We start from the raw sequence: 72,089 nt of genomic DNA on the forward strand, positions 1-72,089 counted from the left end.
ATATCTGTGTGTGTATCTGTGTCTGTGTCTTGGGGGGGGGGGTGTCTGTCTGTGTGTATCTGTGTCTGTGTGGTGTGTGCCTGTGTGTATATCTATCTGACTGTGTGTGTCTATATATCTGTGTGTGTATTTGTGTCTGTGTCTGTGTGGTGTGTATGTGTGTCTGTGTGAGTATATGCCACATGTTTGTCAGTACCATCAGAAGCCAGAAGTGGGCATCAGATCCACTGAAGCTAAAGTTACAGGCAGTTTCCAGCTGTCAGACGTGGGTGCTGAGATCCAAATTTGGGTCCTCTGGAGCCATCCCTCCAGACCCTCTTTCTTCCATTCAACTTGATTTTCCACAGGTGTGTCATGGTGGTGGCAAGCTAGCACAACTGAGGAACTGTTTGGCTGGTAAGAACAAGGTCCCAGCCAAAGACTTTCAACAGGACAAGTTGTAAAGTGTTTTATTTGTATCTCTTCTCCACCACTACATTCATTCACAGGTGACCAAAGCAAGGCATTCTAAAGTTAATATGATAGTCCACCAGTGTCTGTAGAGAACAACGTCCTGTCCTGCTATCAGGGTGTTTCCTCGCCCTCATGACTTTCCTGGTAGCTTCTGGAACCCCAACTAACACAGACTCATTCTGCATCAAGAAAACATATTAAGAAAGGAAAGCTTGCCAGGTGAGTCAACCTCTTCAAATTAACTTCCCTGGAATCCCCACTCATGTGTCTCACTGGATACCCCACCTATAAGGGAATCAGGAGAGCTTTTTACCTGGGGCCCCTGCCAGTTCTACTCATGTAGTAGTTCTGTTAGTGAAATAAAAAGATAGATGGGAAGACATATTCTTGGTCTCTTCCCAAGATGACCAATGGTGCTAATGAGGTGGTTTCTTAACCACCATTACTCTATTCCTATGAATGGAAGGTCCAGCCTGTGTTGTGTTAATTCCATGGTTGACCAGAAGGCGTGATACTCTTCTCTCCTAAACATAAAAGACAACCAACCTGGACTTTAAAAAATACTAACTTTAGACAAGAATCCCCAGGCAATTTATACCTTAAAAGTTAACTGAAGATAACAAGCAACCATTCAAGATCCATCTTTGGAACCTACCCTCATGGTGGCGTATGGTCTTTGACCATGGGGAATCTCACAAGTGTTACCGTCCTAGCCCTCACTCATTGCACCTACATCTACATTTTGGGCCCACAAAAGATCATCTTAGCAAAGGTTCTACAGCTAAAAACAAACAAAATCAATGGTGGAGCTGGGGGTGGTGGCACATTTCTTTAATCCCAGCACTTGGGAGGCAGAGACAGGTGGATTTCTGTGAGTTTGAGGCCATCCTGATCTACATATGGAATTTGAGGATAGCCAGGGATACATAGATCTTATCTCAATTAAAAAAAATTTTTTATAATGGTGGCTAATGTGTAGCCAGTGTGTGATGTCATAAGTAGCTCTCTAAAGCCTACGACTGTGCTGCTGTGACCTCAGCCACCCAGTTGAAGAGTCATGTCACTCCCACTTCTAGCACATCCTCCTGTCAATATTCTAGAATCTAGACATTGTGGGGAGCTGAGGGAAGCTGATGAGTTTACCTTTGCCCCGAGACTGTGCAAACCCTGACCAATTGCCAAGTCTGGAGTGAGCTGTCAAAGAGAGCCTCAGAGAAGACAGGGGAACTTGAACTAAGCATTGGTTTTATTTTAAACAAAGGGACTAGGGAAACTGTGAGATTGTCAAGGGCTGCATTAAGGAGAAGCCCATGGAACTGAGTTTAAGAAGAGGGTAAAGAGAGGCAGGGAGGGCCAGGCTCCTGCTGCTTGAGTGTTGGGTGAGAGAAATGGCAGATGTCTGTTCTCTCCTAATACTAAAAATAGTAACACCCACTTGCTGAACATTTTTAGTCTATCAGTCCTTGACTGTGTCATAGGCTCTAACCACATCATTCCACTCACAAAAACCGCAGCATATTTACATGAGAAGAGAAAGTTGTATTCAGAGATGTAACCTAAGTGGCTCAAAGTTTCACCAATCAAGGACTGAAGCCTGGATTTCTGCCTTGTTAGCCTTTCCCTGGGAAAGCCTTTTGGCCCTGTGTTTTCTAAAGGCCAACACAAACCCTTGGCCACTCCTCTCTCAGATGGAAATCAGTCTAGCTTCCCAATCTAATGAGCCTTCAAGAATGGAAACGAGTTTGAGCATTACCTTAGCAAAGATAACTAGGAAAAGGCCATCTTGACTCAAAAGTTAAGGTTTCTAAGAAAATCATCAAATGACTTACTCCCAAACCAGGCTCTGAGTGAGACAGATCTGTAGCATGAGACTTCTAAAAGAAGTCTTCTCCACCCTGTGCAGCCTCCAGAAACAGCTCACCTGGGGACAGTTGACCCAGGCAGGAGGGTAGGCAGGTCATCTTGGGAATGGGGTTATGTTGGGTCAACTCTGCACTGGAAGGACTGGTGCAGAGGTACCAACCTCAACTGCTGTTGTAGACAAAGACCATCCCTGGCAACAGATCATTCATCAAAGATAGAGACATTACAGACATTCTAGAAGACGTAGAGACATGTTATTTTCTTCATAGACTCGTATACTCTTCACTGCTTTTCAAAAGCACTGGGGATGTACTAGTCTGACATTTGCTGAACAAATGTCTTCAACAACATTAGGCTGGAGGGTTTCTCTTATCTCAGGTTTCCCATGATCCAGTCCACGGCCCTCAGCCTGGTGTGTAGGAATGAAACACATGCGGCAGAAGCCTCTCACCTCATGGTGACCAAGAAGCAGAGGGTGAGAGTGGGACTAGGAACCAAAGATCAAGTGTAACAGGAAGCAGAGGGTGAGGGTGGGACTAGGAACCAAGGATCAAGTGTAACAGTCAAAGCCACACTCTCAGGGAACAACTTGCCCCGACTTTGCCAAACCTCCTAAAATTGAATCAGCAGCCAGAGACCAATAACTCCATAGAAAACTATAGAGACGAAGCATATTCCAGTAACAGAAGACGACGTCTGACAAGGTGAGAAAAGTTCAGGGGCTTAGCTGGCCAGGTAAAGTCCAGAGCCCTCAAGGTGGGATCGTCAAGCTGTTCTGCGCTTTGGGAAGTCTGGCCTCTTGGTTACATGACTTTAGCTCACTCTGGCAGCTTTATAGGCCTTCTTTTTGCTCTGATTTAAGCTATATTTCCAATCTATTTCACAACAGAGAAAGCCAACACATGTTGCAGCATATGACCCCTCTGCATTCTCCCCTATCTTGAAGAGAATAGGGCTATACCTGAGTCTTCAGAAACCCGGAATGCTCAAACCTGTGGCCTACTTCTTTAGTGGATACAGACCAAACTGAATCTCAAAAGGGAAAGCAGGGGGAGGGGGAAAGAAGGGAGGAGGTTCCTTGGGAGTGGGAAAGAAGGGGGAGGTTTGTCTCCAGTGCCTCGGGGCTAGCACATAGGAAGGATTGGAGGATTAAAGCCTGTGTCGTGTACATCCTGGCTGATAAAAGAGTCACAGTCCTAAGAAACCCAAATGAGAGTCATTTCAAATCCATTTCAAGTCTTACAATGTTCTAGACACGAGGGTCAAAGCTTCCAGAGAACAATTTCTAGAGAGAACAACTGAGCCTGAGATTGAAAGCAGATTTCACACTCTCTTCCCAACCCCAGATGTCCATCCACAGTGTGGATCTAAGCTAACCTCCCCGTCCTTGGTAGGGTTACTAGTGCTGTGATGAAACACCATAACCAAAGGCAACTTAGAGAGGAAAATATTTGACTCATATGTCCTGAATCACAGGAAAAGCTAAGACAGGAACTCAAACAGGACAGGAACCTGAAGGCAGGAGCTAATGCAGATGCCGTGAAGGAGTACTGTTTAGTGCTTGCTTAGGCCAGCTCTACTCCATCCCTGTGTCCTTGGTGTCAGTCATCCCTTGGTACTGGCATCTCCAAATTGCTGGGGTCTTCTGTTGCAACTGGGCTGCACTTCACATGGCTAACTCAGGCTCCTTTGTAAAGAACCCCGGTCCACCAGCCCAAGGGTGTCCCCACCCACAATGAGCTGGGCCCTTCCACATCAATCACTAATTAAGAAAATGTTCTACCGGTTGGCTGATCTTATGGTGGTGACTTCTTAATTGAGATTCCCTCCTTTCAGATGATAATAGCTTGTGTCAAGTTGATAAGAAACTTGCCAGCACAGTTGACCCCTTGTCAACTAGACACACAAACACATCGCTGTTAAGCTATAAACTCTCCTTTCTTGTTCATTCCCAAAGATCACACCTTAATATCAACATCGCAGCATAAAACATTCCAACTTTTAAAAGTCCCATGCGCTTTAAAAATTCAAACTCTTATTAAAAGTTCAAAATCTTTTAAAAATATTCAGTATCTCTCCAAAACCAAAAATCTCTTTAAAAGCTCAAAATCTCTAAACTGTGGGCTGGTGTAAAATCAAAATAAGTTAAACAGTTTTCCAAGAGGGAAGAACCAGGGGACATCATGGTCACAATCAGATCAAAGTAAACAAAATGGCAACAGTGTTTGACTCATATCTATGGTTCCCTCCGAAGGCCCTAGGTCAACACTTCAGCCCACACAGACTGGCTCTTACACTTAGGCCAGCTCTACTCCATCTCTGTGTCCTTGGAGTCGGTCAGCCCTTTGTACTGGCATCTCCATAATGCTGGGATCTTCTGTTGCAACTGGGCTGCACTTCACCAATGGCTCTCCTGGACCCTCCTCAGGGACTTCAGCCCTGCCACACAGCGCCAAACCCCAGTTGTTCTCCATGGCCTTCATGCCTTTAAAACCAGTACCACCAGGGTGACTCTTACAATACTAAGTTCAGCTTCCAACACAATGTACGACCTTGGCCTCTGGCATACAGCTTCAGTAAAACGCTTTCCAAACTTCACCTCAACCATGAGAGTCTTTTATTTATTCATTCATTTTTACTTTGTATGCATTGGTGTTTTGCCTGCATGAACATCTGTGTGAGGATTACAGATCTTGGAATTACAGACAGTTGTGAACTGCTATGTGGGTGCTGAGAATTGAACCCAGGTCCTCTAGGAACAAGAGTCAGTGCCCTTAATCACTCAGCCATCTCTCCAGCCTGATGCTGGTCTCTTAAATGCTGATAATTTTGCAGGCCCAGCTAAGCAGCATCCACTGTCCCAGAAAAGCACCACTTCTGTTTCAGTGGTTCTGATCTCTTGTTCATTGCAGGCAATTCTTCAGCCCCAGCTGACCAGAACTACAGATTCTTGTTTGGTTGGTTGGTTGGTTTGTTTTTTCGAGACAGGGTTTCTCTGTATAGTCCTGGCTGTCCTGGAACTCACTCTGTAGACCAGGCTGGCCTCGAACTCAGAAATCTGCCCACCTCTGCCTCCCGAGTGCTGGAATTAAAGGCGTGGTAGCGATACCACACCCGGCAGAACTACAGATTCTTTTTTTTTTTTTTTTTTTTTTTTTTTTGGTTTTTCGAGACAGGGTTTCTCTGTATAGCCCTGGCTGTCGTGGAACTCACTCTGTAGACCAGGCTGGCCTCGAACTCAGAAATCCGCCTGCCTCTGCCTCCCAAGTGCTGGGATTAAAGGCGTGCGCCACCACGCCCAGCTCTACAGATTCTTAATTCAAAAATCAAATGGCCCCAATAGAGCCTTTGCTTCCTTCTGAATCTTCACAAACCAGGCCTCTAGACTCTAGACTGCTCTTAACATTATCCTATAGGACCTATCCGTTAGAACCTGGAGAGATGGCTCAGTGGTTAAGAGCACTGACTGCTTTTCTGGAGGTCCTGATTTCAAATCCCAGCAACCACATGGTGGCTCACAACCATCTGTAATGAGATCAGATGCCCTCTTCTGGTGTGTCTGAAGACAGCTACAGTGTACTTATATATAATAAACAAATAAATAAATCTTTTCAAAACAAACTGTAATCTTAAAAAAAATTTAAAAAACATTATCCTTTAATCTCCCAAGTTCTCATAACAGTTCACCAAGTTTTGAACACTCAGTAGCTTTTCCAGCCCAAAGTTCCAAAGCTCTTTCACAGTCCTCCCCAAAATACATGGTCAGGTCTCCCCATGATCCTGGTACCAACTCCAGTCTTTGGGTTTTTATTGCTATGATGACACACGTGACCAAGAGCAACTTGGGGAGAAAAGGGTTTATTTGGTTTACATGTCCTGAATCACAGTCCACTGAAGAAAGCCAAGGCAGAAACTCAAACTGGGCAGGAACCTGAGGTAGGAGCCGACTCAGAGATCACGGAGGATACTGCTTACTGATCTGTTCAGCCTACTTTTTTATAGACCCCACCAGCCCAAGGTGACCCCACCCACATTGGCATGGGCCTTCACCCATCAATCAATAATTAAGAAAATGCTCTACAGGCTTGCCCAGGGCCTAATCTTACAAAGGCATTTTCTCAGTTGAGGCTCTCTTCTCTCTGATAACTATAGCTTGCATGAAATTGACATCAAATTAGCCAGCGCACTTCCCAAACAAGCAGAGAGTCCACAAGAGGGACCAGAGAAATCAAAGAGGATGGCCTCCCAGAGTCGCCTTCCAGTGTTCTTATACATGGGAATAAAACACAAAAGAGTGGGTGCCCTCTAGCCAGGTGACTAACAAAAAACAATAAGCAAAGTCTTCGCATAGATCTCAGCAGGCTGTTGAGAAGAAAATTCCATTGTCTTGACTTCATCCAGAGATGAGAAAGATCAGCAAAGCTATTTAAGAAACCTACCTGAGTGGCAGAGTGTCAGGCTCTCCGGTTAGCAACTGTCAGCCTGCTGGGGAACACCAGAAAGGAGGACCAGGAATCCAGCCAGCAGCTTTGTGGTGTTCCATCCTCTCCTGACCTAGGTGGGATTGCCACTGATGCTCCCTCCAATGTGATAGGTCAAACAGAGCTTCTCAACTTTTATAGCATGATGTCCCATGAAGAGCTCTACCTTACCATCTCCAGGATCCTGTGTTTCTGATTAAATCTAGAAAGCCTCTAGGTCTGCTTCAGGTCAGGGAGGGGGTCCCCGACCTCCACCTTACTCACCATCAGGTTGGGGATTCTTCCCAATCTACATCACTCCCCACTGCACTCATACCTGCACATCCCCAAGTACAAAGTGCAACCAGTGGGCCCCTTGATGTGCTGGTTTAAATGAGAATGAATGGCTCCCATAGATTCACCTGTCTGAATGCTTTGTCCCCAGCTGGTGGAACTGTTTGGAAAGGATTAGGAGGTGTGGCCTTCTTGTCACTCTGGGTGGGCTTTGGGGTTTCAAAAGCCTTTGACATTCCCAATTTGTGTTCTCTCTCTCTCTCTCTCTCTCTCTCTCTCCCCCCCCCTCGGGCTCTGGCTCTGCCTAATGCTTTTGGATCGTATGTAAGTTATTAGCTACTGCTCCAATGCCATGCCTGCCTGATGCTGTGTTTCCTGCCACCATGATGGTCATGGACACTCTAACCCTCTGGAAGCACAAGTTCCAAATTTAATGCTTTCTTCTATAGGTTGCCATGATCATGGTGTTTTGCCACAGCATTAGAAAAGTAACTAAGATATCTAATTTTAAAAAAATAAAAAATAAATAAAAAGGAAAGAAAGAAAAGTAACTAAGGCGCTTACTCAACCAAGTAAGTGTGCTTCTGGATAGGACCCGTGGCCCATGCCCTTGACTAGGACTCGTGGCCCATGCCCTTGACTAGGACCCATGGCCCATGCCCTTGACTAGGACTCGTGGCCCTCGAACCAGCTCATTCTTCAGCCACATTCAGCATTTTCCCACTGTGTCCCTTACATCCTTGGGTCTATCTGCTATCCCCAAGAGAAGGTTTATGGCTAAGTGAGTCTGGAAAGTGCAACCTAGTCTATTTCCTACAGAGATTCACAATGCCTTAAAGTTCACATTGGCGGCTCTGAAAAGACATGCAGTAAATACCCGATTCAGAAATACACTGTTTCTGAGATATGAGTACATAAAAAGTTATTTCCCCAGACTCATATGTGAGAGTTCTTTTTCTCACTTACGAGTGTGCGCATTTAATTAAAATATACCTTCTTGGACTAAATTTGAAGTTTTGAATAGTCTAACTGAAAATCTGAATTCATTTATTTATCCTGTAACAGGCAAGTATGAATACATAATGTAGCCCAGAGACACTCTAATGACATGTGTGCTCCATACACTAGGTAACTTCAATTGTACCCCAGAGGACTTTTGTGGATGAGTGTTCTCTGTATTCATATTTATATTAGACATGAAAACTCTGGAAATGGCAGCACAGCTTACTGGAAGACTTGTTGCTTACCACATACAAGGCACTGGGTTTGATTCTCAACAAAGCAAGCGATAGAGAAAAGAAGAAAGGTTAAAACCCTAAACTTAAAATTTCATTTACTAAACTAAACCCAGTATAAGTCACCTCTGTCATAAAGTGTCACTGTAAATTACCCATTTATGAAAAATAACTGTATTTTACAATTCAGTAAGACAATTGTATTTGTTTTATTTTGGGGCATCTCATCCATGTTCAGCTAGATTCTCTCTTTTGCCTCTGCTATCTGTTGCAGGTCATGAGGTCCTATGTGCTCATGACAGAGTAAAGTAGGAAAGCAAAAATGATAAGAGGGTATTAGTTTTGACTTTGTGAGCTCCCAGAAAGCATCTCTGCGCCCCGAGATCCATACCACCCTTCAAGAACCACTACTTTGGATAACTGGGACACTTCCTTCCTTCATCGCACATACCTGAGAGAATTAGAGGCAATGTTTTGTCTTCTGCTCCCGACTGACTCCCCAAGATGGAGCCGCACTTCCTGAGAGCTCAGCCTGCCCATCAATGGCTTCCTCGCCCATCCCTGCCAAGATCCACTGTGGTTCCTGGGATCCAGCAGAGCAGAGGTCAGCTTATACAATCTTGCCTCAGAGGATCTTAAAGATTTTTGATCTATAGAATTTCATTAAAGCCATAGGGGCCCCAAGATAGTCATTGTCCAACCACAGATATTGCTTTCATTTGTAAGCCACCTAATTCCTGCAAAAAAAAAAAAAATGGATTTAAACTTTATCTATAATCCATGCTCTGTTCTCCTGCAGGGTTCCCAGGGCTCCATGATATGAGGCAGCCAAGAAGATTCATCTTTTGTTCCTCTTCGAGTATAGGAGAAGATGAAACAGTCTTTCATCTTTGCCCCATGGAGGTTTGAAGCCTAGACACAAAAGGGAACCTGAACCCACAGAAAGAAGAACAGACCTGAGTATAAAGGCCACAAGCTGCTGGTGCCTCCTGCAGAGCCCCTTCCCCTGGGTCAGCTTCCTAAGACCCGCTGAAGCAAAGGTCTAGAGAAGCAAAGAATAGCTGGAGAGACCAAAGGTGAAGTGTCAGACACAGCAAGCAGGTTTTCTCCCTTGGGTAAAAATGAGAGAAAAGGAGTCCCCAAGGATCCTGCTTCAAACCATAGCTACATATCTGGCCCCTCTGCAAACCTTGTGTTTGTGAGACTGAGGTTTGTAGAGCTGCTTTTAGTATAACAGAGTACTAAGGTAAAAAGATGTCCTGAGGAAGGCTGGAGAGATAAGCACCCATAGTATCACTCTCCTGGAACAGAGAGAAACACCTTGCACTTGGAGAAGGCAAGGCTTGATTCTTGTTACTAAGCGGGTAGAACAGAGATCCTGACTCTGGTCAGTGTCCATCAGGGTGGTCTGGGGCACAGGATATGGCCCAATCAGAGTCCCAGTGTCATCCCCTGTACAGTGAGGGATTAGAGAATTTGCCAAGCTAGTCAGGCATTGCCATTTAGGTCATATGTTAACCTCAAGTTAAAAATTTGTATTCTGCAGAAGATAATAGCAAGAACAGAAGATTGGCCTCAGACTGGGGAAAATATCTGCAAACCACACAACTGATTAAGAAGAGTTATCAAGGGCTGGTGAGATGGCTCAGTGGGTAAGAGTACCTGACTGCTCTTCCAAAGGTCCGGAGTTCAAATCCCAGCAACCACATGGTGGCTCACAACCATCTGTAACGAGATCTGACGCACTCTTCTGGTGTGTCTGAAGACAGCTACAGTGTACTTATATATAATAAGTAAATAAATCTTTAAAAAAAATTTTTTAAAAAAGGAGAGTTATCAAAAAGAATTCTTGAAACTCAACAATAATTTAAAGGATTTAAAAGTGGTCAAGATCGGGCCAAAGAGATGGCTCAGTGGTAAAAAGCACTGACTGCTCTTCCAAAGGTCCTGAGTTCAATCCCCAGCAACCACATGGTGGCTCATAACCATCTGTAGTGGGATCTGATGCCCTCTTCTGGTGTGTCTCTAAAAACAGCTACAGTGTACTCATATAAATATAATAAATAAAATCTTTTTTTTAAAAAAGTAGTCAAGATCTTCATATACCTCAATGGAAAAAATATAGCTATGATAGGCAAGCATATGAAAAGAAGACATCAATCATATGCCATCTGGGAATTTCACATTAAAACAACAGTGAGATGCCATTACACACTTGCTAGAGTGACCCAAACCACACTGACAACAGCAAATGCTGATGGGAATTTGGAGGAATGGGAACACCTGCCGTTTCACTGCCGGTGGCAATGCAGAATGCCACAGTGTTCTTAAAGTTGGTTTAGGCACTGCTGAGTCCCATCCCTGGCCCCACATGGTAGAAGGAGAGAATTGAATTCCACACATTGTCTGTTTACCTCCATTCATGTTCTGTGGCATGGCTCTCCCTCCTCTTCCCTCCCCTCCCCAGCAAACATAGAAAAATACAGAAATAAATGTAACCATAAATTAAAGTTAGGTTGGTAGTTTCTTGTGAAACAAAAAAAAAAAAAAAAAATAGTAAATGAGAAGATAAGTAGAGTCCTCCAGGAATCATCTTCCATCCAAAGACCCAGGAAACACAGCTGTTCACACATCAAAATACCCCCCATAAGACCTAAGGAAATCAGGCAAGAGACCTGCTTTTAGTATAACAAAGTGAAGGAGGCTGGGGAGAGAAATGTCTTCAACCTCCTAGACCAGAAAGAAACACATATTACTTAGAGAGTGCAAAGAGAAGAAAAATTCAGCCCTGAGATTTGAAACACAGTACCAGACCCATCACAAGGAAACCCAGTGCTTGGCAAAGCTCCACAGCCCCTCTCCTCAGGCCAATATCTATGTATAAGCCAATACAACTGAGCTAAGCCAGAAAGCTGACAGTGTCCTCTATTCCCCCCCCCACACACACCCCCCACCCCCCCACACACACACACAACCCTGGACAACAGAGCAAAGAACAGATCTCTACCTCCTACAGAGAAGAACACGAAAGCTAGCACCTGGAGCCCAATCACAGGCCCACTGTGACATGAGCCAGTCACAGCAGAAACTGAAGCTCCTTGACACATCCCTCTAGGCTGGCCCTGGCATTAGGCAGAGGCCCGTGTACTAGGGAGGTAGGTCTGAGTTTCATCTGTGTCAATTCTAACCAGACCCCTGGAACTGCTCCACTGCTAAGTGGATGTATACAACTCCAGTCTGTTTGACTTCTACTCCAGCTAGTGAAGAGATAGACCATGAGCCCACCTCAACAGCATGCATCCTTAGTATGCCCCACACCTCACACCCACACCCACACCCCATGGCCTCCCTTGTGTCAGTCCTGGTATAGGTTATGTAGACACAGGTTGGTAGTACTGCTGGACATAGCATAAGTGTGACATAGAAGCTCGTGGTTCATCCATCCATCCCAGAGATTAGCATAGAAGCTCGTGGTTCATCCATCCATCCCAGAGATTAGCAGAATCCTATGGTGTTGAACATAAGTCCGGTAATTATGAATGAGGCATCTTGGCCCATCCTGGCCCCAGAAAGAGATTTTTTTTTGAGCAAACTACTTTCCCTAGCTGCTCTCCTAGGTCTGCCTCTCCCACCATGGGTAGAGGGTTTGAGTAGAGTCTTGCTATGTAGCTCAAGGTGGCCTCAAAAACCATGTTCCTCCTATACAGCATCCTAAGTGATGGGATTGCAGGCTGGTACACCATGCCTAAACACTTCTTTAGTAGTCATTTATGTATTTTCAGCAAATGTGGCTCGAACTGCCCTCTAGTTCTGAAGGTAGCAGGCCAGGAGTAGACTCCTAGCAATCCAGGATCTGCAAGCACTGAATAATGAAACAGTAGACAGTGAATATTGGTTCAGAGAAACTACATAGCAGAAATTCTGGAAATATAGACATAAATATAGCCAGTATAGGGAGATCAGAAAGAATCCTTCTCATTGAATGCTGTGTGACAGTCCTCAGAAAGCCTTAAAGAACATCAGGAACTTTCAGTAAACTAGGATTTCACCCTAACACTCAAAATCAGAAGCCAGAAACTGACCAGGCTGCTCATTCTGGAGGAACTGACATAAAATTTGAAGTGGCTATTTTAAGTTATCTCAGTGAGCTTCAGCAAACACAGGGAAATGTTTCAACATTGTAATCAAACATGCTAACAAAGCTATGGCAGCAATTAAAGGAACAGAAGTTCACAAGCTGCAAAATTGAGTCAATGAAAGTTTAGGTGTAGTCAAAGGCGTTGGACAGAACAAGCTATGAGCTCAAAGATGTGCTGTTTGAAAATACAGTAGACAGGAGAAACAGGAAGGATAAATGAATTTAAAAGGACGAAGAACGGGGCTGGTGAGATGGCTCAGTGGGTAAGAGCACCCGACTGCTCTTCCGAAGGTCCAGAGTTCAAATCCCAGCAACCACATGGTGGCTCACAACCATCCCTAACAAGATCTGACTCCCTCTTCTGGTGTGTCTGAAGACAGCTATAGTGTACTTACATATAATAATAAATAAATCTTTAAAAAAAAAAGAAAAAGAAATGAAAAGGACGAAGAACGATTATGAGAAAGTTGAAATGACCTTGAGAGAGTGACTGGCTGGGTTACCAGAGCTCAGGAAAGACTTCAGAGAACCAGACCACTATACAGCTCATTTAAAGAAAGAACAGAACACACTTCCCAACCAATAGGACACACACCCACATACAGAAGGTCAAAGTTCACCTTACATTTCAGACAATTCTACTGGAAGATATCTTACAATCCAATTCTTTTAAGGATGAAAGATAAGGAAAGCTGTCCCAAGGCTTCAAGAGACAAAAACAAACATACAGGCCTGTCCCAACTGCCCAGCTGTGGATATCTCGGGAGAAACTTTAGACATAACTCTGCCACAGACCCTCTGGGCCCCTTTGTCTGCGTGGAACGTGTCTCTCGTTGCGGGTGGGCAAAGCGTCGGATGAGTGACAAACAGACGCACACAGGAGAGGTCGTGTGGAATCTGAATGTAATGTCAAGTTGAGCATCAGACTTTTTATGTAGAAGACAATAAGGAAGTTGGGTGACACACCAGCAAGGTACAAAGAGGTGAGAGTCTCACGTGAGAAACAAAGAATGAAGGAGAAAGCCAGACGTGGTGGTTCCTACCTGTGATCCCAGTACTCAGGGGGCTGAGCCAGAGGAATGGAATAAACTTTGAGGTTAGCCTGGGCTACACAGTAAGACTCTATCAATTAGAGGGGGAAGAGGACGAGAAGAGGAGGAGGAAGAGGAGGAGGAGAAGCAGGAGGAGGAAGAGCAGAAAATAAATTTCCAGACATCATGTCTAAGAGGTGAAAGGGATAAGACTCTACATTAATAATACAAGTTGATTAAATGATCTCACCTCTAAAGATGAAATAATAAATCACACGCACATGGGGCCCAAAGGAAAATAGGAGCAGCCAAACTTGCATCAGAGGAAACACACTTCAAATAAAAAGCAATAAAAAGAAACAAGGAAGGCCACTGCAGAGACACAAAAGAGTAATTCCCAAGTGGGATAACAATCCACCCAGTCTCAAAGCCTCCACATATAGACAGAAAGCATTAACAAGAAGAATTGGGAGACATAGATGCCAACATGTTAGGGGCTTAAACAGGGCACTTTCAGTAAAGATCACCCAGACCAAAAACAAAGAAACAGCAGGCTTAAGTTGCTCCTACACTGAAAGCTAAAGCATACTCCATCTAACAGCTGCCAAGTGCATTTTCCCCTCATCAGAACATGGAACATTCTCCAAGCCACAAAGCAAGACTCAACCTATTTTTTTTTTTAAATGGAGTCATGTCAGATACCTTCGTGACCATAGTGTGCATTAAAGCAGAAAAGGAGGTAGAAAGACTTTGGAAATCAGATGAATAGGTGGAAATGAAGCAACTTTCTCTTGAATAACCAGTAAGTAATCTCAGAAAAAAATGAAAAATAGAATACATTTTTCTTGAGAGATGGAAGGATGGTATGGTGGTTAAGAGAATTTAATTCTAGAAGATCCAGGTTCAATTCCTAGTACCCATATGGGGCCTCACAACAGTCTATAATTCAAGTTGCAGTGAATCAAATGCCCTCTTCTGACCTCCATATACATGCAGGCAAAACACCCATACATATAAAATAATTTATCTTAATTTCTTAAGTGAAAGAAGCACAACGTACTGAAACCTACGGAGAACAGCAAAGTCTAAGAAGGAAGCGTATAGTGATCAGAGCTCACAGTCAGAAGGTAATAATAACACTGCTAAATAAACAACCACTGCAGCTTAAGAAGGCAGAAAAGCAGAGGCAAGCCAAGCGCCAAATTAACAGTAGGAAAAGTAAACAAAGATCACAGCAGAAATAAGTTAAATGGGGACTTAAAAATAATAATACAACATGCTGGCCATGGTAGTACATGCCTGTAATTCTAGAACATAGAGGATGAGGCATGAGGCATGAGGCATGGTTCAAGGCCAGCCTCACTAAGTAGCATAATGAAACTTTATTTTTCCTCTCTCCTCTCTCTCTCTATCCCTGTCTCTGTATCTGTCTGTCTCTGTATCTCTGTCTCTCTCTCCCTCTCCCTCTCACACGCATACACACACACACACACACACACACACACACACACACACAATGGTGGCCCATGCCTAGGCAGACAGCTCTCTATAAGTTCAGAGTCAACCTGATCTACATCATGAGTTCCAGGCTGACCAGAGCTACATAGTGAGATCCTGTTGCAGGGAAAAAAGAAAAGGAAAAAACCAAACAAACAAACATAAACATCAGCTAGGCAGCGACTCAGGCCTGCAATCCCAGCATTGGGAGGCTGAGGCAGGAGAATTGTTATGAGTTTCTGGCCAGTCTGAGCTATATACTTCAAGACTGTCTCAAAATCTGGAAAGGCAGTGACTAAAATGAATAGTTGGTTCTTCAAAAATATAAACAAAGAAAAAAAAATCTCATCTAAACTAGGAAAAAGAGACAGGAGCCAAGAGGGAGGCATTATGGCAACAAGGACTCCTGGAGCTTTTCAGAAATAGCTAACAACTACAGGAGAGAAAGGCTAAAGTAGACGCACACACGCACGCACTTTTCCGAAACAGAATTACAAAGAAATAGAAAACCTGGGCCAGCTGTGCTCACTCAGACCTGAAATCCTTGCCCTTGGGAGGCGGAGGGAGAAGATTGTTGAATCAAAAGCTGTGCCCTTCTCCCAGCCTTGAGCAGGCTAAACCTACCTTGAGTGCTTGCCACAATGGTTTTACAACCTAGCTGGAGTCCCTGGCCTCACTGAATTTGCAGTTCCCTACGGGAGCTTTGAGGAGTAGACTGCCCAGCGAGCTTGCTTTGCAACATTATTCAGCTAAAACATAGGATGGGGTCTGTGGACTTTCCCGATATAAACGCAATGCTAAATATTGAACTTTGAGACTTGATCAGGAACTTTATCTTGGCTTCATTCTTCTCTTGCACCCATCCTTTTTCATTTTCAGCCCCCCTTTCAGGTAACCTAGTTTATCCATGGTCTCTGGATGGCTACATAAAGCCAGCTTATACTATGTAGTGAGTTCAAGGTCAACCTCAGTTATATGATGTAAGACTGCCTCAAAAAAAGAAAGAAAGAAAGAGAAAAGACAAAAGAAAATAAAAAACAGAGTGAGAACTGAAACTTACAAATGTAATGAATTTAACAAGAATAAAGAATTATCTCAAACCCATTCTATGATACTAACCTGACCCTGGTGTCAAAAACAATATAAAGAAACACACGCATAAGAAAAATACAGGCCAATGACCTTGATGAATATAGCTATAGGAGCCCTCCATAAAACATTAACAAATAGAAACCATTGGCACACTGAAAAGATATTTGCCATGACCCAGTGAGATTCATCCTTGGGATAAAGGAAGCTTCAACATATGCAAATCGACAAGCACAATGCACATGAACAGAACAAAAGACAGACGCCTCGGCTTCATCCTCAAGTGTTACCGAGAAGATACTGGGTGAAATTTGTGGAGAGCCGGTACGTGCAGCGATCGCGTGCCTGCCGCCAGTAATCTCTGAGGAGAGCCATGTGTGCCGCGAGCAATCGCCATTATAAGATGGCGCGGGCCTCTGCTGTGCCTAACTAGTAAACAAGCCTTGTACGCAGGTGCGAGAGTGAATTCACTCCTAGTCACTCCCATTCTCGGGGTGTAATAGTGGGGTGATGGGCAAGCAACGAATTAGGAGCTGTCACGCCATATCAGGAGCTGAAACGTCATGCTGCGGGTTATAAAAGCAGTGCCATTTTCCCGGTTTGGGATCTTCCTGAGAAGCAAGCAATAAAGCTCTTGCCGTAGAAGATTCTGGTTTGTTGCGTCTTTCTTGCTGGTCGAGCAGGACGCAATAGAAATTCTACACCTCTTTGTGATGAAAAACACTGGACAGGGGATGTATAGAAGAATGCACTCTACCATATAAAGCCCATTCACAATAGGCCAACAGCTAACATTCTGCTGAAGGGAGAAACCTGAGCGATTAGCTCTAGAAGACAAGGAGGACCACTTTCTCTATCATTCAACATGGTCCCTGAAATAATCCTCACCAAGGCAACTAGGCAAGAGGAAGAGGTCAGGGACATCCAAACTGAAAAGGAAGTAATCTGTCATTGATGGCATGGGCTAATATGTAGAAAACCCATAAAATTTTATCAAAGAATATAGAACTGATATATATCAATCAACAATATGGCTGTGTTAATAAATTATCTGAAGCACTAACCAAGAAAGCAAGCTCATTTACAACTGATGCAAAAAAATGTGGAATAAAATGAACAGAAATGGAAAAATATCTCTATTAAGAAATTATAAAACTTTGGTGAAAGAAATTGAACGGTACACAAAACAACAGAAAGATGCCCTATGTTCAACAGATGGGATAACCAACATTGTCCAGAGGGCCACACTATCCAAAGACATATACATAGTCAATGCAAACAAACAAACAAACAAACAAAACAATAGAAATCTTCACTGAACTAGAAAAAAACCAACTCTAAAATGTATGTGGATCTACACATACACAAATTAATAAACAATAAATATTGAATAAAAACAAAGACCAAGGCTAGAAACATTATGTTAACTGACTTCAAAACATACTATAAACTAAGACAGCCTAGGCCTAACATAAAAACAGACACTGGAACAATGAAACAGAACAAAAGCCTACAAGTAAATCCACACATCCATGGCCAACAAGGGTCCTAAGACCATTCATGGACAGAATAATCTTCCCACCAAGAAATCCTGCTGGGAAATCTAGATATCCATATACAGGAGAATAAAACTGGACTCTCAACTGTGACAAAAATCCAACTCAAAAGTTCAACTTACAGGCTTTCACTTAAGAACTGTTAAATTAATGGGACAAAAACCATGAGGACTGACTGCATCAGGAAACTGGGATGGGCAAGACCCTCGAGGCACAGGAAGCGAAAGCATAAATAGAAACTATGAACGTGTCTCAATGAAGTGCTTCTGCTCAGCAAGAGATACGCAATCGGCAGCCTGAGGAGACAGCCAGCCTACAGCTGGGAGAAGATATGTGTGATGTATATTTCTGGAATACGTAAGAAACTCCAAAATCTCATAGCATGAAAATCAATAACCCAGCCTTCTGAATGGCCAGTAAATCTAAAAGAGACGTTCTGTAAGAGAAGATAAGCAAGCACCACATCTACCACTTTTATTGAAATCACTGGGGAAATACTGATCAAAACCACAATGAGTTATCACCTTGCCATAGTGAGGATGTCTGTGGAGAAAACAAAGGGGATCAGCCCTAGATGATGAACACGGCAGAGGTGAGGAGAAAGGGACGCTTGCCCACTGTTGATGGGGATATGAATGGATGCGTTCATTGCAGAGAAGTACGAAGGCTCCTCGAGGAACTAAAAATGGAACTGACATACGGTTCAGCAGTCCTACTCCTGTGTCTGAAGGGATGAAATCAATATTGTATAGACTCCTGCGTGCCCGTGTTCGTCGTGGCGCTGCTAGTCATGATAGCCAAGAGGGAGAAACAAGAAGTGTGCACCAGCTGATGAATGGATAAAGAATATGTGGTGTTACACAATGGCATGGTATCCAGCCATTAAAAGAACAAAGCCCCATCACTCACAACAACATAGAGGGAATTCCAGATTATTATGTTAAGGGAAATAAACTAGGCCCAGAAAGACAGAAACCATATGGAAGCAATAATAATAATAATAATAATAATAATAGTAATGTGTCTCATATCATAAAAGTTAAAAGTCCCATGGTGGTTACTAAGGGCTGGGGTACAGTGAGTGGGGGACTGGGGAGAGATTCATCAGTGGGTACTAAGTTACAGGAAGGCGAGAACAGGAGGTTCGGTGTGCTACCGAAAGTTGGCGACTATGGACAACGTACTGTGCTTTAAAACACACCAGAGAGGCGGTTGCTTAAGGAGTCACAGTCATGTGGCTGGAGTAACACAGAAAAGGGAAATCTGGTCTTTTGCTTCTTGTCTGTTTCTTTTGGAAAACAAGACAAAAAACAAACAAACAAACAAAAAAATCAAACCCTTGCTTTCTCTGGACATTCTGGGCTTTCTCTCTCTTTTTTCATAAAGTTATTTCCTGATTTTTCTGCCACATGGCTTCTCCTCCTCTACCTCCCCTTTCCCCCTTCCCCCTTCTGAGTCGCTGCCTGGATTTACAGTTGCACACTTGTGGTTACTCTTTTGAACTCTAATAAAATTAGAGCAAACAAACAACTGTAAGGATCTTGAAAACTCTCACCATAAAGAATGATAAATGCGTGAGAAAGGGATGTTTAACCTAACTTAAACATTTAAGTAAATATACCAAAACAGTACATAGTATTCCATTAACATATATATTATTTTTATGCTTTATGCATCAATTTTTTTTTCCGAGACAGGGTTTCTCTGTGTAGCCCTGGCTGTCCTGGAACTCACTCTGTAGACCAGGCTGGCTTCAAACCCAGAAATCCGCCTGCCTCTGCCTCCCAAGTGCTGGGATTAAAGGCGTGTGCCACCACCGCCCAGCTATGCATCAATTTAAAATACAATTTTAAAGTGATATTAAAGGCAATGAATGAGATATATTTTTGGAAGAGTTTTCAAACACTAATGCTTCCAATAATCAATTAATTAATTAAACAGCAATAGTTTTCTCAACACATGACCTCATTTACAAATTGATAATTTGTATAGAAATTAATGCCTGGATAAGTAAATTTTTTCTTAGATTACACTATTTGACATTTATACAGGGAATAAGACTTCATTCAGAAGGGGCTTATTAAATAAATACATTTTAAATAAAACTAAGATAACACCAGAGATTTAGCAATCTGAATAAAAGGGCAATCACAAATGTAGTTTTTAGAAAACTCACGTTTAATCCAAGACTTAAAGGAGTCTCAAAGATAGACTAATTCCAAGATCAAGTTACATAAGACACAGGGAAATAAGCCACCAAGAGTGGAGCCAGCAAAACTAGGCCGGAGAAAACCAACACTCAGAACCGTGTCCAATCAGAACCATGACAATCAGGTGAAATTCCAAAGAAATATTTAACATGTCACAGTGTATATCCCTTTGAAAATGCCCAGTCACGCTTATAAAAGATCCTAGCAGATTTCATAGATATAAGAATTAATAGCATTCCTTGTGGTATCTAAGTCAATAGAAATAAAAGCTAGTGAAGTGGGTAGTGTTTCTGAAGAAATTATCCAGGGTGCCCAGAGAAAGCACAAAGATGAAAAAGATACAGATGAGGTTTTTAAGTGCGTGGCAAAAGACCCCAGCCTAAGACAAGTGCAAGGGTAGACTTTTAGGTATCTCTCCTCTCATAAAATGTGGACGGCCAAATCACAACGTCAGCTTGTGAGAGGCAGTCCCCTCACCAGCTCCTTCCCAAACTGTGTTTGCACTAGGGTAATGGTTTCTCCAGAATAAGGTGCCGGCCTACCCGATAAAGACAAAAAATGCGAAGAAAATCGAGAGGTGAAGACTTGGAACCTGCACACTTGGAATCTGATCCTTTACGAGGCAAAAATTTCTTGCATCCTGTTCCGGATACGGCAGGATTCCACTCCTCTGCTGAGCAGCCTCATGCCTGCTTTTCTCCTGCCACAGCCCTGTGGCAGTCCTCAGTCTCTATCTATCCCAGGGGTCTGAATACGGCGACAAATCCCTGGCCCTGAGCGGAGCTAGCTGGAGTTCTTCCGGACTTGGGTTCTGATGACATGGGCTCTTGTGTGGGTTTAAGCAAGCGTAGAAGGCGGGACAGGAGGCTACAAGTGCGCATGTATATGTGTGTGCGATGCCATGGCTTCGGCACTGAATCCAGAACTGTAAAGTCTAGCGTGAGATGCTCTTCACTGTCGATGGGCCACCAGAACCCTGAGGAATGGCTGAGGAACACTTGCCACTGCCGGACGGTGAGGTAGGGCGGAGTCGCGCCGTCAGGCCCTACAGTCACAGATGTACATCTTCAAAGAACCAAAGACACAGAAAAAAATCAAGCAGTTCTGTTAGCTTGGTCCATGTTTCTCACTTCTTTCTTCTTGGGGTTCTTCTATAAATGCCATAGCCATAGCGTCAGTGGGCACGGAGCTCCCTCCTGGTTTCCAATAGCTACACGCCATTGACTCCTGTCGCTACTAATACAAGAGCCTGCTGCACGGAACAGCTAATGAATGAGTTGACTCTACAGGATGAAAGGTAAGGGGGTAGTGAGAGGGCTCAGAAAAAGGCACCAGTCACAATGCCTGACCACCTGAGTGGTTCCAGAAGGAATTGACTGCTGCAAATTGTCCTCTGACCTCTGTACACCTGCACACAAAATAAAATAATAAGAAAAATTACAGGGAGAAAGAAAACCATGGGTGTTGACTTACAATTCCGCTAGGCTCCACCCAACAACTACCTAGCAACAGCTTGTGACTCCGCCTGCCTGGTACCAGCCAGGCCTATAAGAAGGCCTCTCATTACCACACTATTTCCTATTCTCTCTTTCTCCCCTTTACTCTGTCCCTCTGTCCCCACATGTTCCCGGGCCAGCCTCTTCCTTTTTTTTTTTTTTCTTTCTCCCTTTTGGTCCTTCTCTGTCCCCCATCCCTTCTCTGTCTCTACCCCTTTTGTTAAATCGTCTTCAGACTAGGTCTGTCGCATGGCTTGATTATGTAGAGGGACAGCTTGGCATGGGTCCTCCGAGATCCTCCCTCCTCCTGCTTTGTACAGAAGACACAAAGCACAACAGTGGGTGCTTTGAACCTATTTTAAGAGCACTGCCTTCCCTATAAGCGCTATGAGCTAAACCTGTGCTCAGCTCTCCTCTCCCATCTTCCTCTGCTCCTGTCTCTGCCTGCTGCAGGGATTCTCAAGAGCCAGATCAGGCCCGTGGTAGTAGACTCCCTGACCCAGCCCCAGAAGCCACAGTCCCAGGAATTGAATTCTAAAGTGCCCCTAGCCCAGGCCTTGCAGGTGCCTCTGCAAAAGGACTCTGGCTTCTGCAACCCGCTTGTTACCCTTTCCCTGGCTGCTCACTCTCTCCCTCTGAACTGGCCTGTGGTCCTTCTGGAGATGAGCTATAGGATGTGTCCGAGCCCAGGGAGGAATCAATCAGCAGAAGAGCAGACAAATGTGCTATCACATCAGCCCATTACCATCCTGCCAGGCTGCCAGCAACCTGAAAGGCAGAAACGTAATTGTTTTCCTCTTTCCAGTTCTTCAGGCCAGTTGTCTCCATGGTCACCGCTTGTCTATCTCTGCCGGTGGCTCTCCACCTGGGAGCTGTTTTGCTTCCCTGGAGGACATCTGACAAAGCCAGAGAGAGTTTTAGGGTGACACCTGGGGTGGTGGGGTCCTGGCATCTAGAAAGAAGATCCCAGGGATATGGTTGACCATCCTACATGCCAGGAAAAAAAATTATCAGGCCCCAAAAAGCATTGGTGACCTGGCCACAGTGACCATCTTTTCCTCTAATGCTTGTGTGGGCTTGAAGCTCCTGTCAAGGAAGTTCCTGCATGTGCCCAGCGCATCGGAATCTAGGGTAGTCATAATCTGCTAGGTGAATTGAGGTGGAAATCTATCTCTTATAGCCTCAGAACCCAGCAGTGCCACCAGGCCACAGTCCTGTTAAGGGCCTAAGAGAGGCCCCTTTCTTGTCTCCAACAAATTTAGTGGCTCTAGGTTTTCTTTGGCTTACGGCACTGAAAATCAATACCTGCTTCTCTCCTTTCCACAGCGTGGGGGATGGTCCCCAGGACCTCCTGCCACAGGCTAGGAAAGTGCCCCTCCCCCCCCCTGCTGATTTTACCTTTTGTTCCTATGGAAACCCATTGCCAGATCTGGAATATCTACAAGTATGACATGATTTCATTTCAGGATCTCTCACTAATTATAAAAATCCTAATACCTTACACAAATACAACAAAATAGTTACAAAGAAAAGAAAACCTTATACCAAAACCAAACAAACCAAAAATCCCTCTGAAGTTATGTGTGAATTTTCAGCCCACCACACCCTAGGAAGGAATGGCCTCTGGGCTAGGAGTGGTGACAATGGATGTTTTGAAATACAAAACCTACTGTCTATTCTGTCCATTCCTGACCCCTAAGTCCCCAAAGCATCTCTTCAGGGAAGCAAGAGCAACAGAGGTGAGCCCTACCCTTCCAGCTCTCTGTTGGTGAGTTTAGATTCCAGACGGTTTGACCTTCTCTCCCAAGTTTCTCCTATACAGTCCCTTTCCCCTCAGAAAGTACTCGAATGAAACTAGAATATCAGGGTCTGCCAGAGTCCATGGTGCCTGAGGCAGGATTTTTAGAGGCAGTATTCTGTTGTTTTCTTGGTGGTGATGTTTTCTTTTCTTGGTGGCCATTATTCTGAGGTGTGCTCTTGTTATATAGCCAAGCCTGGCCTCAAACTTGCCACCCTCCTGCCTCCTCTGTGTTAAGATTACAGCTATGAGGCCCCCATGATGACCTCGGTGGTAGCTGTAATTCAGATCAAGGCCACCAACTCACGTAGACCTCCCACTGAAAGGTAAACACCGTATTTCCATCCCTTGAACCTGGGTGAGCTTGTAGGACCTCTGTCAAAAGGAGAAGTCACATGGTCACAAATGGCTTTCTGCTCAGTTCACAGGGGCATGGTGGCAGGAGCTCACACAGTCTGAGGTCATCATGTCAGAGAGACCAAGGGAAGGACCATTGAGAGCACGGGAAGGGAGAAATGACCACAAGCCTCTTACCCTTCGTTCAAGCAATCGCAACCCAAAGCTCAAAATGTGTGCATGGAGAAACCTTCAGTTAACTTCACCTTTAGCCTCCAAGCCTTCTAGTTTGTGGCTCGGACATCACGGAGCAGGGACCAGGCATACCTAACATGACCTACTTAATCCTTGGCTGGTAGGGATCAGAAGAGGTTTTGCAGCACAGCTTGTGCGGTGGCTTGTCAGACAATAAAGAATTGAACCTGGGAAGGAGAAAGGATGTCTCACCGTATAATTCCTTGTTCCTTTTCCCCCTGTCTCTCTTTGGATCTCCATGTTAGAAAAACAGCCCCATAGGAGGGAAAGAAACTAGATGCTAGCAGCTTTAATTAATCCTCTGCCTTGCCGCAGTTTCTTGCATCATTTATATGCCTTTGCCCAAGGAAGTGGCTGATGTTCTCCCTAATTTAGGGATAAGGAAACCTTGACTTATAAGATTTGACAACGCCAGCCAGGAAGCCACCTGGGTATGAAGCTCTGCCTTACCCCTCGCCTCTATGTTGTTCCTGAGCACAGTGTATTCAGAGTTAGCACCTAGATTATCTTTGTCTAAATTAAATTTTCTGCAAGACTGTGTTCTTAGGGAAACCAAATTAAAGTACCGTTGAAAGAGCCACGGCAACTCAGGAGGATTAAGCATGTCAAAACATCCCTAGGCATGTTTCCCCCAAGATGGCACAGGCTGTTCATTTGCTTCTCTTGCGAGATTGTCTTGCTTTGAAGCTCACGGCAAATATCTTCCCCGACAGTGAAAGAGTGTGCAAGGGACTGGAGCCTGTTCCCAAGTCTATCCCCCGTGGAAAACAGAATGGCAGCAAGTTTCCTGGGGGTGGGGGTGGGGGTGGGGGTGGGGGTGGGAAAGAGCCTAGTGGCTTCAGGCTCTACAAAGTCTTCCTACCCTTTCAAGAGGTTTTCTCTTCAGAACCCCTGGTGGCAGCTGTCCAGAGGAAGAATCCAAGTCGCTTGGGTTGTTTGTTTGTTTGGTTGGTTGGTTTTGGTTTTGGTTTTGGTTTTTCGAGACAAGGTTGCCCTGGCTGACCTGGAACTCACTCTGTAGACCAGGCTGGCCTCGCACTCAGAAATCCACCTGCCTCTGCCTCCCGAGTGCTGGGATTAGAGGCGTGTGCCACCACCGCCCCGCCCACTTGTTTGTCACGTGGCCCGTGAAACAGAGACCTAAAGAAACAGCAAGACCATATCCATCACGAACAGCCCTTTGGACCTCTGATGACCCCAACAGTCAACTCCAGCTCTGCCAAGGGAGAAAGGCGATATCTAACAGGGTGATCTTTCCCTAGGTTCTGACCCACCAAAGTGTGTGGGGAGGCAGGTTACTGAGAAGCGCTTGGGAAGGTCAAGCCCAGAGGCATTGGCTCAGAAAGAGGTTAAGAGTAACCATATCTCCTATCTCCCCGCCCCCTGCCCATCTATCTCATTAGACAGTTCATGTCTTTTCTACCTAGTGCTTTGTGTCTAGCTTTCTAACCAAACATTACAAGGCAGACTAAGAGCAAAAAGCCCAGCTAAAGAAGACCAAGGAAGCAGCTGAGCCTAGCTCATTGAGTCAGACCAGGAATCTAAAGGGACTCTGACTGACATAGTAAAGCTCCTGACGAGGAAGCTAGCTGGCACATAGTAGGTGGACAAAGTGGGCAGACAGATGACAGTTCTAAAGAATAAAATAGACCCGAGATTTAGAAATCAGACTGTAATGGAAATGAAAATGCTTTGGATAAACATAGCTGAAGGAAAAAAAAATCAAGTAAATTTGATGAAATGCCTATAAGAACTGGAAAATGTGTGATAATCCCGAGCAGAATCTACAAGATTATGGGTCAAATAAGAAAGGAGCAACAGCACAACAATAATGAGACAAAGAAAGGGGGAGGGAGGGGGAGGGGAGGAGGAAGAGGTTGTAGGAGGAGGAGATGGAGGAGGTGAAGGAGGAGGAGGAGATGGAGGAGGTGGAGAAAGAGGTGGAGGAGATGGAGGAGAAACAACAGTAGCAACAGTAATAGGACTTCTTAAAATTAATGGGAATGAACCATGGGTCCAGGAAGGTTAGAGAATACTAAGCAAAATAATTCCAAAAATCACACTCAAGAACATCATGTTCAAACTGTTGAAAAATCAAAGATAAGGAAACAACCCATTACAACTATAATGTATCCCCACCCCAAAAAAATGCTATTGTGGATACATATAAGAGCAAGAACAAAAATAAGGCTGAGAAAACCCTACACGTTCACAACTGCTGGCAGCATTGTGGTGGATAACTTTCCAGAACTGTCCCTGCTAAAGTGGAAGGATGATTGCTGTTAAATACCACTTGATACCCATCAGAATAGAAAACACCTCCCCCACCCCAAAAAAAAGAGTCCAACAAACCAAGACCACTTGCTGCTGCTGCTGTTATAAAACAGGAAACTTCCTGAATGTTGAAATGTAAAATGCTGCTGGCCACCTGTAAGACTGCATGGACTGCGTGACACTTTCTTACAAAGCTAGAATATTCTTCCCCTACAAACTAGTCACGCAACCAGACATTTACCCAAATGAGCTGAAAATCTGTGGGGACTTTTAGAGCAGAGGTGTTCGGCTCACTGCTGTAAATCTGGCTATGTGACAGTGCACAGTGGTCAGAGCTCATAGCATAAGGTGAAGAAGGACCCCTGGTAAACCGTGGACTTTAGCTGATAGAGCTGGATTGCTGTTGATGGTTCATCAGTGGTTGGAAACGTGCCATAGTGATGCAGGATGTAAAAGCAGGGGCAGCGGGGGAGAAGAGCACACAAAAGCTTTGTATGTCTAACCAGTGCTCTATAAATCTAAAGCTGCTCCCAAAACATGAAGCTTATTAATTTACTCTTTGAAAACTCTGCGTTTCTCATTCATTAAATTAACAGTACATTTGCCGACATCAAACGCCTTCTGAAACGTCTTTAATATTCCATTAAATTAGTGTATCTTAATTTTTCTCAGCCCATCTTTTACAGTTGACTTTTTAAAATGACTCAAGGGATGGGGATCTATCTCAGCGGTAGAGCAATTGCAAAAACATGTGTGAGACTCTTAAGTGTAATTCCGAGCACCGAAGAAAGATTTAAGATAGAACTGGTATAGTGGTACTTTTACTCCCAGTTCTTGGAAGGCTGAAGCAGGAGGACTTCTGTGAGTGTGAGGCTTGCTTGGATTGGATAGTGACTTCAAGACTAGCCTGGTATAAATAACAAGACCCCCATCTCAAAAAAAAAAAACAACACATATACATACATATACACACAAACACCACATACACCATACCCCACACACCAGACAACATCAGCCCTATATCTGCCCTTTTTTTGAAGGGGAACTGCTTTCTGAGACATCTAAACTTTCACTGTTTCCTGGGGTCACCTAGCCAGAGACATCCTTCTTGTCTCTGGTGGAATAGAACTTTGGCACTGCATTAAAGTACTAATTGTTTTAACTTTATACCGCCGAGGTTCCTAAATATACATTGTTCAAGCAATGTCAGAGTCTGGAGTCTGCCCGAATCTGTGCTTCCCAGACTAATGATTGGTGATGTTTGTGTTGGAGCTGTCACTTGTGATGCCCAGTATCTTGGAGGGTGTGGTTATCTCCATTTGACCAGTGTCAACCATGATCATTAAGTTCCCATGACCACAAGCTATTAATAATACCGAGGGACCTAAGACTCACATCCAGGTTTCCGGCTTCAAAACCACTGCTCTTCCGTATGCTATGCCTCTCCTACTAAGCCACCTATGATGCTCGGTTTCTCACTGCACGTTGCCATGGAGATAGACACCAACACTGAGTGAATGCCAATCATGCCAAGCAGATGGAGAATTTTAATTTAATCTGTCCTTCTAATAACCACATGAAATGATTTTAAGTTTTATTTTCAGTTGATACATATGGTTGTACATATTTATGGGAGATGATTTGACATTTTTCATACATGTATATATGGTATGATGATCAACTCAGAATTGATTTCCTCGATTAGATGTTTTATGTAGAAATAACTGGAGACCTAAGTGCAGCTATGAGAAATACAGACATCTCATATATCCTTTACCCAGTTTTCCCAATGACAACGTGCAATGAAACTACACTATAGTCTCATCAACATGGCATTGACACAATTTGTATCCTGACATGGGGGTGTCCTCAACCTGCTCTTTGAAGCTATATCCTCTCTGTCCCAACCTCATCCCCATTTAATTATGGGCATCCATTAATATGTCATCTATTTCTATAATTGTATCATTTCATATAAATGGAGCCCCTGAATATATAACTTTGGGGGATTGCTTTTCCCATCTCAAGGTAATCTAGGTTGCCTTTATTTTTATTATTATTATTATTTTTTTTTTTTTTGGTTTTTCGAGACAGGGTTTCTCTGCGTAGCCCTGGCTGTCCTGGAACTCACTCTGTAGACCAGGCTGGCCTCGAACTCAGAAATCCTCCTGCCTCTGCCTCCCGAGTGCTGGGATTAAAGACATGTGCCACCACGCCCGGTAAGCAGGTACTCTTAACCACTGAGCCATCTCACATGCCCTTGTAAATTTTACTTCTAAAATGCCAATTTTGCTGCTCTTTTGAAAATCCAGCTATATAAGTGATTTTTCCAGATTGTGTGTGTGTGTGTTTTAATTTCATGAATTTCAAGTGTTACTTGAGTATTTCCTTTTTTTCTGTTTTCTCTGTGTCTTTGTTGATTGGTTTGTTTTCCTCATCTATACTCCTAAGGTGTCTCCACCACAGCTATGACCATTAACTGAAGACTTCCACATTTATTTTTAAAAATATATTATGATAGAGGGACACGTTCTATGGTACACATGTGGAGACCAGACGACAACTTTGTAGAGTCTGTGCTTGCCTTCCACTCAGGTCACTAGGCTTGCACATTAAGTGACTTTACACAATGAGCCATCTTTGCCTGCACACTTCTCTTTGTTTCTAATCTGTGCAATTCATGTTCTAAACCTCCTGTCAGATCTGCGTTACCTATTTGTGGTGGCTTAAATTAGACTGACCCCATACTTAGTCCCCAGTTGGTGGAACTGTTTGGGAAGGACTAGGAGGTGGGACTTTGTTGAAGGAGATGTGTCACTGGAAGTGAGCTTTTGAAACCTCAAAGCATTCCCAGTTAGATCTCTCTCTCTCTCTCTCTCTCTCTCTCTCCCTCCCCCCTCTCGCTCTCTCTCTCTCTCCCTCCCTCTCTCTCTCTCTCTCTCTCTCTCTCTCTCTCTCACACACACACACACACGCTTGTGTCTTAAGATGGAAAGCCTCAGCTACTGCCCCAGCACCATGCCTGCCTGTCCACCATTCTCCTTGGCACGATGGTCATGGACTTTAACCTGAAAGAGTAAGTCCCCACCCCCAAACTCTTTATTCTATAAGTTACTTTGGTCATGGTGCCTTATCACAGCACTAGAGAAGTAACTAAGACATTATTTCTCTTCATTTGAGATATTTTTCTTTCCCTCAAGCCCTTTCCTTGGACCCACAGGTTAGTTTCAGACGTGTTGCTTAGGTCCCGAGTGTTGAGATTTCTCAACTGTCTTTCTGTTGTTGATTTCTAATAATGTTGGTTACCGCCTGCTGGTTAATATTGCTCTTATATCCTGCACTTTCTCTCTAGCTAGTGAAATAAGTTATTGAGAGAGGAGTATCGATGTCTCCACCTGTAACTGTGGACTTCTTTGTGTCTAGTCTGTCAGTGCTTGTTTTATGTATGTGTGTCTGTTGTCTGGCTCATGCACGGTTAGAATGACCATGTTACACTGGGAAACTGGCTGTGTTAAAGTGTCCCTATGTCCTCTGGCACTTTCTCTCCTCTGACATCTGCACTGTTTCCTATTAATAAACCCACTTGAGTTTTCCTTTGCTCCGTATTCATATAATACACACTTTCTATCTGCTTCCTTGTTCACTGCTTTGATCACATCACTGCATAGCCATCACCACCAAGAGAATTTTTACGTTTTCTCAAATTGAAACTCTGAAGCCGTTAAACAGCAACCCACTCTGCTTCTCTCCCCAGCTTCTGGCAACCATATTTCTAGTTTCCATTTCTAGGAATTTGACTCTAGTAGGTACATCACATGTACATGAAAGCATAGACTACTCGCTCTTTTGTAGCTGGCTTGTTTCACTTAGCACCTTGCCCCCAAGTTCCACCCATGTTGTAGCAGGTCATAATTTCTTCCTACAGCTAATTACTATCTCTGTGTGTCTGTGTGTGCGTGTGTGTGGTGTGTGGTATGTAGTGTGTGTGGTGTGGTGTGGTATGGTGTGGGGTGTGTGTGTCTGTATGTGTAGTGTGTAATATGTGTAGTGTGTGGTGTGTGTGTGTGTGGTGTGTGTGTGTGAGTGTGTGTGGTGTGTGTGTGTGGTATGGTATGTGGTGTGTATGTGTGAGTGTGTCTGTGTGTGTGTGGTATGGTGTGGTGTCTGTGTGTTGTAGTAATTTCTAACCCAATAAGCCCTTATCAAAAGCACACAATCTAGTTATTATATTATAAGCTATATGTCTAGATCGGGCAGATATAACACTACACTAATTTATTCCCCAGTTATGAAACCCTTTGCTACTCGTAGTTTCTCCACTTGGTTCTGCTCTATCTTGTCTTCCTCCTCTTCTTCCATCTTCTCTCCTCCCTTCTTGTTCTTCTCTCTCTACCTGTCCGCACCCTTCTCCTCCACTGCCCAATCACAGGCTCTAGCCTTTATTGAGCAGTTAAAATGGGGAGAAGGTTCACATGAGATCTCCTCAGTATGTGATTGACTGCTCATAGGGGCCAACCCCTTGCTAATGCTACTTTCGTGTGTGTGTGTGTGTGTGTGTGTGTGTGCTAGCAATGGCTATTTTACTGGGTTTAGAGTGTTTCTTTTCACTTTCAGATTGCCTTTGTCATGATTATTTAACAGGAAGTGTTTATAGGCAGGATACAGTTGAGTTTGGTTTTTACTCAGTCTTTGTGATGGCTTGAAGAAGAAATGATCCCCTTATGCATGGGCATTTGAATAATTGCTTCTCAGTTGGCAGAGCTATTTGGGGAGGTTTAGGAGCTGTGGCCTTGGTGGAGGAAGTAAAGCCCTGGGGTGAGCTTGAGACTAGATAGCCTGTCCTTCTGGTTAGCTCTCTCTGTTTTCTGCTTGCTTTTGACAATGTGAGCTCTTGGGTCTTCTGCTCCTGCCGGCATGGCTGCTGCTTGCTGCTTTGCTGCCATGGTGGACTCGATTCTTCTAGAACTGTTAGCAAGAATAAACCCCTTCTCCTACGAGCTGCCTTTAGCAAGGGTGGTTTATCACAGCAGCAGAAAGGTGGCTAACACATTCATCCAGCTTCTGCATTTTTTTATTGGTATCTTAGATCACTTATACGTATTAACATGCTAGGATTAGGTCTGATATTTTATTTGTTATGTTCTATATATTCCCCATGTTTTCAATCTTTTCTTAGTTGTTTCCATTTTATTTATCCATTCATTTGGGTAGTGGTGTGGATGTTCACCTTCATTCCACCATGCATGTGTGGCGACCGAGGGAACAATTTGCAGGAATTGAAACTCTCCTGTGTTTGCTTCAGGGACAAACTCAGGTCATCATGCCTGGTGGCAAGTACCTTTGCTTGCTGAGCCATCTCACTGGCCCTCAGTGTTTTCCCTTCTAGAGGATTCTTTGAACATTTTTTAGAATTCCACTTGGATTTATGTATCATTTTCAATGTATCTATCTCTTGGCATAGTACTTTAGCAGTTACTGTAGGCATTTCATTATGGCTATTGGTGTCATTTCAGCAGTGTGCATCAAGTTTAGAAACACCATACCCCCTTACATTTCTTTACAACTACACCTTATAAAATATCACTGCCTTAAATAATGTTTCATATATATATATATATATATATATATATATATATTCATATCAAACAGGTATGGTTTTTACTTTAAACATCAAACATAGTTTAGAAAACTATGAAGAGAGCAAAATGTACTGTGGCTCAACCATATTTTTTCCACTTAATATTCCAAAATTTCTTTTCTTAAAAAGAAGTGAGACCGGCCAGTGGTGGCACACGCCTTTAATCCCAGCATTTGAGAGGCAGAGGCAGGTGGATTTCTAAGTTCAAGGCTAGCCTGGTCTACAAAGTGAGTTCCAGGAGAGCCGGGGCTACACAGAGAAACCCTGCCCCCAAAAAACAAAAACAAAAACAAAAGAAGAAGAAGAAGAAGAAGAAGAAGAAGAAGAAGAAGAAGAAGAAGAAGAAGAAGAAGAAGAAGAAGAAGAAGAGACCCTTACTGTGTGGAAAGCTTCCTCTAGCCATGTGTTTGGACTACACCTGCCTGTAGTAAATTCTGTCAATTTCCCTTTCTCTCAGAATGTCTTGATTGTCCCTTTGCCACACCCACTCTAGTGAAAACCATGTGAGAGGCCCAAAAGCTTGGATGCAGTTCTGAGGCAAAAAGTTTCACGGAAACTTAGTCTTAGCATCCCATAGCACGAATGCTCCAAACTTGTCCCTACATCAGTCGGTGAACGGATCTTTGTGCTTTCCTTCAATATTGTTTAATTATAATAAAACTGGAACTGTTAGCAAGAATAAACCCCTTCTCCTACAAGCTGCATTAAGTAAGGGTGGTTTACCACTATTTAAGTGCTTCTAAGGAATGATTTTGACATATAGCTAAATTAGATTAGCCTCCACCAGTGTTCTAATATCCTAGGAAATTGTTGAGCCAACCTTGGGTTTTGTTTTTAGTAAGAATGCTACTCACTCAGACAAAGTGCCTCCAGTGTAGACAGTGAAAGATATCAGGCATTACAATTTACTGGAAAAGAGCTAGAAATCTCAGGGCTAGTCTACAAAGTAAACTTAGAATAACAGCTGAGTCACTCCCATGTGCAGGAATTTACAATGGCATGAAAGAAGGAAGGTTGTGGTCTAAGAAGGAACTAGAATAAATACTTAGAACAACAGCTGAGTCACTCCCATACACAGGAATTTACAACGGCCTAGGGGGAAGGTGGACTATACAATAGACTAGAATTGGAGCTATGGCAAGGGTATAAAGCCCTTGCCTCTGGCTTCTAAGAATAAGCTGACCTTAGGTGGGGCTGCTTTTGATCCCAGTTGTAATCACTGAATTTTATCCCAGTTGTAAATACTGCCTGGTTCCTGTTAGTTTTTGTGTATGCATTTCTCTGTTTTATGTAAAGAGTCATTTTGCATTGGGTAACCTCAATGTACCTTGGATGACCTTAATGCGTTGCCTAACTTCCTTGTTTTCTTCTGTAATTTAAGTCTGATACTCGTTTTGACAAATTACATTCAGATACAGCACTCTCTCTGGGTCAGCATCTGTTTGTCATTTTTCTGCTGACTCCTTACCCACCTGAATACCGGGACCCTGATTCTCCTGTGGGTTGAGGGGCCAACTGAGTCCAGTCCATGGCATCCCTTCATTCATCTCATTAACAATGAGAGAGGCTGAAAGTCCTGACTATTCATCTTTGAAGGACACATCATTACTCTTAGGTGGGGACTTAGTCCAGACTTCCTGTATGGACTCCACATACACTCTAGGGTAATCTTTGTCAGTCATCAAGGCCAAACCTTCTCACTCCATGTGTGGCCTTCTCTGGCATCACTCTGTAGAGACATTAGGTTCTTTATGGGCATGGTGAGGGCACAACTCTGGATTCTTCAATTGGCCTTTCTCCCAAGGGTATAAGGCCTTAGCTTTTCTGTGCTGTCCTGTAGTAAAGATGGAGTTGTCCTAAAGGCCCAGTCTGTGAGAATTCCCTTTTTCAGGCCTTTGCCTACACTTGAGGGCTCTTTGGCATGCACTTGCTACTGTGCCCATCTAGTCTAGAGTATGGAAGGCACAAGCACAGCCCAGGGAGTCCATCCTGTGTCATTCCTTAGGTCCGGCCTTTAGTCAGCCTGCCTTCTCTCTACTGTTCAGTGAATCCTTACATTAGACAACTGTGTGACTCTTCCTAAAGAGAGGTGGAAAGAAAGATGTCTGTGCACCAGTGGAGGAGTATGGAGATGACTTTCAGAAATGGCATCTGGCAAGGGGTAGGCAAAGAAGGAAGAATAAGTCATCAATGTTGGACCTCAAATGTACACTCTGAAGGAGAGAGTGTATTTGGTGTCTGCCACATCTCTGCATCCCTCATTGACATATCTTTGTCCATGGTACCCATCTTTCTGGCAAGGAAACCATCTGCTGAGTGATTGGTAGAATGAAGGTAAAGGCTGATGCAGATGAGTCTTCTCTGTTTGCAGCCATGTTGGCTGTCCAGGATGTGGCCCAGAGGTGCAAGGAGCTGGGCATCACTGCTCTGCACATCAGACTCCAGGTCACAGGAGGAAACAGGACCAAGACCCCTGGACTTAGAGCCTAGTCATCCCTCAGAGCTCTTGCTCACTCAGGGATGAAGAGGCAGATTGAGGATGTCAACTCCATCTCCTCTGACAGCACTCGAAGGAGCATGAGTCACTGCAGTCACTGTCTGTGAATAGAACTTCTCAAATTATTTTCTGTTAATAAATTGCTTTGTATAAACTAAGAAAGGAAGAAAGAAAGAAAGAAAGAAAGAAAGAAAGAAAGGAAGGAAGGAAGAAAGAAAGAAAGAAAGAAAGAAAGAAAGAAAGAGGAAAGAAGGGAAGAAAGAAGAAAGAAAGAAAGAAAGAAAGAAAGAGAGAGAAAGAAAGAAGAAAGGAAGAAAGAAAGAAAGAAAGAAAGAGAGAGAAAGAAAGAAGAAAGAAAGAAAGAAAGAAAGAAAGAAAGAAAGAAAGAGGAAAGAAGGGAAGAAAGAGGAAAGAAAGAAAGAAAAGAGAGAGAGAGAAAGAAAGAAAGAAAGAAAGAAAGAAAGAAAGAAAGAAAGAAAGAAAGAAAGGAAGGAAGGAAGAAAGAAAGAAAGAAAGAAAGAAAGAGGAAAGAAGGGAAGAAAGAAGAAAGAAAGAAAGAAAGAAAGAAAGAAAGAAAGAAAGAAAAAAAGAGAGAGAAAGAAAGAAAGAAGAGAGAAAGAAAGAAAGGAAGGAAGAAAGAAAGAAAGAAAGAAAGAAAGAAAGAAAGAAAGAAAGAAAGAAAGAAAAGATCTGTTCATCACAGATCAACAGGCCAAAGAAAGTATTCCAGCCCTCTACTTGGTAAAACAGTAAGAGTATCAGGGCTAAATTCTGGAGCATGGGGAAGGTGTTACTTACAGATGAGCCTCTCTTAGGCAGCTCCTTCACTGAAAAGCCCATCCTAGTATGTTTCATGACTCATAAAAATGACTTCTCTGGAACTTCCTGTTCAACTTGCAGGCAGCCTCACTGAGAAGTCTCTTCTCCCCATCAGTGGCTTAGTGCTTACATAACTCACAGCAGGGTCTCCTGAGTCTTGTAACTTTCTGATCTTCCTGAGTCTTGTAAGTTTTATGAGCTTCCTGGGCATCTTAAGTTCAATGAGTTCCCCCAGACTCCTTCTTCCTTTTGGGAGGGGATGTTTCAATTCAGAGAAAGTAGTTACACAAAAAAATCAAATGCCAGTGAGTTGAATTGCATTTAGAGGGATGAATAGGAAAAAACATATTTAACTTCATCTTTCTTGAAGTAGAATTCTAAGAAAATGATTTTCAGCTGAGAGATTCTTTTAATGAGGCTGATAAAAATAGCATAATCTTGTTAAGTCAAAATCAATATAAAGACTATAGATATTTTGTATAGCCAGAAGCACAAAAATAAACATCAGCATCTTCCACTCTGTTCTGAGACATTTTAGCAATTGTGCCATTTAAAACAAAAATTCCTCTGTGACAAAAATATTTCTGAAAAGCTACATTTGGAATAAAAAAGAAAAAAAGAGAGGCTCTTACTGTGTATCCCTGGCTGGTCATGATGTTCACTGTGCAGGCCAGGCTGGCCTGGAACTCATAGAAACCTGCCTGCTTCTACTTCCCTAGCACTAGGACTTAAGGCATGTGGCCCCCATAACAAGCTAAAACCAATTCTTCTTTCTTTCTTTCTTTCTTTCTTTCTTTCTTTCTTTCTTTCTTTCTTTCTTTCTTTCTTTTGTCACTGTTCAAGGTTTATTTGGTGTTTTCATTGGCATGACACTTGAGTGGTTAGTTCCATCATCCATATGCAGATCTCACATAATATTGCAATGCACACTACAGACACATATAATACATAAAATAGCCCATAGAACAGTTATGCACAAGATATGCATAATGGATTACACACTGGAGCCAGGTTATGACTAACTGGGAACTCGTTGGCCTAGGCATGTTTGGTGAGGGTGCGCAGGGCAGCAACGCAGCAGGCTCGCAGGGTAATGGAAGCCTGCACAGTTGGCAGTGTGTCTTGGAGACAGTGGGACTGTCACACTAACCAGGTTACCACTACACAAGTACCACTTGGCAGCAGGGCAGAGCTGTGGGAACTGAGATGTTTCTCCATACCACCTCAACACCATTGTACTAACCACAGCTCAAATGAGAAGGGTATGGTCTCCCTAGAAACCCTGCTGCAGCCTGGACAGTGAAGTGCTAGGACCCTGAGAAGACTTTAGAACTGCAGAAAAAGGGTATCTGCACTCTTCTTCAGGCGGGCCTCTTTCTCAGGAGTCAGTGTCACCTTCACAATATCTGAGATTCCATTTTGTCCCAGGATACACGGGACACTGAGGAAGACATCATCATTGATTCCATAGAGACCCTTAATCATGGTGGAAATGGGATGCACCCACCTAAGGTTCTTCATTATGCTCTTGGCCAAGTCTGCCACAGAGAGGCCAATGGCCCAGGATGTGTAACCTCTCAGCTTGATCACCTCCTATGCACTGCCCACCACCTGCTTGTGAACCTCCTTCCACTGCTCCTTGTCTGCATCAGTGCCCAGTTCTGGGTTCAGAGACTTCAGGGAGATGCAGACAACATTCACACCACTCCACACAGGCACACTGGAGTCGCCATGTTCTCCCAGGACCCAGCCGTGACAGCTCAGGGTGAACCCCCAGCCTTTCTCCCATCAGGTAATGGAACTGAGCTGAATCCAGATGGCAACCACTTCCGATAACTTGGCTTTTGGGAAAGCCACTGGTTTTCCAAGCCACATAGGTCAAGATATCCACTGAATTTGAGACAATCAGCAGCTTGCAGTGTGGACTGTACTTCACAGAGTTTGGAATGGTGAACTTGAAGATGTTCACATTTCGCTGGACCATATTGAGTCGGCTCTCTCCCTCTTGCTGACGGCCCCCCTATGATGATGACCCGCTTGGAGTTTGCAGTTACACAATAGTCTTTGCTGGAGACAATTTTTCCTTAAGAAGAATCACAGTCAGCTGGTCCTTGAGGGTTGCCATCTTGGACTTTGAATCTTTTGAGACCACTAGTGCATGATGGGGGCAGGGGGTGACAGGCGAGCAGCAGCGTGGCCTGGGCTCAGCTACCTACCGTGGTTCCAGCACCTATCTTTCTTTTTAAATAATGTGTATACGTATGTCTGTGTGCACATGTGAGTACAGGCCATGTGCACAGGTCACAGGTCACAGGTACTGTACTCACATATGCACTGGACTCTGCACACAGAGTCCAAAAGAAGGCGCTGGATCTCCTGGATCTGGAGTTACAGTCAGTTTTGAACCACCTGATACGGGTGCTAGAACCCAAACTCAGGTCCTCTGCAAGAACAGTAGAGGGTCTTAAGATCAGAGCCATCTCTCCAGTGCCCAGACAAGCTGTATTTGATCTTCACCCTCAACATACTCCAAGAAATCCTCACAGTAAATTTCCTGGGTAAAGAACATGCCCAGCTTTTTCATCCAGTGTTTCCCAAATTAAACCAAACAGAAGATTCTTCTCTAGGCGTCTAACGATGTCCTGTCAGAGTGGCCACTTTGGAAATATTGAGAGAACTAGCTCAGGGCTCAGACTCTGCAAGGGAGGGGGCTGGTCTCTCACTGCATTTTAGAAATGGGTGGGCCCCAGCACTCGGGAAGCAGAGGCAGGCAGATTTCTGAGTTTGAGGCCAGCCTGGTCTACAAAGTGAGTTCCAGGACAGCCAGGGCTATACAGAGAAACCCTGTCTCAAAAAAACAAAACAAAACAAAACAACAAGGGGTGGGGGGACATTCTGTCCTAATGGAGCATGCCCAGCAGGGCTGAGAGAAACAATAATTCTTTGCACTTTATTGACTCTGGTAACTTGTAAACCTTTATCTCATATATATATATATACATATATACACACATATATACGTATATATTGATATATATTATATTAGATAGATAGATAGATAGATAGATAGATAGATAGATAGATAGATAGATAGATAGATAGATAGATTACAAGAGGAGTGTATTACTGTCTCCATTTTGCAGGTGACATGGTCCAACAAAATGTAGTATTCTTACATGAGCTGTACTGACCAAAGGCTTGTCATATTGCCTGGAGCCCCATCCTGACAGGAGTGGGTGTGGCCTAACCTTCTCTACCAGCCTTCCAGGATCTCTATCCTTTGTCCTCCCTAACCAAAATCACCCACGGGGCTGCTAGTAGCTCACTGGTGGCTCACTTCCCCACCCAGGGCTCTACTGGGATGCCCTTCCTGCTTCCCAGAAGCCTTTGTTCCATGAAAAACAACTTGTTTTCCAGATCAAGACCTCTAGGGAGGTGAGGGGAACTAGAATCCTAAATACAGGATGAGGATCAAAATTAGTCCCTGACCCCTCACTTCCTCTTCAGCCATTACAGGCTGCTGTGCAAGTCAAGAGAGGAAGTAGCCTGAGAGTGGATTGACTGAGAAGAAAAGAGCAACATGTCCCCACTCCCAGAACTATACAATAGAGATTTGTCTGCTGTGTGCTTCAGTAGTCAGAGGAGGAAATGACCACTCGCTCTTATTTGGGGGACAGTTCAGTGTGGGGGCAAAAGATCACCACAGAAAATAAGGCACAGGATGACGCTACCACAGAAAATAAGGCATGGGATGACACTGTAAAAACGAAGCATTTGTCCCAGGGAGATCGTCTGAAAGATGCTCTTTGACTGCCTCCATGGTCATCACAGCCCGTCTTTTCTACACACGGTGAGAGGAGTGGACAGTTCTTCCTAGAGGAAAGAGATAAAGGACAGCAAGGAATTTTATGGTTGACATCACTGGTCTGACCAGCTTTGCCAGGAAACAAAATCAATGTGTCCCTGCAACTAGTTCTTCGGTTTTAGTGACTCTTTTTTGACACTGAGGACGCTGAGATTTTATAGTCTGAAATGTGCCCGCAGCCTCCATGTCTGCCCGCCACTCTAGCTATAAACACCAGCTATAACCTGCAAGGGAGAAACAGTGCCAGCTGTTTATTCTCTAACTTGAGTTCACTTTTACAGTTTGACCAGGAGGGCTTGAGAGATCAGATGTGGCCACAGTGTAGATTTGAGAGGCAGGAACATCAGAAAACCACATATCTTGGCCAAAGCAGCAGGTCCAGGCAGTGGCCAGTCTCTGTAGTCAGTCCAAGCCCAGCATGGGAGCTCTGGGCATCTGGAGCAGCCTGGAAGATCAGATAAGGGGAAGCTGACATGGGAAAATCAGGCAGAGCAGAGGCCAGCAGCAGGCACTTAGCATAGCCCGTCCTTGGGTGGAGCCCACAGGAAGGAACAGGAGTGTCACGGCAGTACTGTCTCTGTTATGTGTTCCCTCCAAACACTACGGAAATGTGTAAAGTGTACGATGAAGGTCTCTGAACAACAACCCAGCCATTCCTCTTCCCCTCCTGCCCCCAGGTCATTGTCCTCCCTGGTTTAATTTCCAGATTATTGGAGCAGAGTTTAAGATCATGGGCTCCAGAACCAAATGATCCAGTTCAAACCCACACTCAGCTCCGTCCCAGCTGTGAGGCCTTGACTACAGCTGCCCCCTCTTGTCTGCTTGCTCATGCACGAAACTGGGACAGCAGTGGTGTCTGTGTTCTGTGACTTAACTCACAGAGACACCGCAGAGCCCAGGCACGGTTGTGCCCACAGCCACTGATTTTATTGCCTCTGACCTCCCTTCCAGTGAGAAACAATAAACACGGGCAGCCCTGGTTGCTTCTTGCAGGGAGTTCGCAGACTAAGCTGAGTTCTGCAAATGTAGAGAGTCGAATGTTGTTGGAGCAATGTCCCCCATGTGGACATTTACAGAGAAGGACTCTAGTTAGTGGAGATGGGGAGTCACCCAACACTATGGGTATCACAGTATGCCCCACTCCCTCACCCAGCTGAGTCCTCAGAAGAAAGCTGGACAAGCCCAGAGATGCAGACTCTTGAGTTGGGAGTCTTCTGAACATAGACACACGCACACGCACACACATACGTGCGCGCACACATACAAACACAAGTGGGTGTATACATGGACAGACATTCAAATGCAATATAAATGTTAAATAAGCAAACACATTACAAGAATGGTACAAAAAAGGCAACACGAGAAATTGATTTCCTATTAAAAGTATCTTTTGTTTTCTTTTAATCCATGGAACGCAGAAATTCTCCATCAGATTTCTGCTTACACAAAGTAAACAAAATTTGTTCTGTCCTATGCACCCCTGCCCCCTCTCCCAAGTTCTGGTCTGCCTTCTTTAGCCTCCATCCCAAAGTGAGCCATGAGTATTCTAGTCTGTCACCAGCATGTATCCTTCAACTCCTGAGCACAATCCCTCATGCCACAGTGACTTGGTGTCCTGCGAACTTGGGACTCTGGTCCCTCCAACTGGCCATGCCCTAGGAAAGATTTCTCTGCTACCCCTAAAGGCTAGATGACCCTCCCTCTAATTCTTCAATTATGTTATGAGTTAAAAGGTAGGCATCAGAGCTGGCAGAAGCCAGAGACTTAGTTGGAGGCAGCATCATTAGCAACCCCATCTATAAAGTGGATGATACTAGTGTCAGGTTCAGGGGCTTGCAGCAAAGTTTAAGTGAGGTGATATAAATAAAATAAATGCCTATCCTCATGACAGGTATACAGGTGATGTTCAATGAAAAGAAGTTCTCCGTGTTACTTGCCAGTACGAGTGCATAGTAGTCAGACTGCTCTCCTTGGCAGTGGACACAAGCTTCCTTATGAGACAAAACTGTTTCTCTATTTCTCTATTACTCTGATAATACTGCACAGAAAACCAAACTTGAGACAGCAATTTATATAGTGCACCATTCACTCCATCATTCAACTGTTTAAGCCAAGCTCCGCTGGGTGGTTCTTCTGGTCTATGCTGAGCTCAGGGCTTGTAGGCTCTAGAGATGGGGAAGGGTTGAGGAGGGAGAGGCCCCATGCCTCTCCTTAGCCAAGACTGGGCTGATTCACTAGAATTCAAACCTGGCAGGCTCCTTGAGCAGAGGGAAGAACGTAAGGCCACTTGAAGCCCAGCCTTGAAACTTGTGTGCACGGTTGCTTCCATTGTATCCTCTCAGCTGCAATAGCAAGGCTAGCTCAGATTAAGGCCAAAGACTCAAGAGGTGATGGGTAGTAAGCTGGCTGTCAATCGAACACACCTAGGTTCCTAATGAAACCGGTTAGTTAGGGGAAAAGAAATGAACAGCAAAGGCAAGAAGAAAGAAAACCCAATTCCTGACCTCACAGTCGTGGGCAAGGATATTTACATCCCGGGTTGCTCAATATAGGCAATACGAAAATTGACCGCTCAAGCCATTAAGTAGTTGAACACTCCCGAAGGTACAGTAAAGAGACTATGTGCCAATTGGGAAATAAATCAAGATACTCCCCTCTGGAGCCCTGGCAAGGCAGATGAGTCTGGATTTATTGAGGACGCTAGGCCTCCTGACAGGAGGATAATTACAGGCTTCAGCACCATTAATCAGCAACCCGATGCCAACCGGGGGAGTCTATAAACCTCCAACTCTTCCTCTTCAAATTGACTTGGCTTAAAACAATTATTTAAATCCCAAATTCTTGAGCTTTTGGCCTAGGAGAAAGTAGGGAAAAAATGTCAAAAAGAGAAGTTTGTGTCTTTTATTAATTGTCTCCTCCAGAATATCATTTATTAATCTCTCAATAATTTGATGAATCTTCTGCTTTACACACACACACACACACACACACACACACACACCTTCTATCAGGTAGACTGCAACCAAGGATTTCCAGCTGTGATATCAGAAAACTCAATTCAGTGATGTGGGTGGGTGGGGCTAGCTAGCCTAGAAATGATGATCCAAAGTCACCCACCTATATGCGTGGCAGCCTTCATGGATCCATTCCTGTAGACAGACAAGACTGTTCTTTCCACAGGGTCTGTATCCTTTCTTTCCCTCAATACCAAATAAAACAGCCTTGGCCGGGCAGAATGTCCCAATCCTCTGACTGCTGGAGTTCCAGGGTCAGGGGGTTCCCATGTTTTCTGCTTCTCACAGTGCTCTTAATGTGCCCTCTACTCCTGGGATGGCCTATGGAATATTCTTCTTTACTTCAAAGTCCTTTGTTCAGGAGCCAAATGTAAGAGATTTGGCTGCAGAGTTTGCAGAGCAGGGAAGTTTAGCATACAAAGCAGGCCTGTGCCTGTCAGCATCTCTGCTTCTGGGGGTTTCTCCATCTCTGTCTTCCATCTACCTCACCCTGTGCTGTCCAGCAGAACCTGGGAGCCTCCTTCAAGACACCATACCAACTCTTGCTGGTCTTCCGACTGCTCAGCTCTTCCCCTGTTAGATCCAACAAAACATCACCTCCAGGAGCAACTTGTCCATCTTTCCATTAGCACGTATCATACATGCAGCTTGAGCCTGGGGACCTCACTACTGAGTGAGGCAGGGGTGGGGGGAGAGGGGGGAGGGTTGTCATTTTGTTTCCCAAGCAGAAGTGCGGTTCTTCCTTCTGAACCAACAGAAAACAATGCCTTGGACTCCAATCTTCTGCCCACTCTGCCGAGTGACAAACAGGCTCAGAGAATTTGTCTTAGCCTCATCCCTTCAGGTTAGGAACCACAGGCCAAATCATGGAAAACATCTCATGCGTGAATGCTGACCCACTATTTCTTATACTCTGATGTACTGGAAATCTATACATCTCAAAAACACAGCTTCTCTGCCCTATCCTGATAAAATCTGATTCTTAAGACCTATGTAGATTTAGGAATTCTGTGCTTTCATAGGCTACTACTTCTCCCCCAGGTGGATATGACTAGGGATCAGCTGCCCATGCCTCGAAGATGCTGCCCTCCTACAGGACCTCTGGTGAGGAATTCAGGAAAGCCTCTGAGTCAGGTTACCATCTCTATTAGTTTCTACAACCTGGGGAAAAAATTACCACAAATTTGCATCATTACTTACGTTGGCCGAAAAAGTACAGGCAAGCCTGATACCCATTAAGAGATGTGCGGGTAAACAAAATATCGAATATCTAGACAATTAAGCCTTTGAAAGGCAGAAAATGTTGATGTACGTTATGGCAGGGGTAAATCTCATGGATATTATAACCATAACAAATGAAATGATGTGGACGCAAAAAAAAAAAAAAAAAAGACAAATATTGAATTCTTCCAGTTATATGAGGTACCTGGAGTAGCCAAGAGTTGAAGTAAAGAGTAACACGGAGTTTAACAGAGCTGGAGGAGGGAAAATTAGAAGGCTTCTTCATTGTACATAGAGCTTAATTTGGGGATGATGAGGAACGTCTACAGATGAACGGCAGCAGCGTCGATAGAACAGTGCATGCCCAGTGCCACCAAACTACAAATATGATTAATGTTGTGAAGCTTTTTTGTTTTGTTTTAAGATTTAATCATATATTTTATGTATACGAGTGCTCCATCTGCCTGTATACCAGCATGCCAGAAAAGAGCATCAGAACTCATTGCAGATGGTTGTGAGCCACCGTGTGGTTGCTGAGAATTGAACTCAGGACCTCTGGAAGAGCAGCCAGTGCTCTTAACCACTGAGCCATCTCTGGGAAGCAGCCCTGTGCTGCCTAGTTTTAGGTCAACTTGACATAAGCCAAGAGTCATTTGGGAAGAAGGAACCTCAGTTGAGAAAATGCTCCTACCAGATTAGCCTGTAGGGGCGTTTTATTTAATTATCTTGATTGATGATTGATGTGCAAGGGCCCAGCTTCTCTGGGTGGTGCTACTCATGGGCAGGTAGCCCTGGGTGTTTTCTGAAAGCATGCTGAGCAAACCTTGAAGAGCAAGCCAGTAAGCAGCACTCCATAGAGTCTGATTCAAATCCACCCTCTAGGTTTCTGCTCTTACTTTCTGCCCTCGCTTCCCTCATGAAGTGTGGCCTGAGAACTGTAAGATAAAATAAACCCTTTCCTCCTCAAGTCTCTTTTGGTCACAGTACCTTTTTTCGTTGTTTTTTTGTTTTTGGTTTTGGTTTTGGTTTTGGTTTTTTTGTTTTGTTGTTTGTTTTTTTTTGTTGTTGTTGTTGGTTTTTTTTTGGGTTTTTTTTTTTCCCTTTTGGTTTTTTGAGACAGGGTTTCTCTGTATAGCCCTGGCTGTCCTAGAACGCTCGGCTGGTCACAGTGCTTTTATCACAGCAATAGGAACCCTAAGACATGCATGCTCTAACACGATGTCTTTATATCAACCCCAGAAATGTATCCTCTGACCGTTCTGTGGGCTAGATGTTGGCCACTGTGCTGCTGGGTGCAATCAAAGTGTCATGGCCTCTGCTGTGTCTACAGGCTCTGGAAAGAGTCTGTTCTTGACTCTTCAGGCTCTGCTGGCTGCTGGTATTCTTGGCTTGTGGCCACGGCTGTCCAATGCATGCATTGTTCTCACATCACCTTCTGTGCTCTGTGTGCTGCTTCTAAAAGGACAATGTGTGCCCCAGAAGATAATCCAGGATAATGCCTCCATCTTTTGGATCCTTAATTTAATCCCACCTGCAAAGGACAATAGCCACAGGCTCCAGGGGATATGTTCTAGGACCAGGGAGAATAGCTGTAGCTCTGTTGTTATCTGTAGCTTGCGGAATGGCCTGGTTTCTGCACCACCAAGGAACTCCTGAGGTAGTTAACAACTGGACCCTTTTAGTCCTTGTCTTTTTCCTCCCCAAGAAACCTATCAGTCTGCAGAAAATCAGAGGGCAGGCAGGACTCAATATAATTGCTCCCTCCCCACCCCCACGCCCGCATAGCACCCGTATCACTATCAACAAGAATCCGGATGGGCTCCAGGGACTGTGCTGTTTGGTTCCTTTGGAGCCTCTCGGCAAATCAGCCTCACGCCCAGTGTCCACTGCCAGTGTGGGCTGGCAGCCAGACGGGATAAAGCGGGAGTGAACCTCTCCGTGCCCCGGGCCTTCTAGGGGGCTCCTTCTGAACAAGAGTGTCTTTCAAAGCTGTGAAGCCAACTGTGGGACAGGCCTGCCATTGTCCAAGCTGTTTAAAGAGCTTTAGAAAACAGGACTGGTGTGACAATCGCCTGACTAACATTGACTCTGGAGGTCACAAGCTTGGGGTATCCACAGGGAAACCTTTGTGGTCTCAGGCGCCCAAGGCCCGACAGTGGGTGGATGAGGGAAGCTCATACCCAGCTGGAAAAGAGGCATCTCCCCACTACAGAAACCCTCTACAGATACGCGGTATGCCACGTCACCCCCTACTCTCCCTCCTTAGGAGAGGGGCTAGAGCATTAGGGAAAAAAAAAAGTCTCCTATAAGTCTGCCCCACGGATATCAGCAGTGTAGCCTCCTCTCTGGATCAGCCTACCCGTCCCCACCTGGCTTCATAGCTCCTGCCCTGCTTCTGCCTCTCCCTTGGTTTCTAGAAAGGATGGAGCCTGATCCAGGCTGCCAGTCTCCTCAGCTCCCTGCTGCTTCCTTGCGGAGCACTTCCTTGTGCCCACAAGCCTGGCCCAAATACTAGCCGCCAGTGAATACTGGCCCGAAATCCCTTCCAGCTCACGACACTACACCCTCTCCGTTTATCACAACTTGACAATATCTCAAGGTTCATCCTTTAAAACAGAAAGTTCTGCAAGCAGAGCAACGTGCCCCGATCAGCCTAGGCCTGCATATCGTGACATCAGTAAGTAAACAAATATGCATTCCTACCAGGCAAGGGAACTCTCCACATGATTTTCCTGTTGTCTTTGGCTTTTGTTTTTTAATGTGGGCTTGGGGTGGTGTTTTTATTTTGTTTCTGTTTCTTTGGGTTTTGTCCTTGAGTCTTACTCTCTAGATAGCCTAAAGCTGGCCCATGATCCTCCTGCCTCAGCCTTTGTAGAACTTGGGATTGCACATGTGCTCCATCACACCTGGCCACCTTCTTTTATTTTATTTTCCCCCTTTTTAAATTTTTATTCAAATTTAACAGAGTATCTGCAGAAGGTAGAGATGCAAATGGCCTTAGGACTTTGAGGTCAAATGTCAGCTTTATGGATTAGGAAGTGGATGACGTCCTTCCCTAAGGCACACAGCTGGAACTGAAGGTTTTCTCTGTGCCACGTCCCTGCCTGCCCACATCTTCCTCCTCACAGGATGACAAGCTCCACGACAAGGTGCAAACATGAAGTCTTATCAGAAGGACTCTCTGATTCCATGAGGATCTCTCCTCTCCTCTGGACAAGAGGATTCCGCAGAGCTGCTGAGAGCATATAGGGCATCTTAGGTGCCCAAAAGCATGTCACTATGACATTCTGTACAATCAAATAATTCTCTGACTATATTTACCCATGCACAGCCCTTTCTGGTTCCCATCATTTTCCTCTGTATAATACTGAAGAGTCAGGCATGCCTTTACCCCAGTACTCAGGAAGCAGAGGTAGGTCTCTGTGAGTTCGAAGCCAGCCTGCTCAATGCTGTGGGTTCTAATGCAGCCAGAGCTACATAATAAAGAGACCCTGTCTCAACACACAAGCAAAGAAAAATTCTGGAGAGTTATCTACATTGTCTATACCATCGGACAATTCTGTCCTCTGTTAATAAAAAGTGGAGATGTGTTGTCTGCCTGAAGATGAATCAGCTTCAAGATCCTAAGCAGGTTTATCTTTACAGTCACTCCGTGGTGTGAACAAGACCTACTCCTCTCATTTTCTCACAAAGGGTTCTTCCTTCTCTCCAACACATTTATTTCACTTTAAGATTTTTAAATTTTATGTGCATATGTGTGCCTACTGGAGTTTATGTGCACCAGCTGCATGCAGGTGCCCCCAGTAGCCAGAAGAGGGCATAAGATCTTCTGCAATTAGAGTTACAGGTGGTTTTGAGTCTCCATGTGGGTTCTGGGACTAGAACATGGGTCTTCTGCAAGTGTAGGAAGTGCTCTTAACCACTGAGTCATCTCCCCCTGCCCCTTTAAAAATACCCATGTGTTCCCCACCCCCCCAGACATTGAGCCTATGTGAATGTCAAGAGTGGTTTCATCCTATAGCTCTATAACAAGCCCCAGGAGAGGGAGAAGCCAGACACAGTCCTCAAAGTGACCCACTACTCTAGTCCCCAATTTCTCTAATTACAAAAGTTAAGGCAGAAGATGGACAGCTGATTTCTCTGATGGAGTTTGATCTTCCGGGGTTCCTTGTATAATTAGTCTCAAAACCTATCAGTAGTATGCTTATTTTTCCTAAAGGCCCCCAAATTGCATTTACATAAGACTGTAAAACCTGGTCCATGCCCAGATGTTATCTCAGCTCAGGGCGCCCAGAAAGTTTCATATTGAAAAAAGAAACAAACCTCCTGGAAATAAAGGCTATAAGCTATGCATTCTTGTCTGTTTTCACCATCCCTTATTTTTCTTAAGCCCATATTAAAGCGTTGGAGATGTTGGTAGTGCTAGCAAGCTAACACCAGATACTTATTACATGATTCTACTTGAAAAGCTACAGGGCTTTGGGTTACAATAGTATCCATTATTAATGAAGAGATAAGCAGTTTCCACGGAGAAAAAGAAAACTAAGCTCATGCAAAATTCAACTTAGCTAATTTGAATTGAATGCTGCAAAGCCAGGAAGAGGAGAGAAGAGAAGTAGGAAAGAGGCTGTGAAGCAAAGGTTGGTAGAAAAGAAAACCCTCGTGTCATGGTCCCAGACACCAGCTATTTTGAACACCGTACAGAGCACACTGAACAGATGGTGGGACTTGGCCGCTCGTGTTTTTAGTATTTGTTGCTAGATGCTGGGTCATGATGGTGAGTGGGACAGAGATGGCCCCCAAGTCCATATCTGAAGCCAAGGTAGACAAACAGAGCAATGTGATGATTGATTGTGAGGTGGCTTTGTAGAAGAGGAGAACTTTAGGGCATCTAATTCAACTGTAGGGCATTAGGGAAGCCTTCTCCAGGGAGTCAGGGCATTAGAGAAGCCTTCTTCAGGGAGTCAGGTGAGACCTGCACAATAGGTAGGCAACCCCCAGAAGGAAGGGTGAAATGTGTGCTTTAGGCAGAACAAAGAAAAGCAGTCTGTTTTCGCAGTGGCTGTGGACCAGGTCAAGGGGTGGGGGGTAGGGGGAATATTGGAGGCACTATTTACCACTGGATCCTGTGGTAAGGACTGTGGACTTTGAAGGCAAGGAGGTTGACTCTATGGTATCATTCAGGTGTTGTGGACCCAAAGAGACTGTAGCAACTGAGGCAAACAATAATTGTAGCCCAGGCAGAAACCAAACCATGAACAGAGAATGGAATATGAGTTTTGAAGATGTATGAGTTGCAATGGACATGCTTTGATAGGCATGAGGTACGAGTGCTCAAGGAACCTGAGGTGACTCAGGTACGTCTGATTCAAGTAGTTGGGCGGCCAGATGGTAGAGCCGCTTGGGACTCCAGATAGGGGCATGTTAGTGAATCTGAGGGGATCAACCACTAGGATAAACAGAGGTTTCACCATTCACGGCAGAAGGTCGTCGGGTTGAAAGGCTCAAGAAAAGACTAACTTACCAGAATACTAATGTCAGGATGGGGGAGAGACAGCAAGTGGTTGGAGTTCAGCTGAGAAGATGAGAAAGAGACCTTTAAAAAGGAATATGCAAGAAGGTGCACACACATGTACCAGAAACACACGTGGGGAAAGTGCTGGGCCACCCCCAGACTGCAGTGCTAGTTGTGTGCAGCATCTCTTCACACATCTGCATTAAGACTAGAGATGAATGGTAAGTATTGCATTTAAAAAAAAAAAAAGAAGCAAAAGTTGTTTTTGGAAAATGATTGTGTATAGGTAGGTGAGAGAAGATAATTGAAAAGCTTTTAACTTAAAGGGAAGAACCTCACTGGGAAGAAGCCAAAGGAAGGAAGTGACATGATTTACTGCCCTGCACATCCATGTGAATACTGGAATCACTTTTCAAGTTTGAAATCTACTGGCCTTGAAACCCTTTGCAGACATTTTGATTCAATCAGCGGGAAGTTTAGACCAAACCCTGGAGAGCTTTTAATGTCCCAGATGAGACTCCTTGTCAGCAAAGATGGAAAGCCACTGAGTAGCTATGAAACATAAGATGGATAACTTAACTAAGTAGTTTCTGAATTAACTTAGAAAAGGGTGAGAGTGTTGAGGTCATCTCAGCGAGGTCAGAAAGCAAGGCCAAGGGTCAGGAATGAGATGGCATTTCCAAGGCTGGGCATGGGGCCAGTCACATAGGGACAGCTTGAAGAAAGCTGACTTCAACTTAAAAGAAATAAGAGTTGTAAGAAAATAGCTCCACATGGGAATTTGCATGGGAAGAAAATATAAGGTACTGGCAGCTTCTCCACTGTAGCCATGGTGTTCTCCATGGTGAGATGGCTCATCGGGTAAGAGCACTGATTGCTCTTCCAAAGGTATTGAATTCAAATCCCAGCAACCACATGGTGGCTCACAACCACCCATAATGAGATCTGACACCTTCTTCTGGTGTGTCTGAAGTCAGCTACAGTGTACTTATGTGTAATAATAAATAAATCTTCGGGCCTAAGCAAGCTAGACTGACTAGAGCGAGCGGGGTTGACTGGAGCAAGCAGAAGTCCTAAAAATTCAATTCCCAATGACCACATGAAGGCTCATAACCATCTGTACAGAGTACTCATACACATAAAATAAATAAATAAATCTTTTTAAAAAAAAGAGTAGGTAGCAATGAAGGTCAGGGGTATTGCAGGATATTTGATCACACTGTGAACTCTGAGGTTGGGTTATTTACTGAAAAACAAAAACAAAAACAAAAAATCCTGTTTCTAGTTGAAGTGTGGCTTAACCCTTAACATATACTTTAATCCCTCTGGCTAGAATACAGATATAGCCTTAGTACACATCTTTAATCCCAAATAATGAAGTTAGGGATAGTTTGTATAATGAAGCATCCATGTTTGAAAGTGATATCTCATTGAGTGGTAGACAAAGTGATGAATCAGAGAAAGATTTGACAGAATAGGATATGCCCAAGTCTCACAAGAACAGAGAGGAAAGGGAAGCTACTTAAGAGACAGCAGTTCAGAGGGGAAAGAGGCAGTTTTACTGGGAGAGTTTTACAGAGACAGGTTAAAAAGAGAACAGCTAGACACGTATGAAGACAGAAGGAGCCAGAGAATGAGAAGGAGCCAGAAGATTAGAATAGGTTGCCAGAGTTAGTTGGAGGCTAAGCAGAGCAATTCAGTGAGAAGCAGAGAACAGCCAGATGAATTCAACCAGCTTAGAGAGGAGTTTGAACTTCTCTCTAATTGAACCATTCAGTCAGAGTTCAGAAAGAACAAGGAAGAGTGAGCTTATTCAGCAGCAAGTCCCGGAGGCTTAAATTAGATTGTATGGAGGCTAAAAGATTCCAGAACTAGGCCTAGCTTAGCAGCAGACAGAGGCAGTAAGCCTTAGAGGACAATTACAACAGTTGAATAAGTAGCTTTTACACAGGGGCTCCCATCCTTGGGAATTATTGGCTAACAGGCAGCACCATGGGTAACTCACCAGAGGATCTGTTTACAGAGGCAGGGTACTGATGGCTGATAACAAAGCTTTTCAAGTAGTCTGTCACTGGAGACAGCCATGCTTGTCCACCCCAGCCTGCAAATTCCATCACAGCCCTTAGAGACATAGGCAAGTGTCCCCGAGACTCTGCACCCTGACTATCCTGGTCTTTCTGGGGGAAGTCACCTCACTTTTCCAGCTTCACCTCCTTCATCTGTGAAAACGAGTCTAGTACCTGCTGCAGCAATTGAAAACAGCTGCCTAGTTTGCTTTCTGTTGCTGTGAGGAACACCATGACCCAGAGCAACTTGGGAGGGAAGGGTTTATTTCACCTTACAGATTAACACCGCTTCATGCAGAAAAGTCAGGGCAGGAACCTGGAGGCAATTCTGTTAAAAGAACGGAATCAAAGATCACGGAAGAATGGTGCTTACTGACTTTCTTCTCCTTGGCTTGCTCAGTTTGCCTTCTTATACAACCCATGACTACCTACACGTGGTGGTATCACCTCCAGTGAATGGAACACAGAGTTGGAGATTCAACAACGCAAGTACTGGTGATGTGTGTGTTTATAAAACTCTACCCACCCTACAGGAAGCAGCACCTCTGGGGTCAATCTCCAAGTCCCCCAGTCTGAGACAACTCAGTATGAAGAGCCACTAGTTTAAAGTCTACACCTTCCTGTGGGATGCAGTGAGCACAAAGGAAGGAAATCTGGCTTCAACTGGGCAGGGTTAGAAAAAGCACTTGTAAAGAAAGTGGATCCTAAAGAATGGATGAAGCTTTCACAGGACGAGAGAGCAAAGGACATGTTAGGCAGGTGGGACGACAAGGCCAAAGGGATGGAGCAGTCATAGAACACTGTGTAGTCCTGGTGTCTGGAACCACGGCCCGAGGCAACCGGACCATATATCAGCAGGAGGGTTTAACGAGACTGAGATGTTGACCCAGGGGAACTTCAGTCCCTGAGTTTGGAATTCAACTTGTTGCCTTGCCTCCTTCTTTCTCTCCTCTCTTCTCTCTCAGAAAGAGACCAGACCTTGGTTTTTCATGAGTGCTTCTGATCCCACCCGCCCCACCCCCACTCCCCTCCCAACCCCCATCCTTGTCAAGTCAGCCTCCTTCATTCACCCAGCTTCTGAACGGTCCCTTCTCTCCAAGTCACTGTGCCATCACCAGCAGGTGCGCACGGAGAAATGCAAGCTCATTGCATTATTAATCGGAGCAAAAACACAACTGGAGAGGAAATTTCGCTGCTCCGTTGCAAATAGCATATGGCACCTCCCAAAAGCCAAAAGAAATGATTTTTTAATCATCTGCTGCTCAGGATTATCCACGCTCCCTTTCCTCGGCGTGGATAATGGAAGGCTGGCAGTATTTAGATTTCAAAGCGGCTTGGACTTTATTGAAACCCAAGGTTCGCAGTTGGCTCCCCAACCCAAGTGGGCATTTGTGCCTGTAATTAAATTGATCTGTGAGGGGAGGGCCCCCGAGGTATATCTCTAATATGAGCGATTACCAGGAAAAGACAATTGACATTTTTTTGTGGTGCACGTGTGTCCCCCACAGGGGACCAAAATGATAGCAGTAGATTTTTCCTTCCAAAGAGATACCTTTATGTTCGCTACTGGGGGCAGTTAGTCATGGCAGTACTGTGCTCTAAACAAAGATGCACATCTCCTGGGTTAAGACCTCACAGGGTCCCTCAGATATACAAGCAAATGTAAAGGTGATTTGTTTTTAAGGTGGGCAAAATTTAGCCAACACATGTATACATGAGTATATACATGTTCTGGAAGCTGGGGAAATCCAAGGGAAATGTTTAGTACACCATGGTTAGAACATTCCATCTGTCCCTTGCAGGTGTGTGCAGTCTGTATGAGGAAGAGGGTGGCCAGTCTCTCCTAGGATGCATGGGCTCTGGAGCAGAAGATGTGTTGCTTCGAACAGTCCTCACTAGGAAGAGAGGACAGATGGGAAAAAAAAAAAAAAGAAAAGAAATGTACGAGCCAGCCCTTCACCTGAATGTGTTTTGCAACTAGCCAAAAAGGAAAGAAAATGTAAAGCCACAATCATAGAAACACACAGAGAGGAAGGAGTCACAGTTGTTTTTAAGTAGCTGCAGAGGCCTCTTGGCGCTGGGAGACAAGAAACAGATGATGGGAGGAAGCCCAAGAACCAAGTCACCTCTGGTTGGGCAGTAGGATACAGCGATTGGATGGACTGTCTTGGATGGGTGGAATGACAAAGGGGAAGGTTCAGGCGGGGATGGATCCTGTCCCCAGTACTCCAGGTGACTTTCTCATACTGCTGTCCTGTGAATCGCCAAGCAGACTCCTCAGTTGCCAGCCACCATGAACAGTGGCTCTTCTGAAGTTCACCACCTATGTGGATCCACGGGATAACCCCAGGGCCTGCCAAAGGGCAGTGTTTGGACAGAGTTGGGTCCCCTCCTTCCCGAGTCATGGATGGGACCAGGCAGTCAGGACCCAGCATCCTCATGCAGTATTTCCCCTCAAATCAGAGCTCAGCTTCTTCTCCCCTACCATACCCCTCAAGCATGCTGGTTCTCTAGCCAACTCCACTTCGGCTTTGAACCTCCAGCTTCTGCTGGCCCACATGGACGGGAGTCACCTGTACCATGACTCAAGGTCTCTGCAGATCCCCCCCGTGCTCTCACAGAGCTCATTACTGAATGTTTATGCCTCTCCCATTATCCGCTGTCACCACAGCAGCCAGCAGCCCTGCACAGCCAGCTGCTGGCTCATCACAGAAATGAAGATGGGTGTTGACAATCGACGAAAGCCATCCACGGCATCATCTGGGCCCTCCTTGGAGAAAACAACCTGGCCGGTTTCATGATGAAGCCCTCTCTCCACCCCCACAGGTCTCTGTGATGGCTATGCCTGACCTCACTGGTTACTAACTACAGACAGGCTATTTTTGTTAAACAGTAATTAAAACCAAACAGAGATTGAAAGAGCCATCCACTGTAGGGTTCTTGATGGGACCCCATAGATTGTTCAACCCTCTTCTTCATAATAGCAGGTGGTGCAGGGTCACCCAGGAAATGGTCCTGAGTCATGCTGTATTGCTCAGCATGCGCGTATATTACATAGGTGCAGACACAATGGCCCTTTCATTCTTCTTTGGTAGCAGGCACCATGCAGGCCTCTGAGTGAATCAGCAAGAAAGTCCTGGGCTCCCTCAATCACATGGAGCTCGGGCACATAATGTGCACTCACTATATGGCTCATAAAGACTGCAGACAGTCTCCTCTAGATTGTTCCACGGTGGCTGGTGTTGCTACTGCCAAGCTACCAGCTTGCTTTATAGACTGCAAAACTGCAGCACAGCCCCATTGTCCAGCTTGCTCTCTAGACTGCAGACTGCAGCTTGGCACTGCTGTCAGCTTGCATTAGAGACTATGGGTCTGCTGCTCAGACTCACTGACTAGCTTCCTCTGCACATTGCAGGGCCACAGCTCGGACCCTGGGATGCACACTGGCCCCTCTGGATGAAGAACAGTGAACTGTCCACTGGCAGCTCTAGCAGAAGGAACCATAAGTCATTTAAAAGTTCATTAAAAATAATGAAAAGAAGGCTCTCCCACCGTGTTCTATGGGCGGAGCGAGCATGAGTTAAATCCGCTCCAATTTTCCTGCTTGTGCTTGCAGGCACCCTAGTGAGCCTTCCTCCCATGGACAAAGTCAACATAGGAATTAGCACAGTTGCCACCCCCTGCCTCCAGCTCCAGCTAGCTGTGAGACTTTGCACAAACGTAGGCTCTAACTATGCTTCAGGATTCTTATCTGTGAGTGAGTCAGACTTGGACCACATCATCTCTTTATCTCTAAAGTAACTATTGGCCTTGGAGGAACAGAAATAAATTGGAGACACAACCTCAACCCCCCACACCTCCCCCCCCCCCTGCCCAGAAAAACCCTAACGGTGCTGAATATATTGCGCCAAAAAGACAAACTGCAGGAAACTACAAATGGCTGAAATAATGGAGACCTCTTGTCCAAGAGCATCCATCACCACCACCTCTGGCAATCACTGTTATCTAGTTAATCCTGACACAGCACAAAAGTAGCTCGGCTTTGCTCTGTTCCCCAAATTATGACACAAGGCTGGTGAACAAGGTGAGTGACAGCCCAGACCGTATAGAAGGGCCATATTAGAGGTCAACGTAAGGTCCTGCAAGTCCAACAATTCAGTCACACTTCCCTGCCCACAGTCTCCAATGGCCTCTGAGGGGTAGGCCACAGCCTTGCCTCTCTCAGTGCCTGGGTAGGATAGGGTTGGATTAGCTTGAAGGCAGAGCAACTGCTGTCTGTGTTGGTTCTGTTTGTATACCGCCTTTCTTCAAAGCCCTCCACCTGTTTTTGCAAATAACTCTCGCAAGCCTCTTCTGAGCAAGTGGAGAAGAGACAAGCTCACAAAGGCAGCAGATGTTCTTCAGCCTGAGGGTCTGCCAGGCGCCTGGCTTCATCAGCTGACGTGGCTGTCAGAGCCCATGATTCACAGTACAGCCCTCTGCGGGCGATCTGTCTGCAGAAGCAAGGCAGATGTTTCGGTCTTCACCGGCCATTGGCAGATCCTTGTGATGTGAAGAGCAGCAAAGATGGAGCCCTGTTCCTCAGACACCTCTCCTGTGAGATTGCGGGTTCCTGAAGAGGACTATGTAGGGCTGGTTTTCAGGCTCTATAGCCTCTTGGTAATGACCTTTATTTCAGTTTTGTTGTTGTTGTTGCTTATTGTTTTTTGTTTGTTTGGTTTGTTTTTTTGAGACAAAGTTTCTCTATGTAGCCCTGGCTATCCTGGAACACACTCTGTAGACCAGAGATCCATCTGTCTCTGTCTCCTGAGTGATGGGATTAAAGGTGTGTGCCACTACTATGCCAGGCTTGAACTTAATTTTTTAGGGCTAGATTCACCCTATGGGAGGGGTGGTCAGCTTCCAGGTCTGGAATTTTTCTAAGAGCCCCTACTGGCTGTCCACATGTGCAGTCTCAATAATGAGCCTGCAGGGAAACAGATCAGTTATGGTTTCTCCTGTCTGAGGATGCCAAACTGTGTCCAGAGAACTGTGTTTTGTGCTCAGCATGGGAGGCTGAGCAGAGCCCAGGCTGCTCCACCAAGTTCCAGGCCTTAGGGTGGGATGGGATCTCTGCAAGCTACTCACCTATGGAGTTGGCTCTGCAGTCCACTGGGAACTCTTCCTGATCTAGGCTGATGACCTGTGTGCCTCTTTGTCAGGCTGTGTGTGCCCTCCTCAACCTGGACACATGATGACCCTTAGATGGCTCTGAAGAAGGGAGCCATGGTAGCTACCACATGGGGTGTTTGAATTCAGTTAGGAAAAAAACGAGACAGGCATTTTCATCTGATCTAATCACTGACTTCTTCAGGCAGTTCTCAGACAATACTTTGGGCAGCACATGTCAGAAACAAGCTTTGGATGTCCCTACTAGACTTATACTTATACTCTGACTCCCGGCCTGGAAGATCATGCCTGTAAGTACTGATCTTTGAGCAGAGGGGTGCATCAGATTCAAAGGAAGAAACTGGGCTTCCTCACACAACAGGTCCACTCTACCCAGGCTCTGAAGCCTTTAAACAAAGGAGAGGTCTACATATATAAGGAAGCAGGAGATGGTTTGGGTAGGAAGACATCTCCCTACCTGGTGTCGACTGAAGGTCAGTAGATGTTATGTGCTATAGACCCTACTAGAGCACTCCTTCCCATATGTGTTCTCTTCACCACTGAAACCAAGGAATCAATTAGCATTCATTTCTAGGACAGCCAAGTTCTTACTAGTAGGGAAGAAACAGGACAACTCAGGGCCCAAGAAGCACAACATCTGGCCAGCTGTGTTCAACACATATCCACTTTTCTATGTCTGACTCCTTCCCACCCAGTCCTCCATGATAATGAATAATCAGCAGCTACCTTAAGACTGAGGAACATTCCACCCAACTCTAATGATGCCTCAGTCTGTGCTGGAAATGCAGGAGCAAGGTAGATATTCTCGGAATCAGCATTGCCGTCCTAGGATACAAGCTACGCAATCACCCATGAGTAGCTAGCAAGGAAAGCAGGGACAGTCACTCTGGGAAATTGCTTGTGATACAGGACATGTATAGCCACAATGCTGCCTACTGTCCACAGCTGATGCTTTCCCCAGAATATAGCAGGCTATTAATGTACTTATGATTATTGGGTAGTTACTAAAATAATATCCAATTTATATATAAATGCAGTACAAAGAGTTTAAAAAAAAAACTTGTCTAAGGTCAGTTGGTGAGTAGAAATCTGAGACATGAGTTCTGTGGTTTTCTTCCAGAATTTTCCATAGCTTGCCCATGAGGACAGGGTACCAAGGGAGCCTGTAACTCTGAAAGGGCAATGCCCAGAGCCACCACAACTTTCAGCTAGAGGAAAGAGTTGGTGAGGGCCCCCCTGCCTACCAGGATGGTTAGGGTAGGAATGGTCTGGATATCAGGGATCAAGTGGGCTTTGTGACTAACACCATGATGTGTGACTGAGTGACCTACAGGAACCACTGGAATTTTCCAGGCAATCATATAGCTGATAAAACAAAGAAGGAAAGCAATATCCGCCTTCCATCCCTGAAAGCCTCTGCTTGATGAGAGGCAGTCTGAGGTCCAAGGAGCATACAGGTCGGACAGCTTCTGCTCTTGCCCACACCCACTGTATTGCCCTTAGGGATAAGTTGCTTGGCTTTCCTTACCTCTGGGTAGCTGGGTAGCAGTTCACCTCCAGGGTTCCCCCTCTCTGTGCCTGCTGTTGGGGCTACAGAAGAGAAGCAGTGTCACCTGATATGACCATTGTTGGCATCATCTGTGTGTAAGCACACTCTCACTGTAAGGGAAAAGCCATTACGCCCAACCCCTGTGTGTGTGTGTGTGTGTGTGTGTGTGTGTGTGTGTGTGTGTGAGAGAGAGAGAGAGAGAGAGAGAGAGAGAGAGAGAGAGAGAGAGAAAGGGAGAGAGAGAGAGGGAGAGGGAGAGAGAGGGAGAGAGAGGGAGAAGGAGAGGGGGAGAGGGAAAGAGAGAGAGAGAGAGAGAGAGAGAGAGAGAGAGAGAGAGAGCTCATAACAGCCTCTCCTGTGGAGCCCTTTGGAAGATTTAAGAGTCACTTCTCTTACCTTAGCAAGAAGGATCATTTGAAAGAGTTAAACAGCTTTGTTCAAACAGAAAAGCAAAGGCTTATGGGTAGAGTCCAGCCCCCCCCCGGGGGGGGTTGGCGGGGGGGGGAAGCTCACAGAGGAGAGAGGGAGGCAGGGTTGAAAGAATGTTCAGAGAGTGGGGGTGGCAAACCCTTAGAGGATGGGGATGCTGATATTCCTCCGAGTGCCTAAGGAGTAGCTGGTGAAGGGCAGCCTGACCCATGGGACGCTGCCAAGCAGGGAATAGCTTCTCTGGGAAGCAGTGCACAAAGAGCCAGAGATGGAATCAAGTGGATGCAGTTTCCTGCATCAGTTATCCCAAACTGAGGTGCACAGCTCACAGGAAGAGCTGTGTTCCAAACCGCACAGGCACCTGTGGCAGCACTCACTAGAATCCTGGACTTTAGAGGGAGAGTGGAAGGCATTTCTGAGTGCTTGCTTGGATGTATCTGCACGTGACCACCAGAGAACCTCTTCATACACACTAGAAAGAGTACAAATGCCCTTGCACACGTTCATCCCCTCCCATGAACACACCCAAACACATGCAAACACACGCTGTATCTGGCTGTGATTCCAGCCGTACCTGTCTGGTTAGAAATATCACTTTGTTTGCAGCGCTGACCACTGAACCTAGAGCCCCTCACATGCTAGGCTGAGCTGGGCCACTCGGCTATCTCTGTAGGCCTTTTAAAAAAAATGTTTACACAGTCTTGGTAAGTTGCCCAAGATACCCTTGAACTCACCCCATAAGCCAAGCAAGCCTTGAACTTGCAATCCTCCTGCCTCAGTCTCCTAGCCTGTGCCACCCGGCTCCACTCCTCACAAGCAGAGTTGCTGTGGCTCAGGTCACTTGGATAAAGCCCACAGAGGATTTCCTGGTGCAGATATCTTTCTCGGGTAAGCAACGGTGCAGTGAGCTTCCAGCTGATGGACAGAGCCACCAAGCCAGCCGACCTGGGCAACAAGCAAGCCTTGCAAATGTTGGCTCTCCTTGGGAGCTCTCCATCCCACAGGGGCCTTGTTTGAGGTAAAGGTTGGTCTTGTTTAGTTCCGCAGCAGCAGGTAGGCCATGAGGATCCCATGTGCTCCATACGGCTTACCTTGTAACTTCCCCTCCACCTCCATGCCCCAGGCTTCTCCTCTGCTACATCCCAGGATACAGACATGAGGCTGTTTCTCTGCTGTGACCTTTCTGCTAGGAAAGCTCTCAGTTGATCAGAGCGTGGAATATATACCGTGATATTTGCTGGAAAGGTGACCTTCATTAACTGGTAAGGTCAGGTGCACTGTTGGGCGATGGAGTCACAAAACCAAGAGACCGGGATTATAGTTACCCCCCACCCCGAGGAGTGGGACCTGAATCTAGAAAGGCTGAGAGCTTTCTCTTGGGTGGGCAAAGTCCACAGCTTCTTGACATCAAAGCGTGGTGGGTGCCCTCACGTGCAAGTTCCCAGGAAGAAGTCAACAAAGGTAAAGTCTGGCTGAAAAGATCAGTTTGCTGAGTTCTTGGGAGGAGACAAAATAGTTAATTTAACCCTCCTGGGGATTCATCAGTTCTTTCTGGAATTTTCATATGCAGTCTTTAAAACAACAAAGTAAAGACAACAAATACCCCAGAAGATTTTTCCCAATCGCCCTGAGAAAAAGCAAGAAATAGAAAGGCCCTTGAAGGTAGCTGCCCACGATGTGTTAAAGACTGCCCGTGGTTTGCAAGTTGCCAAGCATTCTCAAGCAATATTCAAGGTAAAATACTGTGTTCTCTGCGGGTAGCATTCTTGGGTTTTATTCACATGGTCTCTCCCCCCAGATCCTTTGAAACGCAGATGGCACACGTGTGCCTGGTAGAGAGCAAAGAGCTTGTGTTTGGGATGGAAACACCTATGTTTATGTTCTGCTTCTGCCTTGTACTGGTTTGGTGACTGCCTGTGGCAAGTTCCCAATGTGCTCTCGGCCCGAGTTTAATATCCGCGGGAGATAATTATGTGAGGTTCACAGAAGCCTAGCTGGCTCAAGGCTGAAGCAATCAGGGGCTAAGCAGCCCTGGGCCACTTGGCCCAGAACCCAGCCTGGTTCTCCTGCTCCTTCCTCTGTGAGAATCTTAGCTCCCTGCCTCATGGTGTGTTAGGTGGCTACACACTTCCAAGACTTGTACCCACACCTACCCCTGCAGTCCCTCTCTTAAGTGAAGGCAAATTTTTTACCAAGGCCCCTGGTGACAGAGTGCCTCTCTAGTAAAACAGGGTTCTGATCAATGACAGATGACCTTGCTCAACTGTTTTAGCCATCCTAGAAAAGGTAGTCTGTCCTGCCTAAGGCAAACAATTTCAGAAAGGAGAGATTGCAGGAGAGGCAGTTAGTACACTCTTATGGCTGCAACCATTTCCTCATTCCTTAGGCTCCCACCCTTCTGCTATAAAGGGCCACAGCCAGCTTTTTTCCCTGGCAGACCATACCTTAATTTCTCTCTGAGAGAGGCTGTCCCTCACTGTGTGAGCTAATAAACTCAGTCCCATCTGCTAAAGGCCAGACTCCTGTCCCTTTCTGCCTTCTGTCTCTACAATGCCGCCGAAGCATAATGCTTGCCACCTGCCTTTCTTTTCCTGTTGGCCCAAAGGAGTCATAAATGTTTCTCTGTATTGGTTATTAACCCAGGGCCTCACACATGCTAGATAAACATCTACCACTGCAGCCTCAGGCGGGCCTCGAACTCACAATACTCCTGCCTCAGCCTCTTTTAGTTAGAATTTCAGGCCTGTGGCACAGGCCTGGCTCATGTGCCCTTCTATGACTTGCTGTGGCATGAAGATATCAGAACAAAGATTAGCCCTGAGCTGGATTCCTCAGCCTACCTATAGCAAAGGACTCCTCTTGGACCAGTTAGGCCCACCCAGAAGGTCGGAGTGGAATCCTGTCCTGGAATGACCATGGCTGGGAAGCAGCAGGGTGTGTGGAGAAAGAAATGAACCTGCTGTGGAGGTAGGCAGCAAGTCCCAAGTCCTCACCTCTCAGAAGGGAGAGAAATAATAGGGTCTGGGAAAATCCTTAGCCTTGCCTTGGCCACACCCTTGGAGGAACTCTCAGTGACAGAGAGGTCCCCAAAGGCAGAAGATAGGAGAGAATACCATATATCCCATGAATCAGAAAGGAGGCCCCATACATTTGAAGGCTACAGTTAAGAGAGTGCACTTCTATATTACTGTAAATTCTATCCCCATACTTGCCAGCACTCCCAGAGAACCATTCAGTTATGAACATCCTCACAATGCTTTTGTACTCTAGGGCCATCAACAACTCTCTGAGGAGCACAGCTCTTCTGAGTCTCGTCTCTTATTAATTTGCTATGAATCGACAGCTGCATAAGTGGACTCATGGCATGGTCCATGAGTACCCACAATGCCACAGCGCTGTCCAGTAGAGTGTTCTGCAATGATAGCAACCATTGTGCCGCCCACGTGGTAGCCACTGCACGCTGGGGCTATTACGTCCTCCATATGTGACAAATAAGACTTAGAAGTTAACTTGTTGATCTTAATTATCTTTCATTGTAATTCGAATAGCCTCGAAAAGTCAGGCAGGCATGACTGCTGAACCGTCTTCCTGTAAACTTCATCTTCTTGAGGCCTGAGGCACAAGTTTCTACAACCTTTACCTCACCACATGCTACGTCAAGCATGAGTCCTTGGAGGGCCTCTGTAAATGTGTCTGACCAACCCAACCCGCTGGCTCTGTTTGCCCAGCTTCCTGAACAGTGGAAGAGAGTTGAGAGCTCAGGCAGTGGTATGGTATCGTGGAAAACCATGGGGTTGACCTGGGTACAGACTGAGAGTGAGCCCCACTTTCTCTCTTCTCATAGCAGTGGCTTGCTGCACCGTTGTCTAGACCACAGTGGAGGCTGTCCCTGCTTGGGTCTGCAGCCATGTGTCAGCTGTTTGCATAAGTAAACATGGCCCTGGCAGGCAGAGAAGTTATCCAGCCTTGCTGTCCTGGATTGCAGGTCTGAGCCACAGCTCCATCCTGCCCCTGGCTTTCTTGTGGCTCTTACTGAGGCTAAACACCCCAGTAAGAAAAGCCCACTGTTTCCAGGCCTCAAGACTTGAAATCAGTCTTTCCTCCCAGCTAACAGAGTTGTCCCTTCTCTCATGATGCTTAGCTAGTGCTCAATGGCCTTCACCTTTGACTTATAGCAACCTATAGCCTGGGTGGATGACACCCTTTCTGAGAGATTTTCTGTATCCTTGGCCTCTTTGCTGGTAGAGGGCTACAGGACTTCCTTCCTCTACCACTGCCCTCAAGATGATCAAAGCTGCCATCTTTGAAACTATCCAGAAGGGTACATGGGTGGGGGTATCGCTTGGCTGGAGTAGGGAGAGCATGTTATAAAACCCCTGCATCTGGAGTGAGCCTTGAGGCTCCAATTACAGACGAAGCCCTGCCTCCTCGGGTATTTATCACGGTCTGTGCACCATCTAGAGGCCTCTGTCTGAAACTTGCTCCATGGTCAACTCATCTATCCTAGGGGAAGACTGAACTCAGACAACTGGTGTTTTCAGAGTATGCTTGGTTTTGTCCCTGTTTCTAGAATTGTGGCGCTGTGATCCCACACACCCCTCTAAGCACTCCTGTATGTGTGTGTGTGTGTGTGTATGTGGGGGGGGGGTTACATCCACACCTGGCTTTTCCAGTCTGTTCCAGCCCTGCTAAAGCAAAAGACCTCTTCTAATGTCTTCTCAGCAAGGGAGCTACTTAAGGTGATAAAGTAGGACATCCTAGTGCCCGTGCCACCTCCCCCAACCCCCATACACACACACACACACACACACACACACACACACACACACACACACACACCCCAAGATGGGCCAGAGCAGGAGCTGTTCACCCCACGGCTGAGCAGCACTTCCACCTAGCCCATTAGCTGCTCCCCCAGGACCATGGCTCTGCTACACAACTCACATTAGGAGCTGCCCACAGTGGGTGATGCTGTCTCAGGATAGCCAACACTAAACCCTCTAACATGCCTACATGTCCCTTGGTCTGCTTTCTGGGGGGGGGGGGTAAAGAAAATGCAATGCAAATTTTCCGATTTGACCATCTCTTGATGCACAGTTTAAAGGAATTCAGTATATTCTCAATGCTGTGCAGCATCATGGATCATTCATCATTCATAGGCTTTTCACTTAACTTCAAACAAAAGTTCTACCCCATGAACACCAATTCCCTGTGTCACCCTCCCGGGTCCCTGGGTACCTCTGCTCTACTTCCTGTCTCTATGAACTTGCCTATTCCAGTTATCGCACACAAGCAAAATCATGTTTGCTAGCCTTCTATGTCCGATTTAGCCAAATAATTTTAGTTGTGGCCAACTGACTTCCACATTATAGGCCTGACTTCCTTCTTCACATTCTCTGTAAACAAAATGGGAGAGAGGAGAACACTTGAGTTTAACCTTGACTGTACCCTTCATTGACTATCCTCTCTGACTGGGTGTGACTCTAGAAACAGATTCATCATGCCAAGAAATCTCCGGGCTCAAGTGTCTCAAAATATCGAAGAGTCCATTGTTTGGAGTTTAGAAAAATCAGGTCACAACCAGTACTTCCTGGCCAGGCTTGTCAGAGAAGGCCATCAGTGTGTGTCATAGACTAAATATAAAACACCCCCAAAGGCTCATGTTTTGAATGTTTGGTTTCCATCTGGTCGCGGTATTTTGGGAGATTGTGGAGGGGACAGGTACCTTAGTGGGTACATACCACTAGAAACTTCTGGTCTCACTCTCTGCTCCTGTCCTGCCTAGATATAACTGAGTTTCTCCACCCCACTCCACCCTATCCAAACCACAACGGACTGAACCATCTGAAATCATAAGCCCCAATAAAGCTCCTACCCTTCAAGACGCTATTCTTAGTTATTGGTCACAGCAGTGAAAAGGTACCTAACACGCTGTGAAAGATGACAGAGGGTTACTGCTGCACAAGTGTCGGTGAGGAGAGGCTCTGGCTGTGGAGGTTTGAGCCTGGACAGGCCACGGGAGGCTCAGAGGGTCAGATCACATTGTGGTGTGGTTGCAGCCATGCACTGGTAGGAGGTTGCTCCAGTGGGTTGTTGGCTGCTGAGAGACTGGGAGAGTCTTTGCCTGCTGGTGCCTGGTCAAATTACGCATCCAGGGCTGGAGAGATGGCTCAGTAGTTAAGGGCGCTGACCCCTCTTCCAGAGGTCCTGAGTTCAATTCTCAGCAACCACATGAGGATTCACAGCCATTTATAATGGGACTGATGCCCTCTTCTGGTGTGTATGAAGACAGTGACAGTGTTCTCATATACATACATACATACATACACACACACACACACACACACACACACACACACACACACATACATACATATCCATCCAATGACACACTTGCAGCATTAGCAAAATAAGGAATTTCACCTTGTCCTTTACATCAAAAGTGTACATTTCCTCATTTCCAGACAATGACAGTCCAGTCCATGGATTTCTTTGAATTTATGATTACTAAAACTTCAGGTTTTTTTAATTCACATTTTTATACAACATAACAAAAAAGTTCAAAATAACAGTGTGAACAGGGCTTGGGAGAGACTTCTGAGGGAAAACAGGGGTAAATTGATACCACAAAGGTGTTTTTAGATTATTCTGGATAATTCTGGCCAAAGAATGCAAACATAGTTGCATGTTTCTCAGATTCCCTTGGAGGCTGAAGGACCTAAACTGGAAATGCAATTGGTAGGCGTCAGACTATTTTGAAGTTTTCACCTAAAATTATTTTGATCCAGCCTGAGACTCTGTTACATGTGATTGCCTGCAATATGTCGTAAGACCCGCACAGGGCGGGAAGCCCTGGGAAAGCGAGTTAGTTCTTCCTCCGTGGAACCTCTCTGCTTCCTCAGTGGTCACGGTTTTGTTTCCTGTACAGCATCAGCGATACTGTGTACTTTCTTGCTTGCATGGGGAACCCCATCTGTTTTCTCCCTCGGGGATTTCTGTGATGGTTTCTCAGGTACTTTGGAGTATCTGGACATCTAGTAGGAGAGTCTTCTTGAGCTCAGAATTTAAATTACCCTGAATCTTGAAGACCCCAAATCTTATGTAAATAGCCTTAGGTTGAAGTCTTTAGAAATTAGTGAGCGCTGTTAGTTAAGTAGGTGCATTTGTTTTTTGTAGTCGTCATTTTTTTTGCTTTGTTTTGGACTTATCCTTGGTCTGACATAAATGATCAAATTCTGGCAAGGGTGGAAGGTACAGGAGGCAGGGAAGAGCCTATCCTCTATTGAGGGCATAGTTTACACAGTCTTCCAGGCTTTTAGTACATCATCATTAGTGAATGGTTCACACAACAGCTTGACATCTGGAGCTGGTAAGGCTGTCTGTGTCCAGGGCTTTCTCTGCTGTCAGGTGTAAAGAGACCAGTACTCAGTCAGAGTGCACTGCAGGTGTGCACAGGGCCTCTCCCTAGCTAGTCAGCTACTGAGCATGGCCCAGACATAGCATGGGGCCTCAGGGATGGCGGGTCCAGGAAAATAACATCATATCATATCTTGAACTTGACTTTGTACGTGTGCTTGCTTTCTAGGACTCACATTAAAACTAGAAACTGAAAATGATCCTGCATCTACTAGCAACAATTTATGGAAGATTAACGATATTACTAGAATCCCTTACAATCCACAGGGTCAAGCTATTGTGGAATGACACCACAGAATACCTAAATGGCGAACTTAAAAATATATAAAAATTCACACGCCCACCTAAGCCCCCACATTCTGTGCTACGTTTAGCCATGCAAATTAGTGTTTGTCACTTTAAAGGATAATGCTTCCGCTGCTGACCTAAAGTGTTTGCCCTAAAGGAGACATAGCCTAAAGTGTATGTTAAATGGAAAGATCTAGAAACTGGAGAATGGGAAGTCCTGATGGTCTCCTAGTATCAGGGTGAGTTTGTGCTTTACCCTGCCAGAAAATGAATGAAGCCACAGATGACCCCTGCTTCAAAGTCTCTGACCAGAGTAGCATTCCAGAGACAAATAAATTGTCTGAAGACAGAGGACATCAACAGGAGATGTCCCCAGAGGAAGAATAAGCCAATGACTTAGGAAAACAACAAGGGCACCGTACTACAGACCCCAGGAAAAACTACTTGCGGACTATATTACATGCTAACTCTCAGCTTGTCAATGCAGAGTCCAAATGCCCTTTGCCACGGGAGATAACAGGCACTTCTGTAATAGGAGGCAGTATGACATTGTTGTGCCATGCTAAGTACTTTTCAGGCTTTTTACTACCAGTCCCAGGGACAACTACTGAGTATCTTAGTTAGGGGTTTTACTGCTGTGAACAGACACCATGACCAAGGCAACTCTTGTAAGGACAACATTTAATTGGGGCTGGCTTACAGGTTCAGAGGTTCAGTCCATTATCATCAAAGTGGGAGCTGAGCAGCATTTAGGTAGGCATGGTGCAGGAGGAGCTGAGAGTTCTACATCTTCATCTGAAGACTGTTAGTGGAAGACTTGCTTTCAGGCTGCTAGGATGAGGGAGGGTATTAAAGCTCACACCCACTCCAACAAGGCAACACCTACTCCAACAGGGCTACACCTTCTAATAGTGCCACCCCCTGGGTAAGCATATATAAACTGTCACACTGGGATAGAAAGAGAGGTTACAAAAAAGGCCTATACGATTAGTAAAACTCTTGTGATTGTTTAAATAGGAATGGCCCCATGGATTGATGTTTAAATGCTTGGCCCATAGGAGGGGCACTATTAGGAGGTGTGGCCCTGTTGGAGTAGGTGTGGCCTTGCTGGAAGAAGTGTGTCACTCTAGAGGTCTGCTTTTTTTTTTTAAAGAATTATGTATTTATTTTATGTATATGAGTACACTGTAGCTGTCTTCAGGCACACCAGAAGAGGGTATTAGATCCCGTTACAGATGGTTGTGAGCCACCATGTGGTTGCTGGAATTTGAACTCAGGACCTCCGGAAGAGCAGTCAGTGCTCTTAACCACTGAGCCATCTCTCCAGCCCCTAGAGGGGCTTTGAGATTTCATACCCTTAAGCTAGGCCTAGTGTGGCAGTCTCCTTCTGCTGCCTGTGGATCAAGACAGAGAACTCTCAGTGCTTTCTCCAGTACCATGTCTACCTGCTTCTCACCATGACAATAATGAGCTAAATCTCTAAAACTGTAAACCAGTCCCAGTGAAATGTTTTTCTTTATAAGAGTTGCCTGGTCATGGTGTCTCTTCACAGCAGTAAAACACTAAGGCAACTACTAATATTACAGGAAAAATATTAGCAGAATTTATTCAAAAGATGGGTGAATTGAGAACCAGTTTGGTTTTTTTGTTTTTTGGTTTTTGGTTTTTTTTTTTTTTGTTGTTTTTAAAGCTACCATAGATTATTTGTTACTCAAGACTAATCTTGTTTGTCAACAATTTCCTGGCATGTGTTACCTTAGTGCATCAGATTTCTCTCATACCATCGATGATCAAATTAATAATCTGCAGGGCCAGAATGATGGCTCAGTGGTTGAAAGCACTGGATTCTAGAGGACCCAGGTTCAACTCCCAGTACCCACATGTAGGCTCACAACCATCTGTAACTCCTGTTCCAGGGGATCTGACTCCATATATGAAGGCAAAACACACCCAAAATATAAATCCTTCTAAAAAAATTAATGATCTGTGTAAAGAGATAAAATCTCTCAAGCGACCTTTGAATGGCCTTCATGGTTACAGCAGCTTTCCTCTGTCCTTGGTTAGTTATTCTTATATGCTTGTCTATACTGTTTAGTCTAGCCATGCAAACAATATATTCAACCCTGGCTTCTACTACAGCCACAGATTTCTCTTTGAGAAATAAAGATGGGGCAAGACATAGGAGGCACAGAGGTCCTGGTGCTCGTGGATTAGCACTAGAGGAACCAGACGTATTCAACACACAGGGTTGTCTCTGCAAGAGGAGAGATGTATATTCTGTGTTTGACCCAGAAAACTAGGAGCAGACATGGTTAATATCCAGGTGACGCGTGTGCTATGTGTGTGGCTGAGACCACACCAGACCCTCCTCCTCCAAGCACTTATCATGAGCTTGTTCTATAGAAACTATCTTTATGGAAAGTATCAGAAGTGCTTTATAAACAGCTTCAATGTGGCCATGTCTTAAGCTTTACTGTGCACATAGGATTAAATTAATTATCACCAGAAAAAAAAATGCTTAAATATCACCCCACCCAAATTACACAGGGTTTGAACCAACACCGATGACTTGGTCTTATTGAACCAAACTGCCGTCTTGCCTCTCCCAGATCATTATTCTCCTGTCTGTGGCAGATGCAGAGACACACCCAGAGCAGTGAAGGGTGTGTGCCTGGGTGGTGTATTCTAATGGCATGTGCAACCTCTGTTCTTCTACCCTCACCCGGGTGTCAGTAAGGAGTCTGGGGAGAGCGCACCTCCCACCCTGCCCCCAGTTCATTGGATCTCCCAAACCAGTCAGAACGTTCACTTAATGCAGGGGCCCTTCAAGCCATCTTCTTGGAGACCTCACACATATAAGCAGCCATCAGTATGGATTTGGAAACCCCTCCATCACACTCTACGTGTGGCAGATTTATTTAATGGGCCTTAATTTTTATTATATGTCAAAAATTTGCTTTCCAGGGCCCTTGGGTAGAGTCATAGCAGTAGCTGCTGCTTTGGTCTGTTTTTCTTGTGCCTGATACTGCCTGGATCTGACTCTCAGGAGACTCTGGAAGTTTCTAGCACTTCCCTCATTTTTCAGACGAAGGAGCAGCCACTCAGAAAGGCTTAATGCTCTATCACCGAGATTATTGCTAGCAGATGGTAGATTCTAAACGTTAACTCCAGTATTCTGCTGTTGTGGATTCTCCTTAACCATGAGGCCTCAACTCAAATGGAAAGGATTGCCAGTTGCCTGACCCCACTCCCCCATTCATGTTCTCTGAATACTCTCCCGGAGGAACCAATTTCACTCCAGCAAGCAAAGACGGTCTTTCTCAGGCTTGCTTTCGTCTAAGCTCACTCTGCAAAGCAGAAGCTGTAGACAGTGTCTTCTGGGAAGGCTGACTAAAAGAATACTTGCAAGCCCCTGTTGGTCTTTTTCTCTTGCCTCCTGCCTAAAGCTTGGAGGTTTAGGTACCATCTTGGACCACAAGGTGTCCTCAGAAATGCTACTTCATGGATAAGAATCAACAAAGCTGAAAGGTAGACACCTAGGCTCCTCGGGTTCGTAAACAGCATGCCAACCCTTGGACTGTTATTCCAGATGTAACTTTAGCCTTTCATAGCATCTAAGCCACTTGTGGCCTCCTGGTCTCTGCAGATGGTGCCAGTGCTAACATGCACCATGCTTATTTTGAGTTGTGTTTCTTGGATTTGACTCTTACGTGCTTGTCTTATCCATGTTTAATTTCCTCCTTTCAGCCCCATTTCCCTTCCACACCCCATTCCCGAGGGATGAATGTTCTCTGCCACAGTGACCTTTTCCACACTCCCCTGGCCTCTCCCTTTCTGGATCAGACACGACCAGGAGCACAGACCTGAACTCTGTGTTCCTTATGGCAACGTTCCAAACAGCGTTAGGAATGTCTCAAACAACAGTTGTTCAGACAGAGCCATGGCTTGGTGTAAAAGGCACCAATCTACCAGAAGAGTAAGGAAGTGGACCTGAGTCTCCATCCTCAGGCTACAAGGTGGGGAGCTGGAGAGCCGCAGGTGATATAAGATCCCTGCCTTAGCCGTCATGGCTTTCCTGCTTCAGGAGGAGCAGATGGCATCGTAATGGCCTGTGACTATTGTCTATTTCTTTAAGCACCATGCAAGAAGAGCTCAGCTCCCCCTTTGAGGCTACAGTGTGCACTGAGTTGGAGAATGGCTCTGCTGATACATTCCTACATATATCCTCTCCTTTAGAAATTTTGCTTCTTTGTTTCCTCCTTCCTGTGCAGAAGGACATGAAGGGGGATGCACAACCCTCTGTTTTTGAGGTGAGGTGAAGAGTGTGGTGACTGGCTAGTGCCACACTGCCGCTCACTCTATGAAGAAAGCAGTAAGGCAAATTGTATCTTGGATATTCTAAGTTTCTGGGCTAATATCCGCTTATCAGTGAGTGTTTATCATGTGTGTTCTTTTGTGATTGGGTTACCTCTCTCAAGATGGTGGCCCAGAAGCTCAGAATACCCAAGATACAATTTGCAAAACACATGAAGCTCAAGAAGAAGGAAGACCAAAGTGTGGATACTTCGCTCCTTCTTAGAATGGGGAACAAAGTACCCATGGAAGGAGTTACAGAGACAAAGTTTGGAGCTAAGACAGAAGGAAAGACCATCCAGAGATTGCCCCACCTGAGGATCCATCCCATATACAACCACCAAACATAGACACTATTGCATATGCCAGAAAGATTTTACTGACAGGACCCTGATATAGCTCTCTCTTGTGAGGCTAGTCCAATGCCTGGCAAATACAGAAGTGGATGCTCACAATCATCTATTGGTTGGAACACAGGGCCCCTAATGAAGGAGCTAGAGAAAGTACCCAAGGAGCTAAAGGGGTCTGCAACCCTATAGGAGGAACAACGATACGAACTAACCAGTACCCCCCAGAGCTGTGTCTCTAGTTGCATATGTAGCAGAGGATGGCCTAGTCAGCCATCAATGGGAGGAGAGGCCCTTGGTCTTGGGAAGATCATAAGCCCCAGTACAGGGGAATGCCAGGGCCAGGAAGCAGGAGTGGGTGGTTTGGGGAGCAGGGCGGGGGGAGGAAGAGACTATAGGGGGCATTGGGGATAGCATTTGAAATGTAAATGAAGAAAATATCTAATAAAAAATCATGAAGATGAAAAAAAAAAAGAAAGAAAGCAGTAAGGCAGATCGTTTCTGGACTCAAATACCAGAAGGTGTGGGGAAGTAGGGTGGACTTGCGTGCTGTAGGAGTCCTCAGGTGACATTTAGAGTTCTGTCTGCCACCACAGATATTTATCTGCTATGACTTGTTCCCCTAATTAGTAGTTCTCATAACATTTTTATTTATTTTTATGTGCATGTGAATCATATGTGTGCAGTGTTCAAGGAGGCCAGAAGAGGGCATTAGAGCCTCTGGGACTGGCATTACAGATGGTTGTGAGCCGCCATGTGAGCGCTTGGAACTGACTCTTGGTCTTGTGGAAGAACAGCAAGTGCTCTTAATCACTGACTCATTTCTCCAGCCCTCTTTAACTAGTAATTCTTGAGACTTTACATTTGCTTAATGCAAATGTCTGTATTGGTGTTGTATTTAACATAAACAGTTATAGGTTCCACATTATGTCTGCTAGTCATGTGCTTTTGTGTAGCAGCGGCATCCTATCCTGCCAGTCACCTAGGAAGCAATGCTGGCTCCAAAAAGTAGAATATTGCAGCTAGTTAGATTTAAAAGTGTGTGTGTGTGTGTGTGTGTGTGTGTGTGTGTGTGTGTGTGTGTGTGTGCATGTGTGTGTTGTATATATGTGAGTTGCATATATGTAGTATAACTTGCCATTAGTACTTGCCCAGGTCACAAGGCAGTCTAAATGTTGCTTATAGTCCATTTGTCCTCAGGTGGAGGGGACAAGTGACTTTGCTAAAAGACATTGGGACAGTTGATCATCCTAATTGTGCTCTTCTTGCCTCTCCCAGATAAAGGGACGATGTCACCAAGAACAAAATGTGGATGACAGTTAAATCACTATGACGAATCTGCTGGAGGAGAGTTAGAGACATGGGTGGGCCATGAAGTAGGAAAGGACTCCCTGAGATGTCAGCTTCTTGTCCCCAGAAGACATTACAAGGAGAAACAGCAGGAAGGTATATGAAAGCAGGGTATCTGCCCATTGCTAAGAGGGGAAGTGTGGGATCCAGGGACCTATCAGATGTTACGTAAGCCCGCATCCACTGAATGGGCTTCCTGCCTTAGGCCTCTCCATCCTTAGGGATGAAACAGGTACTTTTCCTTTCTGTTTGTTGGTCTTCCATCTTTCCTGGTCTATTTTTCGTCCATTCCAGGAAGTGAGCTTAGCATTCCCCTAGATGACCACCAGCACCTGCGACATTGTGAATGAACAACATCCCTTGGAATGGAAACAGAGAAAAGCAGGGCCTGCTTATAGATTCTAACTATAGCTGAAGATTGAATCAAGTTCCTAATTTTAAAAAGCCTAAATTAATCCTGACACCTACGGAGGAAAATTGATGCTAACCTGAGAATGGTCTGAGTGAGACAGAAATTTACATTTCCTTAGTTTGGGTGATCAATCCCCTAGAGACTTCCTATTAGCTA

At 45.1% G+C, this 72,089-nt stretch overlaps 2 long non-coding RNA genes and 2 pseudogenes across 3 annotated transcripts; 1 reads left to right on the plus strand and 3 right to left on the minus strand.

Moving 5' to 3' along the window:
* Positions 1-19,772: 19,772 nt before the first annotated feature.
* 5330411J11Rik (RIKEN cDNA 5330411J11 gene) lies at positions 19,773-23,962 on the minus strand. Its single transcript, NR_040510.1, has 3 exons — positions 23,904-23,962; positions 21,968-22,090; positions 19,773-21,234 (listed from the first exon to the last, which is right to left on the minus strand). It is a non-coding gene; the product is annotated as an RIKEN cDNA 5330411J11 gene (long non-coding RNA).
* Positions 23,963-33,767: 9,805 nt separating this feature from the next.
* Gm13551 lies at positions 33,768-34,376 on the plus strand (annotated as a pseudogene).
* Gm13549 (predicted gene 13549) lies at positions 35,771-37,169 on the minus strand (annotated as a pseudogene).
* Gm46743 lies at positions 38,018-57,781 on the minus strand. Of its 2 annotated transcripts, none has more exons than XR_001783312.1 (3): positions 57,735-57,781; positions 57,318-57,379; positions 38,018-38,812 (listed from the first exon to the last, which is right to left on the minus strand). It is a non-coding gene; the product is annotated as a predicted gene, 46743 (long non-coding RNA). The 2 variants fall into 2 exon arrangements; XR_001783311.1 differs by lacking the exon at positions 38,018-38,812 and adding an exon at positions 55,431-56,328.
* Between the last annotated feature and the right edge of the window lie 14,308 nt (positions 57,782-72,089).

This window comes from Mus musculus, chromosome 2 (genome assembly GCF_000001635.26).
Source record: "Mus musculus strain C57BL/6J chromosome 2, GRCm38.p6 C57BL/6J".
In the NCBI taxonomy this organism is placed as follows: Eukaryota; Metazoa; Chordata; class Mammalia; order Rodentia; family Muridae; genus Mus; species Mus musculus.